Source organism: Bufo gargarizans, unplaced genomic scaffold, assembly GCF_014858855.1.
Source record: "Bufo gargarizans isolate SCDJY-AF-19 unplaced genomic scaffold, ASM1485885v1 original_scaffold_1468_pilon, whole genome shotgun sequence".
Classification (NCBI taxonomy): Eukaryota; Metazoa; Chordata; class Amphibia; order Anura; family Bufonidae; genus Bufo; species Bufo gargarizans.
The window spans coordinates 72-72,160 of NW_025334372.1; the positions used below are offsets into that span (position 1 = coordinate 72).

At 48.8% G+C, this 72,089-nt stretch overlaps 1 protein-coding gene across 1 annotated transcript; it reads left to right on the top strand.

Annotated features, from left to right (window-relative positions):
• The first annotated feature begins 7,879 nt into the window (after positions 1-7,879).
• INPP5F (inositol polyphosphate-5-phosphatase F) lies at positions 7,880-43,575 on the top strand. The gene is made up of 14 exons (XM_044274108.1): positions 7,880-8,013; positions 28,494-28,673; positions 30,917-30,984; positions 31,083-31,207; positions 31,598-31,675; positions 31,745-31,865; positions 31,993-32,121; positions 32,383-32,500; positions 39,647-39,845; positions 40,147-40,218; positions 40,300-40,373; positions 40,514-40,642; positions 41,814-41,901; positions 41,984-43,575. Exons 2-14 carry the CDS (start codon positions 28,496-28,498, stop codon positions 43,032-43,034), a joined length of 2,430 nt encoding a protein of 809 aa, XP_044130043.1. The 5' UTR covers positions 7,880-8,013; positions 28,494-28,495; the 3' UTR covers positions 43,035-43,575.
• Positions 43,576-72,089: the final 28,514 nt, after the last annotated feature.

Below are 72,089 nucleotides of genomic sequence, written 5' to 3' on the forward strand. Positions count from 1 at the left end.
AAGCTCCTATGGTCAGGACTCCTACTCCTCCTCCTTGTCTTGTATCTCCTCTTATAGATTGTAAGCTCCTATGGCCAGGACTCTTACTCCTCCTCCTCTTGGAATATGTCAGTGATAAGTAATGAGAATGTCTGTACAGCGCTGTGGAATATGTCAGCGATATATAAGTGATGAGAAAGTACACAGCGCTGTACAGACATTCTCATCCCTTATATATCGCTGACATATTCCACAGCGCTGTACAGACATTCTCATCCCTTATATATCACTGACATTGTCTGTACAGAGCTGTGGAATATGTCAGTGATATATAAGGGATGAGAATGTCTGTACAGCGCTGTGGAATATGTCAGCGATATATAAGTGATGAGAAAGTACACAGCGCTGTACAGACATTCTCATCCCTTATATATCGCTGACATATTCCACAGCGCTGTACAGACAATGTCAGCGATATATAAGTGATGAGAATGTCTGTACAGAGCTGTGGAATATGTCAGTGATATATAAGGGATGAGAATGTCTGTACAGCGCTGTGGAATATGTCAGCGATATATAAGGGATGAGAATGTCTGTACAGCGCTGTGTACTTTCTCATCACTTATATATCACTGACATATTCCACAGCTCTGTACAGACAATGTCAGTGATATATAAGGGATGAGAATGTCTGTACAGCGCTGTGGAATATGTCAGTGATATATAAGTGATGAGAATGTCTGTACAGTGCTGTGGAATATGTCAGTGATATATAAGGGATGGGAATGTCTGTACAGCGCTGTGGAATATGTCAGTGATATATAAGTGATGAGAATGTCTGTACAGCGCTGTGGAATATGTCATGATATATAAGGGAGGGGAATGTCTGTACAGCGCTGTGGAATATGTCAGTGATATATAAGTGATGAGAAGTCTGTACAGCGCTGTGGAATATGTCAGTGATGTATAAGGGATGAGAATGTCGGTACAGCGCTGTGGAATATGGTCAGCGATATATAAAGGATAGAATGTCTGTACAGCGCTGTGTACTTTCTCATCACTTATATATCACTGACATATTCCACAGCTCTGTACAGACAATGTCAGTGATGTATAAGGGATGAGAATGTCTGTACAGCGCTGTGGAATATGTCAGTGATATATAAGGGATGAGAATGTCTGTACAGCGCTGTGTACTATGGCAGTGCCATATGTCCTGGAGCGACATGCATCGTGCGCACGGGACATAAGATCATATGAGTGCAGGACAATAGTAACCTGTGATGCTGTGCGCACGATGCATGCCGCTCCAGGACATCTGGCCCACCTCCGGACCGTATGTCTCGAAGGGCATACAGTCATGTGCGTGAGCCCTTCAGGAGATGGGGTACTGTGGAGGGCACTAATAAAGGGGCGGCCGCTGGGGAGGTCACAGTTAAGGGGACGGCCCGCTATGCAGGTCAGTGTTTAGGGGCGGAGTGCTATGGAGGTCACTGTTAAGGGGGTGAGGTGTTGTAGAGGTCACATTTTAACCCGTTCCCGATCCATGACTTACTACTATGTCATGGAAACCACTGCGTTCTCGCAAATTGACGTAATAATACGTCATGGTGATCGGGCGGGCAGCGGAGCGGTGCGCGCGCCCGATCACTGCAGGGGCCCGGCAGTCCCTGGTAGCAGGGCCCCTGTGGTATCCGCCGGCATCACTGTAAAAGCCGATGCTGGTGGATTAACCCTTCTATCCCGTAGTCCGCGCTGACCACGCCATAGAAGTGATTTGCGGTGGGTGAATGAGCCCATCGAGTCCCTGCGCTGCTGTGGCGTGGACTCGATGTGTCAGAAGGCAGCCGATGCCATGCAGAGGCTGCCCAATGCCTTGCACGGCAGCGGGGCCTGCCTTCTACGGGTGCCGAGGAGATCCAGCCTCAGGCCGGGTCTCCTAGGCAACCAGTCCAGCCTCAGGCTGGGTCTCCTAGGCAACCAGTCCAGCCTCAGGCCGGGTCTCCTAGGCAACCAGTCCAGCCTCAGGCCGGGTCTCCTAGGCAACCAGTCCAGCCTCAGGCCGGGTCTCCTAGGCAACCAGTCCAGCCTCAGGCCGGGTCTCCTAGGCAACCAGTCCAGCCTCAGGCCGGGTCTCCTAGGCAACCAGTCCAGCCTCAGGCCGGGTCTCCTAGGCAACCAGTCCAGCCTCAGGCCGGGTCTCCTAGGCAACCAGTCCAGCCTCAGGCCGGGTCTCCTAGGCAACCAGTCCAGCCTCAGGCCGGGTCTCCTAGGCAACCAGTCCAGCCTCAGGCCGGGTCTCCTAGGCAACCAGTCCAGCCTCAGGCCGGGTCTCCTAGGCAACCAGTCCAGCCTCAGGCCGGGTCTCCTAGGCAACCAGTCCAGCCTCAGGCCGGGTCTCCTAGGCAACCAGTCCAGCCTCAGGCCGGGTCTCCTAGGCAACCAGTCCAGCCTCAGGCCGGGTCTCCTAGGCAACCAGTCCAGCCTCAGGCCGGGTCTCCTAGGCAACCAGTCCGTGTACTACTCAGTGTAGTACATGAACAGGGAATGCATTGCAATACAGATGCATTGTAGATGGGATCAGACCCCCAAAAGTGAACATCAGAAATAAAGTAAAGAAAAAGTGTTTTTAATAAAGTAATAAAATTAATAAAGAGAAAAAAACGCCCTTTTCCACTTATTTTATAATTTAAAAAAACGGAAAAAAAAATAAAAATAGTCTGGCTCTATAAATATCACATGATTTCACCCTGTCTGATAAACACCATAAAAAAATAAAAACACTAAAACAACCTTTTGTTTCAAAACTGCTATTATTCTGCTAAAGTAAAACAAATAAAAAAAATATATATACATATAGGGTAATGCCACGTCCGTAACAACCAAACAAATATCACTTAACCTAACCCCTTAGGTGAACACTGTGTAAAAAAAAAATCCATTTTGGTCACATTACATTACAAAAATTGCAACCGCAAGTCACCAAAAAGGTGTATGCCCCCAAAATAGTACTGATCAAACCGTCACCTCATCCTGCAAAAAATGACCCTTATGTCCGTAATGACCTGTTTTATTTTTGGTCACCTTAGCCCATAAAGGTGTAATAATGAATGATCAAAAAAAAAATCATATGTACCCAAAAATGGGACCAATTAAAGCCTCAACTCTTAATGCAAAGAAACGAGCCTTTGCACAAGACGATCGGCTGAAAAATAAAAAAAATAGAGCATTCAGAAAATGGAGATACAAAAACCTAATTTGTTTTTTTTTTTAGGGTATGAAACAAACATCATGGAAAGTAGACCTAGTTGATCAGTGCGTCCGTAACGACCTACTCTATACAAACAGCGCATGATCTGACCTGTCACAGGAATGTTGTTAAAAATAAAAACTGTGCCAAAACATCCACTTTGTTTGGTTACCTTGCCTCACAAAAAACGTAATATAGGGCAATTAAAAATCATATGTACCCCAAAATAGTACCAATATAACTGGCACCTTATCCCGTAGTTTCCAAAATGTGGTCACTTTGAGTTTCTACTGTAGGAGGCATCGGGGGGCTTCAAATGGGACAAGGTCTAAAGACCAGTTCACCTAAATCTGCCTTTCAAAAACCATATGGCGCTCCTTCCCTACTGCGCCTGGCCATGTGCCGTTTACGATCACAGGTGGGGTGTTTCTGTAAACTGCAGAATCGGGGTAATAAATATTGAGTTTTAATTGGCTGTTAACCCTTGCTTTGCTATCGGAAAAAAATGATTAAAATGTAAACTCTGCCAAAAAAAAGCGAAATTCTGAAATTTCATCTCCATTTTTCCATTAATTCTTGTGGAACACCTAAATGGTTTACAGAGTTTGTAAAATCAGTTTTGTATACCTTGAGGGGTGTAGTTTATAGAATTGGGGTCATTTTTGGGTGGTTTCTATTATGTAAGCCTCGCAAAGTGACTTCAAACCTGAACTGGTCCTTTTAAAATGTGGGTTTTGGAAATTTTCTGAAAAATTTTAAGATTTTCTTCCAAACTTCTAAGCCTTCTAACCAGGGCTGTGGAGTCGGAGTCGAGGAGTCAGAGTCAATTTTGGGTACCTGGAGTCGGCAAAAAATGAACAGACTCTGACTCCGACTCCTACTAAATTTAAATTGGAATAAAAAATAAAACTATCATGAAGTACAATATGTCACGAGAAAACAGTCTCAGAACGGCTTGGATGAGTAAGTGTTCCAAAGTTATTACCACATAAAGTGACACAGGTCAGATTTGCAAAAAATGGCCTGGGCAGGAAGCTGAAAACAGGCCCGGGGTTGAAGGGGTTAAGGGAATGGAGCTCTGTGGAGGTCACTGTTAAGGGGGCGGGTTATTATGTAAATCATTGTTAACGAGACAGGGTACGGTGGAGGTCACTAATAAAGTGGCGTCGGCTGTGGAGGTCACTGTTAAAGGGATGGGCGCTTTGGAGGTCACTGTTAAAGGGATGGGCGCTGTGGAGGTCACTGTTAAAGGGATGGGCGCTGTGGAGGTCACTGTTAAAGGGATGGGCGCTGTGGAGGTCACTGTTAAAGGGATGGGCGCTGTGGAGGTCACTGTTAAAGGGATGGGCGCTGTGGAGGTCACTGTTAAAGGGATGGGCGCTGTGGAGGTCACTGTTAAAGGGATGGGCGCTGTGGAGGTCACTGTTAAAGGGATGGGCGCTGTGGAGGTCACTGTTATAGAGGATATTGTCGATATCTTTTAACAACATACAAACAATGAAATATCCCTGTTCGAAGCCGCGTCCTCCTTCTGCTAGTAAATAAATAATATTGTTTTTTTCTCTTTTGTGTCTGGATGGGTAGGAGTGTTCACCATGGGATCTGAGGTTTGGGCTTGATTTTCTTGAGTATTTGGTTTTCAGGGTAAGGAAAATAAGGAAAAGGAGAAACTTGAACGGCGATTACTCGAAGAATTATTCAAGATGTTCATGGACTCTGACTCGTTTTACTATAGCAAAACCTATGACTTGACCAACTCTGTGCAGCGTCAGAGCAGATGTGAGACAACGGGGTTTCCGCTGTGGAAGAGGGTAAGTGGAGGGTGGGGACAGGAGAACGCCACGCTGTGTGGCGGGTGGGGACTGGAGAACGCCACGCTGTGTGGCGGGTGGGGACTGGAGAACGCCACGCTGTGTGGCGGGTGGGGACTGGAGAACGCCACGCTGTGTGGCGGGTGGGGACTGGAGAACGCCACGCTGTGTGGCGGGTGGGGACTGGAGAACGCCACGCTGTGTGGCGGGTGGGGACTGGAGAACGCCACGCTGTGTGGCGGGTGGGGACTGTAGAACGCCACGCTGTGTGGCGGGTGGGGACTGTAGAACGCCACGCTGTGTGGCGGGTGGGGACTGTAGAACGCCACGCTGTGTGGCGGGTGGGGACTGTAGAACGCCACGCTGTGTGGCGGGTGGGGACTGTAGAACGCCACGCTGTGTGGTGGGTGGGGACTGTAGAACGCCACGCTGTGTGGCGGGTGGGGACTGTAGAACGCCACGCTGTGTGGCGGGTGGGGACTGTAGAACGCCACGCTGTGTGGCGGGTGGGGACTGTAGAACGCCACGCTGTGTGGCGGGTGGGGACTGTAGAACGCCACGCTGTGTGGCGGGTGGGGACAGGAGGGCCCCCAATGTACTTGGAATTTCTGGATGATTTTGCTTAGTAGTTTTGATGTCACTTTCTTTCAGGTGGATGAGAGATTCTTCTGGAATAAGCACATGCTGCAGGACCTCATTGAGCTCCAGGTGAGAGATTGAGATTTACATGTGGACTTAACAAAACTCTCGGTGCCAGGAGTTTCTACCACATGGCAGGCAAACGTTTGGGCACACCTGGTCATAATTAAAATGATCTCAAAAAGGCATAAAGATGACATATTCCCTTTGCATTTTTTAAGTAAAAAACAATATTTTATTTTCGTCCTTTTTTTATTTTAAAAATGTAAAGGAGAGGTGCCCAAAGCAAAACTTTGGGCTCCCTGCATGATTAGTACCTAGTAGCACCCCCTTTGGCAAGTATCATCTTGTAATCGCTTTTTATAGCAACCAAGAGACTTTCAATTCTTGCTTGAGGGATTTTCCTCCATTCTTCCTTGCAGATGTCTTCCAGTTCTGTGAGATTCCTGGGCCGTCTTAGATACACTGTTCTTTTGAGGTCTATACACAGATTTTCAATGATTTTCAGATTAGGGGACTGTGAGGGCCATGGTAAAACCTTCAGCAGATCAGGGGACTGTGAGGGCCATGGTAAAACCTTCAGCAGATCAGGGGACTGTGAGGGCCATGGTAAAACCTTCAGCAGATCAGGGGACTGTGAGGGTCATGGTAAAACCTTCAGCAGATCAGGGGACTGTGAGGGCCATGGTAAAACCTTCAGCAGATCAGGGGACTGTGAGGGCCATGGTAAAACCTTCAGCAGATCAGAGGACTGTGAGGGCCATGGTAAAACCTTCAGCAGATCAGGGGACTGTGAGGGCCATGGTAAAACCTTCAGCAGATCAGGGGACTGTGAGGGCCATGGTAAAGCCTTCAGCAGATCAGGGGACTGAGGGCCATGGTAAAACCTTCAGCAGCTCAGGGGACTGTGAGGGACATGGTAAAACCTTCAGCAGATCAGGGGACTGTGAGGGCCATGGTAAAACCTTCAGCAGATCAGGGGACTGTGAGGGACATGGTAAAACCTTCAGCAGATCAGGGGACTGTGAGGGACATGGTAAAACCTTCAGCAGCTCAGGGGACTGTGAGGGCCATGGTAAAACCTTCAGCAACTCAGGGGACTGAGTGCCATGGTAAAACCTTCAGCAGATCAGGGGACTGTGAGGGCCATGGTAAAACCTTCAGCAGATCAGGGGACTGTGAGGGACATGGTAAAACCTTCAGCAGATCAGGGGACTGTGAGGGACATGGTAAAACCTTCAGCAGCTCAGGGGACTGTGAGTGCCATGGTAAAACCTTCAGCAGATCAGGGGACTGTGAGGGACATGGTAAAACCTTCAGCAGATCAGGGGACTGTGAGGGCCATGGTAAAACCTTCAGCAGATCAGGGGACTGTGAGGGCCATGGTAAAACCTTCAGTAGATCAGGGGACTGTGAGGGCCATGGTAAAATGATTTGGAGCACTGTATCATAATGAGCATTAAACTCGCAACAGGGGAGGAGACTCAGTCTTCTGCTGTGGGCGTCTCCTTCTCCCAGGCTGTGAGCGGTCAGCTCTGATTGGATCGCGCTCACAGCCAGGGAGAAGGAGACGCCCACAGCAGAAGACTACGTCTCCTCCCCGTTGCGAGTTTAATGCTCATTATAATACTTCGCTCCAAATCATCGGGGGGGGGGGGCACCCTAAAGGTAATACCATAATAAGCCTATGTCAAAAATGAATGTAAAGTCTGAGACCTCGGTCAGTTATCGGAGCCCTCGGATCTCTGTGGGTTCACATTCTTTTCCAAGGAACTCCTTTCTTTTTTTCATTCTAAAAGTGTACAAAACCAAAATAATCCACGGATATCGCTTCAAAACGTCTGTTTCATCTTTAACTTTGTGCCTTTTAGAGATCATTTCAGCTTGCTTAATTGTTCACAGTAGCGGACGTTTTGACCAGGGGCGCCCAGAGTTTTGCATCTTTGTATATGTGTGACATCCTGTTAGATTCCATTTATACATCTGGATGTTTTCTGGTGACTCCGGTGGCTCAGGAGCTCGTCCAGAAAGAATTAGTGACTTGAATTTTCATATATATAGTCGTGCAGTGATGTTTGTCATAGTGACATGTATGTACCAGGCGGCAGTATACCTTGCATCTTGATTGTTCTGCAGGATGAACATGGAGGCTTCTGGATCCTGCCCATTATTCAGGGCTTTGTACAGATTGAGGAACTTGTTGTGAACTACACCGAGTCTTCAGATGATGAGAAGAGCAGCCCCGAGACTCCCCCACAAGAGGCAGCCTGTGTAGATGATGTGCACCCCCGATTCCTAGTGGCTCTATTTCCCGCAGGAGCAGACACCGAGCAGGTGAGTCCATACAGCACTCTGTTCTGGGGGGGCAGAGCGGGGGCCGGCGGGGTACTGAGTTTCGCAGTGTTCTGTTTTGTGCAGAGTCCCAGCTTCATGTCCCGTATTTAGACTGTTACTTTCCAAATATTAATATGGCTGCCCTGTGTGACAATGAACGGAGTCCTCTCACAGTACATAGGGAATGATATGTATATAGTGTATACATCGGAACATGCAAGTGTATATATAGTGTAAGCATCGGGACAGGCAGCTGTATATATAGTGTAAGCATCTGGACAGGCGGCTGTATATATAATGAATACATTGGGACAGGCGGCTGTATATATGGTGTATACATCGGGCGAGGCAACTGTGTATATACTTAAAATGCTGTTCAGTTAAGAAAAATACAGTATAGTCTTCCCTATATAAGATACGTGGACATGGACGTCCCTTATATGTGAGATAGAAATGATCACGTATACCCTTAGAGGGGACGGATAGTCTTCCCTATATAATACTAGCAGAAGGACGCGGCTTCGCACGGGTATATTTCGATTGTGCCCACCCCTTTAACAGTGACTTCCACAGTGCCTGCCCCTATAACATTGACCACCCCTTTAACAGTGACTTCCACAGTGCCCGCTCCTTTGACAGTGACCTCCACAGTGCCCGCCCCTATAACATTGACCGCCCCTTTAACAGTGACTTCTACAGTGCCCACCCCTTTAACAGAAACCTCCAGTGACCACCCCTTTAACAGAAACCTCCAGTGACCACCCCTTTAACAGAAACCTCCAGTGACCACCCCTTTAACAGAAACCTCCAGTGACCACCCCTTTAACAGAAACCTCCAGTGACCACCCCTTTAACAGAAACCTCCAGTGACCACCCCTTTAACAGAAACCTCCAGTGACCACCCCTTTAACAGAAACCTCCAGTGACCACCCCTTTAACAGAAACCTCCAGTGACCACCCCTTTAACAGAAACCTCCAGTGACCACCCCTTTAACAGAAACCTCCAGTGACCACCCCTTTAACAGAAACCTCCAGTGACCACCCCTTTAAAGAGGACCTTTCACTAGTATACAAACTAAAAACTCTATCTGTGGGCAGAGCGGCGCCCAGGGGTGCCCCTGCACTTACTAGTATGCCTGGGCGCCGCTCCGTTCGCCCGGTATAGGCTCTGGTGTCTCAGCTTCGTCTGTTGTATTGGACTGATTTTTAGTAGGAGGCGTGTCCCTTGCTGCAGCACTGGCCAATTGTAGCGCACATGGCACAGGCTATGAGCTGTGTGCTGCGATTGGCCAGCACTGCAGCAAGGGACACGCCTCCTACAAAAAATCAGTCCAATACAACAGACGAAGCTGAGACACCGGAGCCTATACCGGGCGAACGGAGCGGCGCCCAGGCATACTAGTAAGTGCAGGGGGATCCCTGGGCGCCGCTCTGCCCACTGATAGAGTTTTTAGTTTGTATACTAGTGAAAGGTCCTCTTTAACAGTGACTTCGACAGTGCCCGTCCCTGTCGAAGTCAGGGTGTAGTTGTGCCCTCATATGACTGAATATTTAAGGACCTGTGAACTGCTAAAACCTGTGATCAGTTGTTATGGCAACATGGAGTAGGACCTGCGAGCTTCTATTGGCTAATGCAGGTCATATTTTAGGAATATCTCAGGGACGGTACGTCCTAGAGAGCTGAGACCCAGTCTAAAACCATCCCGGACACCTGATGTACCTCTGCGCCAAATTTGGTGAAGATCGGTCCAGTAATTTGGTCACGCATAAAGAACGTCCAGATAGACAGACAGAAACTCATTTTTATATATATATGAGACTAGCAGAAGGACGCGGCTTCGCACAGGTATATTTAATCTATTTAATTTTATGTTTCCGGGTATCGTAAAAAGAGATCGACAGTTTCCCCAATAACAGTGACCTCTACAGTGCCCGCCCCTTCAACATTGAGCTCCACAGTGCTTGCCCCTTTAACAATCATCTTTACAGTGCCCGCTCCTTTAACAGTGCCTGCCCCTTTAGCATTGACCGACCCTCTAACTGTGACCTTCACAGCGACCGCCCCTTTAAGAACAGTGACCTTCACAGCGACCGACCCTCTAACTGTGACTTTTACAGCGACCGACCCTCTGACTGTGACTTTTACAGCGACCGACCCTCTCTCTAACTGTGACTTTTACAGCGACCGACCCTCTAACTGTGACTTTTACAGCGACCGACCCTCTAACTGTGACTTTTACAGCGACCGACCCTCTAACTGTGACTTTTACAGCGACCGACCCTCTAACTGTGACTTTTACAGCGACCGACCCTCTAACTGTGACTTTTACAGCGACCGACCCTCTAACTGTGACTTTTACAGCGACCGACCCTCTAACTGTGACTTTTACAGCGACCGACCCTCTAACTGTGACTTTTACAGCGACCGACCCTCTAACTGTGACTTTTACAGCGACCGACCCTCTAACTGTGACTTTTACAGCGACCGACCCTCTAACTGTGACTTTACAGCGACCGACCCTCTAACTGTGACTTTTACAGCGACCGACCCTCTAACTGTGACTTTTACAGCGACCGACCCTCTAACTGTGACTTTTACAGCGACCGACCCTCTAACTGTGACTTTTACAGCGACCGACCCTCTAACTGTGACTTTTACAGCGACCGACCCTCTAACTGTGACTTAACCCCTCTAACTGTGACTTTACAGCGACCGACCCTCTAACTGTGACTTTTACAGCGACCGACCCTCTAACTGTGACTTTACAGCGACCGACCCTCTAACTGTGACTTTACAGCGACCGACCCTCTCTCTAACTGTGACTTTTACAGCGACCGACCCTCTCTCTAACTGTGACTTTTACAGCGACCGACCCTCTCTCTAACTGTGACTTTTACAGCGACCGACCCTCTAACTGTGACTTTTACAGCGACCGACCCTCTGACTGTGACTTTTACAGCGACCGACCCTCTCTCTAACTGTGACTTTTACAGCGACCGACCCTCTCTCTAACTGTGACTTTACAGCGACCGACCCTCTCTAACTGTGACTTTTACAGCGACCGACCCTCTAACTGTGACTTTTACAGCGACCGACCCTCTAACTGTGACTTTTACAGCGACCGACCCTCTACTGTGACTTTTACAGCGACCGACCCTCTCTCTAACTGTGACTTTTACAGCGACCGACCCTCTCTCTAACTGTGACTTTACAGCGACCGACCCTCTCTCTAACTGTGACTTTTACAGCGACCGACCCTCTCTCTAACTGTGACTTTTACAGCGACCGACCCTCTCTCTAACTGTGACTTTTACAGCGACCGACCCTCTAACTGTGACTTTTACAGCGACCGACCCTCTCTAACTGTGACTTTTACAGCGACCGACCCTCTGACTGTGACTTTTACAGCGACCGACCCTCTCTCTAACTGTGACTTTTACAGCGACCGACCCTCTCTCTAACTGTGACTTTTACAGCGACCGACCTCTCTCTAACTGTGACTTTTACAGCGACCGACCCTCTACTGTGACTTTTACAGCGACCGACCCTCTAACTGTGACTTTTACAGCGACCGACCCTCTGACTGTGACTTTTACAGCGACCGACCCTCTCTCTAACTGTGACTTTTACAGCGACCGACCCTCTGACTGTGACTTTTACAGCGACCGACCCTCTAACTGTGACTTTTACAGCGACCGACCCTCTAACTGTGACTTTTACAGCGACCGACCCTCTCTCTAACTGTGACTTTTACAGCGACCGACCCTCTAACTGTGACTTTTACAGCGACCGACCCTCTAACTGTGACTTTTACAGCGACCGACCCTCTCTCTAACTGTGACTTTTACAGCGACCGACCCTCACTCTTACTGTGACTTTTACAGCGACCGACCCTCTAACTGTGACTTTTACAGCGACCGACCCTCTAACTGTGACTTTTACAGCGACCGACCCTCCCTCTAACTGTGACTTTTACAGCGACCGACCCTCTCTCTAACTGTGACTTTTACAGCGACCGACCCTCTCTCTAACTGTGACTTTTACAGCGACCGACCCTCTCTCTAACTGTGACTTTTACAGCGACCGACCCTCTCTCTAACTGTGACTTTTACAGCGACCGACCCTCTCTCTAACTGTGACTTTTACAGCGACCGACCCTCTCTCTAACTGTGACTTTTACAGCGACCGACCCTCTCTCTAACTGTGACTTTTACAGCGACCGACCCTCTCTCTAACTGACTTTTACAGCGACCGACCCTCTCTCTAACTGTGACTTTTACAGCGACCGACCCTCTCTCTAACTGTGACTTTTACAGCGACCGACCCTCTCTCTAACTGTGACCTTCACAGCGACCGACCCTTTAACAGTGATAGCAGCTCCCCTGCTCATGTGCGAGGTACCGCAACCACTGTCCCCAAACCAGTTTGTATCCTGGAGGGGTGGATCTTTCAGATCAAGTTCTGAAGCCCTACAGTTCCTCATGAAAAACGAAAGTGTGGTACAAAAAGCTGTCCGTACACATTGTACAGGTGGCAATGTACAATGCGTACCTGCTATTTGTCCCTTTGAGGACACTGGTGTACTTAGGGAACCCCTAGACAAAAAAGCTGAATCCTTCCTTAGGGGAGCTTGGGAGGCCTCTAGGTTATCCTTTTGCCCGGCTATAGCTGCTACTGTTACGGCTACGTCAACTCTACAAAAAGCATCTGACTTCTTAACAGATGCGTCAGTCGATTCTATCAAGCTCAATGCAGTCGGCATCCCTGACCAATTCCACTCGAAGGGCCCTTTGGCTAAAGAGTTGGAGTTGGGGGGATATAACTTCTAAACAAAAGTTATGTAGCATCCCCTGCCAGGGAGAATTTTGTTCGGTCCTGAGCTAGACGACTGTTACGACCAGAGGATGTGGATCCTCTGTGTCAGCTGATAGAGGACTGGAATTAGTCCAATATCGCTGACTGCTGACTCTGAGACAGGACCCTGGTGTCTGCACCTGTTACCTTGAATGCAGCTACCTGCAGTAGTGTGAACAGAGTCCAACAAAGGCAGAATAAAGGAACTGATGGTCTTTACTGACAGACAGTATTCAAAAGTCACTTGACAGGTACAGGCAACACAAAGTTCAGAGCAATATAGCGTGCAGATATAAGCAGTCTCATAGGCAGCGCAGGGTCTGGATCCAGGCAGACTTACAGGAGGAGATGGGCAGATGCGTAATCAGGCAGTGCAGATATAAGCAGGTCTCATAGGCAGCGCAGGGTCTGGATCCAGGCAGACTTACAGGAGGAGATGGACAGATGCGTAATCAGGCAGTGCAGATATAAGCGGTCTCGTTGTCAGGCAGTGCAGAGGTCTATAATCCAGGAGGTCCAATAAACAGACAGCAGGCAGATGCGTAGTCAAATGAAGCGGAGGTCAGAATCCAGGAAATCCAATAAACGGACACAGTGGCATGCTTCAGCGGGAGTCAAGAGGTACAACAACCACGCTTGGGCACTTCATGATGAGTGAAGCTGCCTTAAATACAAAATAGTCCCGCCTCCGGGTGGGGATGGTAATCAGGAACCAGCTGCCTACTCCTATAAGAAAGGGAGAGGTGCGCGCGCGCGTGCTATAGCGCATCAGATGACACCTGGCAAAGAGGACGGATGCGGCGGTATGCTGGCGGGCACCTGCGTCTCCTACAAGGTAAGCCAGTACTGGGACCCATAGTGCTGCAATGTGTAGACAGCGATCTGCCACCCTGCCGTGGAGATGCAGATCCCATACTGACAGTACCCCCCCTCTTACGCGCCCCCCCCCCCCCCTCCACACGGCTGACCTGGAGAGAAATTTCTTCAGCAACAGAGGGGCATGAATATTCTCAGCAGATTCCCATGACCTTTCTTCAGGCCCGTAGCCCTTCCAGTCCACCAAATAGAAGGTCTTACCTCTGATAATCCTCCTGTCTAGAATGTCCTTAACTTCAAACTCATCATCCATAGTGACAGGAGGAGGGTTCTGTGAAGTGCCTTTGCAAAACCTGTTAAAGACAGCTGGCTTAAGTAACGAAACATGAAATGAGTTGGGAATCCGCAAGGTAGAAGGTAGTTTGAGCTTGTAGGCAACAGGATTCATTTTCTTGATCACAGAAAAAGGTCCCAAGAATCGCGGAACCAGTTTGTAAGAGGGAAGTCTGAGACGGATATTCTTAGAAGAAAGCCATACCTTGTCTCCAATGGCAAACTGAGGAGGAGGTCTGCGCCTCTTATCCGCAGACCTTTTCATCTGGTCCGCTGTTCTCCGAAGCGATACTTTAGTGTCAGACCAGACCCGAGACAGCTGCTCCACACAGGAATCTGCCGCAGGAACTCCAGAAGAAGGCCGCACGGGAAGAGGAACACTTGGATGTCGTCCATAGACCACAAAAAATGGAGATTTACCTGTGGCTTGGTTGACTCTATTGTTATGAGCAAATTCCGCCCAGGGAAGATGCTTCACCCAGTCATCCTGATGGGCATTGGTGAAATGTCGCAGGAAGCTGACCAATATTTGGTTCATGCGTTCCACCTGGCCATTAGACTGTGGATGATAGGCAGAATAAAAGTCCAAAAAGACATTCAGAGACTTACATAAAGATCTCCAGAACCGGGAGGTGAATTGTACTCCTCTATCCGAGACGATATGGAGGGGAAATCCATGAAGGCGGAAGATATGTAAAATGAATAGCTCAGCAAGACTAGGAGCAGATGGCAGACCTGGAAGCGGAATAAAGTGCGACATTTTAGAAAAACGGTCAACGACAACTCAAATGACTGTAAAGCCCTCAGAGACAGGTAAATCGGTTATGAAGTCCATACCAATATGCTGCCAGGGGACCTCAGGCACCGGAAGAGGCAATAATAAACCTGCAGGTTTCAGTCTGGGAGACTTATTCTGGGCACACAAGGTACAGGAAGCCACAAAGTCTACAGTATCCACGGTTATGGATGACCACCAGTAATGTCTGGAGATGAGATTTAAGGTCCCCCGTTGACCTGGATGGCCGGCAATCTTGGATGCATGCCCCCACCGTAAAACCTTCCTTCGTTTAGATTCCGGAACAAAGATCTTACCTGGGGGAACCTTGGACAGGTTAACTGGAGCCACTGGGACTACTTTAGTTGGTTCAATGATAAACTGGGGTTCGTCTTCTGAATCTGTGGTTTCAAAGGACCTGGAGAGAGCGTCCGCTTTGATGTTTTTTTCAGCAGACCGAAAATGCAATTGAAAATTAAATCGGGCAAAGAAGAGAGACCAACGGGCCTGACGAGGATTAAGTCGTTGAGCTGTCTGCAAATAGGTGAGGTTCTTATGATCGGTGTAAATTATGACCGGTAGGCTAGAACCTTCCAGAAGATATCTCCATTCCTCTAGAGCCAACTTAAATGCTAGGAGTTCCCTGTCCCCAATAGAATAGTTTTTTTCGGCAGCGGAAAATAACTTAGAAAAAAAACCACAAGGAGACATACGACCTGAGGCATTCTTCTGTGACAGGACGGCCCCGGCTCCCACGGAGGATGCGTCCACCTCCAAGAAGAACTGTTTGTTGGGTTCTGGGCGTCTAAGGACTGGAGCTGAAGAAAAGGCTTGCTTGAGGGAGGAAAATGCGGTCTCTGCTTCAGGGGACCATAGTTTGGGATTGGCACCCTTCTTGGTCAGGCCAGAAATAGGAGCTGTCAGGGTAGAAAAATTACGGATGAATTGACTATAATAATTGGCAAAACCCAGGAACCTTTGTATTGCCTTCAGGCCGGAGGGACGGGGCCAGTCGAGCACTGCTGCCACCTTTCCAGGATCCATTTTGAGACCTTGATCCGAGATGTACCCCAGGAAGGGCAGGGACGACTTTTCAAAGACACACTTTTCCAATTTAGCGTACAGACGATTCTCTCGTAAGCGTTGTAAGACCATCTGCACATGCCTGCGATGAGTTCTGATTTCTCTGGAAAAAATAAGAATATCATCCAAATAGACAACAACACAAGAATAGAGCAGATCTCGAAAAATGTCATTGACAAACTCCTGGAAGACAGCAGGGGCATTACTGAGCCCGAAGGGCATCACAAGGTATTCATAGTGGCCATCCCTGGTATTAAAGGCTGTCTTCCATTCGTCACCCTCACGAATCCGTATTAAATTATATGCCCCCCGCAAGTCCAGCTTAGAGAAGATCCGAGCCCCACGGAGTCTATCAAATAATTCAGAAATTAACGGTAAAGGGTATTTATTCTTGATGGTGATCTTATTCAGACCACGGTAGTCTATACAGGGGCGAAGAGACCCATCTTTCTTTTTCACAAAAGAGAATCCTGCCCCTGCAGGTGAGGAAGACTTCCTGATGAAACCCCTCTCAAGGTTCTCCTTAATGTAATCTGCTGTTGCCTGCGATTCAGCAGGAGACAGAGGATAAACACGACCCCGAGGAGGAGAAGTCCCAGATAGTAAATCAATTGGGCAGTCATAGGGGCGATGGGGAGGTAGTGTCTCAGCCTCTTTTTTATCGAACACATCCGCAAAGGAATGATAGACCACCGGCAAGGCCTCCAGGTTTTTAGGGAGGGATATAGGGACCCTTTGTTGAATAGAACATAAGCACTGGCCTTGGCACAGCTGACCCCATTGAAGAACCTCTCCAGAGCTCCACTCGATTACTGGATTGTGCATCCTAAGCCAGGGCAACCCCAGCAAAAGGGAATGGGACAGTTCAGGGAGCACATATAGAGAAATCTTTTCAACATGTAACCACCCTACCTGCAGTTCCAACGGCTCAGTGATGAACCGGACTGGATCAGTCAGTACTTGTCCACTGACGGCAGTCACCAGCAGGGGATTTTTAAGCAAGCGTACAGGAATGTGGTATTGACTCACCATAGCTTGGTGTATGAAGTTCCCCGCAGACCCGGAATCCAATGAAGCAGATATGGAGACCTTGATGCCCCCAAGAACCAGAGTCACAGGAATTTGGAGAGTGGAACAGTTTTCGCCTAGGGCCGCCTCTCCCAAAGACCCTAAGCATTGGAGTTTCCCGACTTCTGGGGACAGTTGTGGACACAGTGACCCGGACCACCACAGTAGAGGCAGAGTCCAGAAGACATGCGAAGACTACGTTCCTCATCCGAGAGCCGAGTGGAATTCACCTGCATGGGTTCAGGATCCGAAAAGGAGGTGCGTAATGGAGGTTGAGACATATTAGACTTAAACAGTTGTTGTGGAAGTCTTTTTTCTCGACGGGCCTCCCGAGCTCGCTCCGAAAACCGTATGTAGATTTTAATAGCCAGAGAGATTAGAGCCTCAAGGGAGGTAGGCACATCACGACCTGCAAGTTCATCCTTAATACGTCCCGACAAACCTTCCCAAAAGGCCGCCACCAAAGCCTCCTCATTCCACGAAACTTCAGACGCTAAGGTGCGGAACTGAATCGCATATTGGCCCACCGACCAGCTCCCTTGACGGACGTGCAGCAGAGAGGAGGCCGCAGAAGAAGCTCGACCTGGCTCCTCGAACACCCTCTTAAAAGAGCCCATAAATAGTGCCACATTATTGGTGATAGGACCAGATCTCTCCCATATTGGATTCGCCCAGGCCAGAGCCTCACCCTCGAGATGAGAGATAATGAACGCCACTTTAGCGCGGTCTGATTGAAAGTGATGAGGAAGCAGTTCAAAGTGAATTGTACACTGGTTAAGAAATCCACTATAGGCTTTTGGGTTGCCGCTGTAACGGGGCGGAGCAGATAATCGTGGTCCGGAAACGCTTGGCAGTGCTGAAGCCACAACAGGGACAGCAGGAGCAGTAGGGGCCTGTGCAGACTGTGCTGTAGAAAGGGAGTCCAGGCGAGCAGCTACATGCTGCAAGTAATTTATCACTTGTTTCTGGGTGGTACGCTGTTGTTCAAGTTCATGTAGTACTTCAGACATTCCTGGTTTAGAGCCAGCGGAATCCATGGCCCAAGCGTCCTGTTACGACCAGAGGATGTGGATCCTCTGTGTCAGCTGATAGAGGACTGGAATTAGTCCAATATTGCTGACTGCTGACTCTGAGACAGGACCCTGGTGTCTGCACCTGTTGCCTTGAATGAAGCTACCTGCAGTAGTGTGAACAGAGTCCAACAAAGGCAGAATAAAGGAACTGATGGTCTTTACTGACAGACAGTATTCAAAAGTCACTTGACAGATACAGGCAACACAAAGTTCAGAGCAATATAGCATGCAGATATAAGCAGTCTCATAGGCAGCACAGGGTCTGGATCCAGGCAGACTTACAGGAGGAGATGGGCAGATGCGTAATCAGGCAGTGCAGATATAAGCAGTCTCATAGGCAGCGCAGGGTCTGGATCCAGGCAGACTTACAGGAGGAGATGGACAGATGCGTAATCGGGCAGTGCAGATATAAGCGGTCTCGTTGTCAGGCAGTGCAGAGGTCTATAATCCAGGTGGTCCAATAAAGAGACAGCAGGCAGATGCGTAGTCAAATGAAGCGGAGGTCAGAATCTAGGAAATCCAATAAACTGACACAGTGGCATGCTTCAGCGGGAGTCAAGAGGTACAACAACCACGCTTGGGCACTTCATGATGAGTGAAGCTGCCTTAAATACAAAATAGTCCCGCCTCCGGGTGGGGATGGTAATCAGGAACCAGCTGCCTACTCCTATAAGAAAGGGAGAGGTGCGCGCGCGCGTGCTATAGCGCATCAGATGACACCTGGCAAAGAGGACGGATGCGGCGGTATGCTGGCGGGCACCTGCGTCTCCTACAAGGTAAGCCAGTACTGAGACCCATAGTGATGCAATGTGTAGACAGCGATCTGCCACCCTGCTGTGGAGATGCAGATCCCATACTGACAACGACCTATTCGAGAAAGCAGCTGATAGAAAGAAAAGGTTTCCGGTCCCTAATCCTTCTGGGGTATTTGGCTCTAGAAATAGGCAGTCCTTTCGTCCCTATAGGTATAATGCGGGTAGAAGACCAGTCAGAGATAAAGACCAGAGATTCAGTTCTAAGAATTTTGGAGGGAAAGGATTTCTATTTGGAAACTCTTCCTCTGCAAATAAAAAAACAACCTCAACAATGACGCCAGGTCAAAAATGGGAGGAAGGCTAAAATTCTTCCAGGCAGCCTGGGAAAAAATTGCAGGGCCTTGGGTCTTGGAGGTTATTTGTTCAGGTCTAAAACCAGAATTCCTTTCCTTGCCTCCGCAAAGGTTCGTTATTACAAAAAGCATTTGTGTAAAGGGCTGTTTTACCATAATAAAGGAAGTGTTACTCCTTATAAAGAAAGATGTCCTGATTCCTGTTCCGATCCGAAGGCTATTTCTCCATCTTTTTCTAGTTCCAAAACCAGATGGTTCCCACAGGACTATCATCAATCTGAGCGATTTGAAACAATTTCTGGTGTAGAAAGAATTCAAAATGGAGACAATGAGGAATATGGTCCAGCTTCTTTTTCCTCATTGTTTCATGGCTGTGATGGATTTAAAAGACGCCTATTTTTCATATTCCGATGCACCGGAAATGTCAGAAATACCTTAGGGTGGCGATTCCGATGGAGGGTCAGATTCAGCAATATCAGTTCCAAGCATTGCCCTTTGGCCTGTCCATGGCCCCAAGGATATTCACAAAGGTGGTAGCAGAGATGGTGTCATTTATAAGGATCGAGAACGTTTTGATAGTTCCATACCTGGACGATTTTTTTGATCATAGCGAATTCCCGGCTCAACTTCAAGAAGAGCGTTCAGATGGTTGTACAGACCTTCCAGGAACTGGGGTGGGTAATAAACTACAAAAAATCCCGATTAAAACCGGTAAAAGAACAGAGATTCCTAGGCCTAGTTTTGAATTCAGAGACACAGAAGGTATCTCTTCCAGAAGAAAACATTTCTAAAATTTGTTAACAAATCAGGTCACTTTCTGCCACCTCTCTGACTCTTCGAAAGATGTCGGTTCTGGGTTCCCTAGTTTCCTGCATCCTGGCGGTGGAGTGGGCACAACTTCATTCCCGCCAGTTGTCAGAATAAAAATATCAAACACAACATTAAAGAGTCTATCCTGGTGGCTGGACAGGGACAATCTAGTTCAGGTAGACCCTTTGTCCTATCCAGATCCTATTGTCCTGACCACGGATGCAAGCCCTTGGGGGTGGGGAGCCCATATTCAGGAGTACAATTTTCAGGGTCTATGGTCCCCAAGTCAGAGGTTGTTCTCTTCCAATCTGAAAGAATTTGTGGCAGTAAGACTGGCCGTGAAAGCTTCTCAGTCCCTACTAGGCACGGGCCACATGAGGATTCTCTGACAGTCAGGTGACCGTGGCATATTTGAACCATCAAGGGAGAACCCTAGGGTGGGAAGCGAGAAGATTGCTAGGGACATTAGAAAAACAGGTCAGTCACGTATCTGTTCTCCACATAAAGGGGAAGGAGAATGTTCAGGCAGACTTCCTAAGCAGGTACCCCTTGAAGCAAGGGGAATGGTCCCTGAACACTTCTATATTTTCTATGATCACAAAATCTTGGGGCATGCCGGTAATAGATCTTTTCAGTTCAAGCCAGAACAAAAAAAGTGGAACTTTTTTGTTTGCTAAATCCCAGGGAGTTCCCCTATGGGGTGGATGCCTTTCTCCTGAAGTGGAACTTCCGCCTAGCCTATGCCTTTCCCCCCTTCCAATTGATTCCAGCAGTCCTGAAAAAGATCAGGAAGGACAAAGCAAGGGTTATCCTCATTGCTCCCTTTTGGCCCAAGAGGGCATGGTTTACTCTACTCCGGACCATGTCGGTATCAGAACCCTGGATTCTACCAGACATCCTGAATCTGCTGTCCCAGGGTCCATTTTTGTATCCAGCGGTCAGTGGTCTCCATCTGACTGCTTGGAATTTGAGCAGAACTTATTAATCAAGAAGGTGTTCTCTCAGGAACTCATTGCGACTTTGCTTAAAAGCAGAAAGCCCGTAACTATTTCTATCTACGCTAGAACCTGGAAGAAGTTTATAGAATTTGGTAATCTTAACCCAAAAAATTTACCCTTATCTGTCCCTATTTCCCAAGTCCTGGAATTTTTACAGAACGGTCTTTCCTTAGGTCTGGCAAAGAATACTCTTAAAGTACACGTCTCTGCCCTGTTTGTACTATTCGAACAAAACTTTTCCTCAAATCCATGGATCATTAGATTCTTTAAAGCAGTTGATAGGATGACACCAGTCTTATCCCCCAGGGTCCCCCCGTGGGATCTTAATCTTGTGCTAAATTTCTTAACCAAGACACCCTTTGAACCCATTGATTCTTCGAACATGAAACATCTTACTTACAAAACAGTTTTTTATTGGTGGCCCTCACCACCGCCAGAAGAGTAAGCGAGTTACAGGCTATCTTCATTAATCCTCCCTTCACCGGATTTCTGGATGACAGTCCTTATTCAACCTGATCTGGCCTTTTTACTCAAAGTATCATCTAAATTTCATAGGTCCCAAGAAATAATTCTTCCTTCCTTTTTGTGACCATCCTAAAAATCCTGGGGAGGTGGCATTTCATACTTTAGATGTCCGAAGATGCTTATTACAGTATCTCAAAGTTACGGAAGGATGGAGAAAGTCTTCTGCTTTGTTCATTCTCTTTTCGGGATCGAATAAAGGAAAGAAGGCTACAAAGAGTACCTTGTCCAGGTGGCTTAGACTGGGTATTATACAATCCTACTTGGAGGAAGGTCTGTCTCCTCCAGTCTCGGTGAGGGCTCACTCTACTTGCTCGGTTTCCACTTCTTGGGCTGAAAGGTCGGGTGGTTTTATTGAGCAAATTTGTAAGGCGGCCACGTGGTCTTCACCTTCTACCTTTTTCCATCACTACCGTTTCGATCTGCACTCTTCCTTTGATCTATCCTTTTGGTAGAAAGGTTTTACAAGCGGTGGTCCCTCCCTAGGAAGGATTCTTTTCCTCTGTAATTCTCTCTGTGGTGCTGTCGTGGGGGAGGGGAAAAATTATTACACTTATGAGTAATCAGATTTTCCAGACCTCACAACTGCACTCTTCCTAATTCCCTCCTTGGTGATGGTTCTGTATTTTCACATGGAGTAGCAAAAAAAATTTAAAAAGAGATTTATATCTTGATTTATATGGTTTATATGCTGGTTCAGTTGAGTGATTAATTGTGTAGGAGTCCCTCTCTTGCTCTGAAATCCACTGAAGGGGTAGAGAGGCTCCACCTTTTTATTCTGTAGGTTTCCTGTCCCTGGGGGTGGATCCCTCTCTCTGTGGTGCTGTTGTGGGGTCTGGAAAATCCGATTACCGGTAAGTGTAATCATCATTTTTGTAGTTTGCCTCTAGAGCCCTGCTGTCTGCCAATACAGTAGGCTTCGAGCACATATGGGGTGTTCGCAAAATGGGGAGAAAAATGGGTAACATATATTGGGGTGCATTTTTTCCTTTAACCCCTAGTAAAAATGAAAAATTGGGGGTTGCTAGTAATTTTTCATTTTTACAAATGTGTGCTTTGAAATCCTTTCTCTAGTTTTTCTGCCTTCTGTGAGACACCTGTTTGCTGAAAAGTACCCTTTCTACCACTTAAAATGTTCGTACGAGGGTGCTCTTTCCAAAATGGGGTAATTTTTTGGGGTTTTTCATTTCTGGGGACCTCAGGAAATTTATTTAATGCGACATGGCAGCTACTAGTTGAGGAAATAGCTAAAATGACATTGAAAGGGGAAGTTCTCATTATGGGAGTCTTTAATCTTCCTGATGTAAACTGGAAAACCAAAATAGGGTTCTCTCTATACAGAAAAGACAGAGAAGGCAAGAAAGATAGCATGAAATCTAATATGATACAAGTTAGCAAAACCAATTTAGAGTCGGTTTGGGTTACCTTGCAGCTTGATAATCGTAAGGGGACTCATGTAGGTGTGATATATAGACCTAACTAAGTCAAAGAATTAGATGATCTACTAGTTGAGGAAATGGCTAAAATGACATTGAAGGGAGAAGTTATCATTATGGGAGACTTTAATCTTCCTGATGTAAACTGGAAAACCAAAATAGCTAGTTCTGCCAGCAGTACAGATATTCTAAATTCCCTACTGGGATTATCTCTACGGCAATGTCACGGCTGAGGATGGGGAAAACCCTCAGCCGTGCGATGCCAGAAGATGGAGTCGCTGCAAGGCCAGGACAGAGATCAGGGAGCAGGTCACCTCCTATCATATCCCTAACTCTGACTCCTAGCTGTATGAGCCGACCCTGATGGTAGGAGGGCTCATACTCCGGAACCTTGAAGTCCCTACTAGCCCTCAGGGTTGCCCTCAACTAGGAGCAGGGTAAGACGACCTGTTCCTCCTAGGCACGGAGGAACAGGAGTCTCACAGGCCAGGCTACAATAAAGGGGAAACATAAACAACTTATGGCAATGGCAGGTAAATGCAACAAGTATAGCACCTACCTGCCACAGACACAAAGCCTGGAACCCATGCAGACGCGCTGCTGTCCAAAGAACACACACGGACACAGCACACACCACACAACACACAGGAACCCAGGACCATAAGCTGCAATAAACAAGCATACCAAAAACACACCTTCATAACATCAAGTGTGACATAACTTATGACCGCAAGGGTGGCCCTCACTGGCAGATGGCGAATTACCAGGAGGATGTCTCCAGCAAAGCATGGCTGAAGAACACCCCAGCTTCAGGTCTCCAAAGAGGCTTTATAGCCCAAAGTGGCCACACCCACACAGACACACACAGGAAAGGGAATTAACCCTTCCAACACCAACCAGGGAAGTGAAACCACTTGAAGGGGAATAAACACACTGAAGCTGTTACCGCCGGCAACGACATGCTAGGCAACCATGTCCTGGGAGTCAGCCAAAAGGCCGAGACACTGCCACCACATGTACAATATAGAACACGTTGCCACGGGCAGCCACCAGTGAAGGTAAATGTCACAGTGCACACACCTAAAACTCGTGCACACCAAACACATAAGGCACACCTACAAAGACAGGTAGCCAGGTTCAACCGCATACACAAACAGCAAGCTGCCACATAAAAATGTTGCCAGCGGCAACCACAGGTGAGGCAACATACTTCAGCCCTCACCTGTGATTGACAACACAACCAAGACCACAGGCAACTGCATGCGGTTACAGGAGTCATGACCATGACCATGGTCGTGACAAGCAAGTAGTTGAGGAGCCAACCCGGAATGAGTCCATTTTAGATTTAGTATTCACAAATGGGAATTTGGAATCTGATATTACTGTAAGGAAAAGCTTGGGATCTAGTGATCACCAGTCAGTGTGGTTTACTATAAGTACAGTGACTGAGTCACACCACACAAAAACAAAAGTTTTAGATTTTAGAAAAACTGACTTTTCTAGAATTAGATTAGTGGTATAAGAGTAACAATCAGATTGGAACAGTTTCAATGGAGTCCAGGGGAAATGGGACTACTTAAAAGTGGATGACAGGCAAATGTATAAGATTAGGCAGAGAGAGGCCAAACAAGTTATAAGAGCTTCTAAAGCCCAGGCAGAAGAGAAATTAGCTCAGGCAGTGAAAAAAGGCGATAAGGCATTCTACAGATGCATAAAGGAAACTAAAACAAGGAATTACCAAATTAAAATCCAAAGAAGGAAGGTATATGGAAGAAGATAAAGAACTAGCTGACTGCCTCTATGAATACTTCTGTTCAGTTTTTCCAAAGGAAAATGAAGGAGAAGGACCTCAGTTAGGAAAGAAGACTAATCCTTTGACGCATGTGTCTTTACAGAGGAAGAGGTTCTAAGTCAGCTGTCTAAAATTACTACAAATAAGTCACAGGGGCCTGATGGGATACACCCAAAGTTATTAAAAGTGCTCAGCGGTGACCTAGCAAAACCATTAACAGATTTATTTAACCAATCACTGGTAACAGGAGTCGTCCCAGAAGATTGGAAATTGGCAAATGTTGTGCCCATTCACAAGAAAGGTAGTAGGGAGGAATCGGGCAACTATAGGCCAGTAAGCCTGACATCAATAGTGGGGAAATTAATGGAAACCATACTCAAGGAGAGGATTGTGGAACATCTAAAATCCCATGGATTGAAAGATGAAGAACAGCATGGGTTTACTTCAGGGAGATCATGTCAAACTAATCATTGATTTTTTATTGGGTGACTAAAATAATAGATGGCGGAGGTGCAGTAGACATCGCTTATCTGGACTTTAGTAAGGCTTTTGATACTGTCCCACATAGAAGGCTTATCAATAAAGTGCAGTCTTTGGGCTTGGACTCCCATATTGTTGAGTGGATTAGGCAGTGGCTGAGGGACAGACAACAGAGGGTTGTAGTCCATGGAGTATATTCAGACCAAGGTCTTGTTCCCAGTGGGGACCTCAGGGATCTGTTCTGGGACCCATATTGTTTAATATCTTTATCAGCGACATTGCAGAAGGCCTCGATGGTAAGGTGTGTCTTTTTGCTGATGACAGAGATTTGTAACAGGGTTGATGTTCCTGGAGGGATACACCAAATGGAAAAGGACTTAGGAAAACTAGAGGAATGGTTAAAAATCTGGCAACTAAAATGTAATGTTGATAAGTGCAAGATAATGCACCTGGGGCGTAAAAACCCAAGAGCAGAATATACAACCAGTGATACAGTCCTAACCTCAGTATCTGAGGAAAGGGGTTTAGGGGTCATTATTTCAGAAGACTTAAAGGTAGGCAGACCATGTCCTAGAGCAGAAGGAGACGCTAGCAGAATGCTGGGGTGTATAGGGAGAGGCATTACCAGTAGACAGAGGGGGGCTCTCATGCCGCTCTACAGAGCACTAGTGAGACCTCTTCTGGAGTATTGTGCGCAGTACTGGAGACCATATCTCCAGAAGGATACTGATACTTTGGAGAGAGTTCAGAGAAGAGCTACTAAACTGGTCCATGGATTGCAGGATAAAACTTACCAGGAAAGATGAAAGGCCCTTAACATGTAGAGCTTGGAAGAAAGACGAGACAGAGGGGAGATGAGAGAGACGGCTAAATACATAAAGGGAATCAACAAGGGAAAAGAGGAGAGAAGATTTACAAGAAGGAAAACTGCTACAAGAGGACAGAGTGTTACATTAGAGGGGCAAAGGGTTAACAGTAATATCAGGAAGTATTACTTTACTGAGAGAGTAGTGGATGCAGGGAATAGCCTTCCTGCAGAAGTGGGAGCTGCAAATACAGTGGAGGAGTTTAAGCATGCATGGGATAGGCATAAGGCCATCCTTCATATAAGATAGGGCCGGGGCTATCCATAGTATTCAGTATATGGGGCAGACTAGATGGGCCAAATGGGTCTTATCTGCCGACAGTCTAGGTTTCTAAATGCATGTTTGCCAATTCAGGTCAGCACAATTCATATTTAGCTGTTTGACTCTAGAGCCCTGCCATGCGCTCATACATAATTTTTTGAGTACATGTGGGGTGTTTTTGTATTCGGGGGGGGGGGGGGGGGGGATGGGGATCAAAATGTGGGGTGCATTTTGTCCTGTTACCCCTTGTGAAAGTGAAAAATGTAGATGTAAAGCAAAATTTTTCATTTTCACAGCCAATCATTTCCTAATTCTGTGAAACGCCCGATGGGTCAAAGTGCTCACTAAACTCCTTGAAATATTCCTTGAGAGGTGTAGTTTACGGAATGGGGTGACTTTTTGGGGGTTTCCACTGTAGGGCCACCTCAGGGTGTGTTCAATTGCAAGATGGCGCCTGTCAATTATTCCGGTGAAATCTGCCTTCTAGAAGCCATTTGGTGCTCCTTTCCTTCTGACCCCTGTGTTATGCCCATATAGCAGGCTACAAGCACATATGGGGTATTGCTGTAATCAGGAGAAAATGGGCAATAAATTAGGAGATGCCTCTTCTTCAATTCCCCCTTGTGAAAGTGAAAAATTTGGGCTTAAAGTCCATTTTGCTGAAGAAAAATTTCATTTTCACAGCCAATTCCATGAATCACCTTTTTGAGGACCAAGTTCTCACTAAACATCTTGGAATATTCCTTGAGGGGTTTAGTTTTCAAAATGGGGTCACTTTTTGGGTGTTTCCACTCTAGGACTACCTCAGGGTGTCTTTATATGCGACATAGCTCCCAAAAGCCAATCCTGCAAAATCTGTCCTCCAAAGCCCTATGGCGCTACTTGCCTTGTGAACCCTGCCATGTAAGCCCTCGCGGGCAGGGCCCTCTCTCCTTCTGTACCAGTCTGTAACTCATCTCGTTTATGATTAGTGCAATGGTCTGTATTATACATGTGACCGCTGATCATATGTACAGCGCCAGGGAATGAATGGCGCTTTAATAATAATAATGCACCCATACATCATTTTTTGAGCACATATGGGGTGTTGGTGTATTTGTATGGGCCTACTGTGATTGATGCAGCCAAGTCTGGAGAAAGTTCTGAGTATCTGGGTGTGAAAGAAACAGCGTCTGGTTTGCGGCCGGCTGCTCTGTCACGTGGCTGCCCTGGTAGGTAAGAAAGTGCGGCAGATAGCCTGCCTGGGAGTCGCACTCTGGCCCGGTGTTTCGGGGATGTTTCCCCTTCTCTTCCTCACCATTTGAGCTGGTAGAAATAGGCAGCTAGAAACCTGCAGGTGGAAGCCTCATGGCAGGAGCTCAGGCCTTCATTGCCAGGCCCCCAGTAAACCATTCCAGACTGGTGCATGGTGGGAGCATTGAGTAGCCAGAACCGGGTCAGTTAGAGAATGTGGTAGGACAGCGCTGGAACACGTTACCCCAGCTAAACCATACTGTAGTAGAACAAAGCTGCAGAAAGGGAAAAGTAATAGACAAAGCCAAAAACCAAGCCATTCCTCAATGTAGGGAAGCATCAGCGCCCATATCAGTCAGGACTGATCAGGTAGAAGTACAGGCATGCCAATCTTGGGCTCATGCCACTCCTTCTCCAGTCGAGTTGCTGAGGCTTTGGATGGAGAAACTCCTTCCTTTCACATTCGGTTTGGACAGCAGGGCTTTGCCTTCCTTCAGAGTCTTAGCTGCCTAGAATGTCCTCCTCTGATGGACTCTCAGTGGTACAGAATAGAATGATGCCATGGGTGGCGCACACTCGAGCTCGCTTGTAATCGACACATGATATGTTGGGTTGGCATGCTGAGGGATTTAAGCACACGTGTGTAACCCCCCCCCCATCAGGCCTTAAGTAAGGGCCATGGGCCGAACGCTGCGTCTGAGTTTTTCCTTGCATAATATACCTTTTAAGTAAAGCAGCCATGAAGATTTGGGCGAGTGCCATGGATGTCTTCCTCTTGGATATTGGTCGGACAGCCTGCCATACACTAAGCAGCACTGACGGAGCGGTGCCGCCCATTGATAGGAGGCTGCAGCTACCTCTGGTGCTGCTTATCATTAGTCAGGTCGAGCTCACGTTGTTGGCAGGGTATGTGGTAATAAGTGATCAGGACTGCGGCCGCCATGTAATGCACATTGTATCACTCTCCTCAGGAATGAGATATAAACGTCGAGGGGTTGATAAAAATGGAAACGTTGCAAACTACGTGGAAACAGAACAGCTCATCCACGTTCACAACCACACATTGTCCTTTGTTCAAACCCGGGGCTCGGTGCCAGTGTTCTGGAGCCAGGTGGGATATCGGTACAATCCCCGACCTCGCCTCGACAAAGGTAAGGGCGTATAACGGTCCCTGGTGTCATGTGACCATTGTGCAAGCCACACCCACATTGTGAATCGGCAGACCACTTTACCCTGCCATGCTCCACAGCCACATATAACTACACATGTTACATGTAACCTCTCCGCCATCTACAGCCACATACAACCACACATGATACCTACAGCCATTCAACATGTGATACATGTACACCCATCGTAACCTGTGCATCATCTACAGCCACACATGATACACGTAACACCCATCGTGACCTCTGTATAGTCTACAGCCACACGTGATACATGTAACACCCATCGTGACCTCTGTATAGTCTACAGCCACACGCGATACATGTAACACCCATCGTAACCTCTGTATCGTCTACAGCCACACGTGATACATGTAACACCCATCGTAACCTCTGTATCGTCTACAGCCACACACGATACACGTAACACCCATCGTGACCTCTGTATAGTCTACAGCCACACGTGATACATGTAACACCCATCGTAACCTCTGTATCGTCTACAGCCACACGCGATACATGTAACACCCATCGTAACCTCTGTATCGTCTACAGCCACACGTGATACATGTAACACCCATCGTAACCTCTGTATCGTCTACAGCCACACGTGATACATGTAACACCCATCGTGACCTCTGTATCGTCTACAGCTACACGTGATACATGTAACACCCATCGTGACCTCTATCGTCTACAGCTACACGTGATACATGTAACACCCATCGTGACCTCTATCGTCTACAGCTACACGTGATACATGTAACACCCATCATAACCTCTGTATCGTCTACAGCCACACATGATACATGTAACACCCATCGTGACCTCTGTATCGTCTACAGCCACACGTGCTACATGTAACACCCATCGTGACCTCTATCGTCTACAGCTACACGTGATACATGTAACACCCATCATAACCTCTGTATCGTCTACAGCCACACACGATACATGTAACACCCATCGCGACCTCTGTATCGTCTACAGCCACACGTGCTACATGTAACACCCATCGTGACCTCTGTATCGTCTACAGCTACACGTGATACATGTAACACCCATCGTGACCTCTATCGTCTACAGCTACACGTGATACACGTAACACCCATCGTGACCTCTGTATAGTCTACAGCCACACGTGATACACGTAACACCCATCGTGACCTCTGTATTGTCTACAGCCACACGTGATACATGTAACACCCATCATAACCTCTGTATCGTCTACAGCCACACGTGATACATGTAACACCCATCGTGACCTCTGTATCGTCTACAGCTACACGTGATACATGTAACACCCATCGTGACCTCTATCGTCTACAGCCACACATGATACATGTAACACCCATCATAACCTCTGTATCGTCTACAGCCACACACGATACATGTAACACCCATCGCGACCTCTGTATCGTCTACAGCCACACGTGCTACATGTAACACCCATCGTGACCTCTGTATCGTCTACAGCTACACGTGATACATGTAACACCCATCATAACCTCTGTATCGTCTACAGCCACACACGATACATGTAACACCCATCGCGACCTCTGTATCGTCTACAGCCACACGTGCTACATGTAACACCCATCGTGACCTCTGTATCGTCTACAGCTACACGTGATACATGTAACACCCATCGTGACCTCTATCGTCTACAGCTACACGTGATACACGTAACACCCATCGTGACCTCTGTATAGTCTACAGCCACACGTGATACACGTAACACCCATCGTGACCTCTGTATTGTCTACAGCCACACGTGATACATGTAACACCCATCATAACCTCTGTATCGTCTACAGCCACACGTGATACATGTAACACCCATCGTGACCTCTGTATCGTCTACAGCTACACGTGATACATGTAACACCCATCGTGACCTCTATCGTCTACAGCTACACGTGATACACGTAACACCCATCGTGACCTCTGTATAGTCTACAGCCACACGTGATACATGTAACACCCATCGTGACCTCTGTATTGTCTACAGCCACACGTGCTACATGTAACACCCATCATGACCTCTGTATTGTCTACAGCCACGCGTGATACTGTGAACCTCTGTCTTCTACAGCCACACCTGTAACTTCTGTGTCATCTGCAGCCACAACCACACATTACACATAATCTGTAGTTGACACGGTGGCTGGTTTTCTGCTGCTGGGGTTTGGGGTGACTTTAGGTGACTCATGATCTTTCTGTTGCAGGGGAGGTTGAGACCAACCTGTACTTCTGCTTACACTTCAACATGGAGCTGGAGATCTACAAGAAGCAGGTGGTTGTTGGGGTGATAGCCGGGTGGTTCTCGGGGTGACCGCCTGCTGTTTGCTCTGTTTCGTTTTCCATATGACAGTCTCTTATGTAACACTGCAGGTCCTCGTTAACTTAGTGGACCAGACTGGCCGTGAGAAAATTATTGGGGATGCCTACATGAAGCAAGTCCTGATGTTTAACTCCCCCAACCTCACCTATGTGACCTTTGACTTCCACGAGCACTGGTAAAGTATCTGATGGGCCTCCTGCTTTTGGCCAAACCCTTTTATAAATGGCCCTCATTCCCTGCAAATAGCTGTGCATAGAGCTCCATCCAGGCAGGTCTTATGTAGGCCACTTGTCTTGTGTAGTCCGCACTCGCCCTACACTGAGCTGTGAGCGGCCCCTCTCCCGCTTAGCACAACATGTATTCCTAGCACGTATTGATCCTGTCCTGAGGCCCTGGCGACTGCTGCGCTGTGACGTCCTTCGGTATGATTGGTGCATCCATGTTTGAACCCTCCTTATAATCTCCGGGCTTTTGTTCTGCTAACCCTGAGGTTCTGAAGACAAGAAGTTGCACATCTTTTGCCTTTTTTTCCCTCCATATTGTGCTTCACCTTCCATTGGGGCAGTCGGGGGATGAAGTTCGAGAATGTGCAAACTCTGACGGATGCCATCAGTGACATCATTATGGACATGAAATGGTGCTGGTAAGTAGTGGCCATGATGCCAGGGAGGGGGTGAGGGGACTGCCTGTTTACAGCCTTTTATCTTGGAAGGGTGGATCAGGCCGGCGTCATCTGTAAGCAGGACGGGATCTTCAGAGTGAACTGCATGGACTGTCTGGACAGGACCAATGTGGTTCAGGCTGCCATTGCCCGAGTGGTCATGGAGCAGCAGGTAGGTGTTCTAGCTGCACCTCTGTCAGCCCACCAGTGAGGGCTTTCTTCTCAGGCCCTTCCACTTGTGATGGATGCAGTGAAAGGGTGATGATTCTGCCCATTTATTTATTTATTTATTTTTTTAGCTTAAAAAACTTGGCGTGATGCCACCAGAACAGCCACTGCCAATGAAATGCTGTAGAGTGTACCAGTTGATGTGGGCAAACAACGGTGACGCCATCAGTAGGCAGTATGCAGGGACAGCAGCGTTAAAGGTAAGGTGCTGCCATGTTGTAGACATGTAAGGTCTTCTCATCTAGTGTCTGATGGTGATGAGGTCCACTCTGTAGACTGGGCATATACCGATGGGTATGGGTTACCTCCTGGCTACAACACATAACTCATATTACATAGGGAGACCCCTGTTATCACATGCAGTGACCTGTTACCCCCTTAACCCTTCCCGTTATCCTGCCCAGTTTCAGTGGGCCCTATTTAATCATCTCATCGTTTCTTCCCTTTTTATCACTACATAGGGAGACTTCACACGAACTGGTGAAAGAAAACTGGCCGGGGTGATGAAAGATGGCGTAAACTCTGCAAATCGCTACTACATTAACCGTTTCAGAGATGCCTACCGACAGGCGGTGATTGGTGAGGGGATTTGAGTCATGTGCCAGTTGAGAATTTCATTGCATGACTTCCAAGTATGAAAGTGTGACTTCACTTTGAGAGCTGTAACTTATGGAGCCTGATCATATAAGGACCCTTGTGTGGGAGGGTTGTCTCATTGAAGGGGCCCCTTAATGGGAGGTTGTCTCATTGAAGGGGCCCCTTAATGGGAGGGTTGTCTCATTGAAGGGCCCCTTAATGGGAGGGTTGTCTCATTGAAGGGCCCCTTAATGGGAGGGTTGTCTCATTGAAGGGCCCCTTAATGGGAGGGGTTGTCTCATTGAAGGGCCCCTTAATGGGAGGGTTGTCTCATTGAAGGGCCCCTTAATGGGAGGGTTGTCTCATTGAAGGGCCCCTTAATGGGAGGGTTGTCTCATTGAAGGGCCCCTTAATGGAGGGTTGTCTCATTGAAGGGCCCCTTAATGGGAGGGTTGTCTCATTGAAGGGGCCCTTAATGGGAGGGTTGTCTCATTGAAGGGGCCCTTAATGGGAGGGTTGTCTCATTGAAGGGGCCCTTAATGGGAGGGTTGTCTCATTGAAGGGGCCCTTAATGGGAGGGTTGTCTCATTGAAGGGGCCCTTAATGGGAGGGTTGTCTCATTGAAGGGGCCCTTAATGGGAGGGTTGTCTCATTGAAGGGGCCCTTAATGGGAGGGTTGTCTCATTGAAGGGGCCCTTCATGGGAGGGTTGTGTTTAGGTCTGTTTTTGCACACTCCGACACCAGCTCCAACCTCAATGGCTCATGCATAACAATTAGTAATCGCATATTTACTGGAGTAAAATCATTAGGTCGGTTAGTTGGTGCACTTCTACTGATCCTGTCTCTACATTCACTGTTTTGTAATTGAGCGGCGATCTCCTGTGTCGATGAGTGGCTGCCCCCTTCCCCGAGGAAGTTTGTGAATGGCGACCGCCTGTGGAGACTAGTGTCATTGCCTGGCGTGCCCCTGGTGGGAGGGCAGTGTCATTGCCTGGCGTGCCCCTGGTGGGAGGGCAGTGTCATTGCCTGGCGTGCCCCCTGGTGGGAGGGCAGTGTCATTGCCTGGCGTGCCCCTGGTGGGAGGGCAGTGTCATTGCCTGGCGTGCCCCTGGTGGGAGGGCAGTGTCATTGCCTGGCGTGCCCCTGGTGGGAGGGCAGTGTCATTGCCTGGCGTGCCCCTGACGGGAGGGCAGTGTCATTGCCTGGCGTGCCCCTGACGGGAGGGCAGTGTCATTGCCTGGCGAGCCCCTGACGGGAGGGCAGTGTCATTGCCTGGCGGGCCCCTGGTGGGAGGGCAGTGTCCATTGCCTGGCGAGCCCCTGGTGGGAGGGCAGTGTCATTGCCTGGCGGGCCCCTGGTGGGAGGGCAGTGTCATTGCCTGGCGTGCCCTGGTGGGAGGGCAGTGTCATTGCCTGGCGTGCCCCTGGTGGGAGGGCAGTGTCATTGCCTGGCGTGCCCCTGGTGGGAGGGCAGTGTCATTGCCTGGCGTGCCCCTGGTGGGAGGGCAGTGTCATTGCCTGGCGTGCCCCTGGTGGGAGGGCAGTGTCATTGCCTGGCGTGCCCCTGGTGGGAGGGCAGTGTCATTGCCTGGCGTGCCCCTGGTGGGAGGGCAGTGTCATTGCCTGGCGTGCCCCTGGTGGGAGGGCAGTGTCATTGCCTGGCGTGCCCCTGGTGGGAGGGGCAGTGTCATTGCCTGGCGTGCCCCTGGTGGGAGGGCAGTGTCATTGCCTGGCGTTCCCTGGTGGGAGGGCAGTGTCATTGCCTGGCGTGCCCCTGGTGGGAGGGCAGTGTCATTGCCTGGCGTGCCCCTGGTGGGAGGGCAGTGTCATTGCCTGGCGTGCCCCTGACGGGAGGGCAGTGTCATTGCCTGGCGAGCCCCTGACGGGAGGGCAGTGTCATTGCCTGGCGAGCCCCTGACGGGAGGGCAGTGTCATTGCCTGGCGAGCCCCTGACGGGAGGGCAGTGTCATTGCCTGGCGAGCCCCTGACGGGAGGGCAGTGTCATTGCCTGGCGAGCCCCTGACGGGAGGGCAGTGTCATTGCCTGGCGAGCCCCTGACGGGAGGGCAGTGTCATTGCCTGGCGAGCCCCTGACGGGAGGGCAGTGTCATTGCCTGGCGAGCCCCTGACGGGAGGGCAGTGTCATTGCCTGGCGAGCCCCTGACGGAGGGCAGTGTCATTGCCTGGCGAGCCCCTGACGGGAGGGCAGTGTCATTGCCTGGCGAGCCCCTGAGGGAGGGCAGTGTCATTGCCTGGCGAGCCCCTGACGGGAGGGCAGTGTCATTGCTGGCGAGCCCGACGGGAGGGCAGTGTCATTGCCTGGCGAGCCCCTGAGGGAGGGCAGTGTCATTGCCTGGCGAGCCCCTGACGGGAGGGCAGTGTCATTGTGGCGAGCCCCTGCGGGAGGGCAGTGTCATTGCCTGGCGAGCCCCTGAGGCGAGGGCAGTGTCATTGCCTGGCGAGCCCCTGACGGAGGCGTGTCATTGCCTGGCGAGCCCCTGACGGGAGGCCAGTGTCATTGCCTGGCGAGCCCCTGAGGAGGCCAGCTGTCATTGCCTGGCGAGCCCCCTAACGGGAGGCCAGTGTCATTGGGGCTGGCGAGCCCTGAAACGGGAGGCCAGTGTCATTCCGCGAGCCCCTGACGGGAGGCCATGTCATTGCCTTGCGAGCCCCCTGACGGTGAGGCCAGTAGTCATTGCCCCTGGCGATGCCCCTGACGGTAGGCCAGTGTCATTGCCCTGGCGAGCCCCTTACGGGGAGGCCAGTGTCATTGCCTGCGAGCCGCCTGATCGGGATGCCAGTGTCATTGCCGCGAGCCCTGACGGAGGCCAGTGGCATTGCCTGGCGAGCCCCTGACGGAGGCATTGTCATTGCCTGGCGAGCCCCCTGACGGGAGCCAGTGTCATGCCGGCGAGCCCCTGACTGGAAGGCCAGTGTCATTGCCTGGCGAGCCCCTGACGATGCCATGTCATTGCCTGGCGAGCCCCTGACGGAGGCAGTGTCATTGCCTGGCGAGCCCCTGACGGGGAGGCCAGTGTCATTGCCTGGCGAGCCCCTGACGGGAGGCCAGTGTCATTGCCTGCGAGCCCCTGACGGAGGCCAGTGTCCATGCCTGGCGAGCCCCTGACGGGAGGCCAGTGTCTTGCCTGGCGAGCCCCTGACGGGAGGCCAGTGTCATTGCCTGGCGAGCCCTGACGGGAGGCCAGTGTCATTGCCTGGCGAGCCCCTGACGGGAGGCCAGTGTCATTGCCTGGCGAGCCCCGGACGGGAGGCCAGTGTCATTGCCTGGCGAGCCCCTGACGGAGCCAGTGTCATTGCCTTGCGAGCCCCTGACGGGAGGCCAGTGTCATTGCCTGGCGAGCCCCTGACGGAGGCCGTGTCATTGCCTGGCGAGCCCCTGACGGGAGGCCAGTGTCATTGCCTGGCGAGCCCCTGACGGGAGGCCAGTGTCATTGCCTGGCGAGCCCCTGACGGGAGGGCCAGTGTCAGTGCCTGGCGAGCCCCTGACGGGAGGCCAGTGTCATTGCCTGGCGACCCCTGACGGGAGGCCAGTGTCATTGCCTGGCGAGCCCCTGACGGGAGGCCAGTGTCATTGCCTGGCGAGCCCCTGACGGGAGGCCAGTGTCATTGCCTGGCGAGCCCCTGACGGGAGGCCAGTGTCATTGCCTGGCGAGCCCCTGACGGGAGGCCAGTGTCATTGCCTGGCGAGCCCCTGACGGGAGGCCAGTGTCATTGCCTGGCGAGCCCCTGACGGGAGGCCAGTGTCATTGCCTGGCGAGCCCCTGACGGGAGGCCAGTGTCATTGCCTGGCGAGCCCCTGACGGGAGGCCAGTGTCATTGCCTGGCGAGCCCCTGACGGGAGGCCAGTGTCATTGCCTGGCGAGCCCCTGACGGGAGGCCAGTGTCATTGCCTGGCGAGCCCCTGACGGGAGGCCAGTGTCATTGCCTGGCGAGCCCCTGACGGGAGGCCAGTGTCATTGCCTGGCGAGCCCCTGACGGGAGGCCAGTGTCATTGCCTGGCGAGCCCCTGACGGGAGGCCAGTGTCATTGCCTGGCGAGCCCCTGACGGGAGGCCAGTGTCATTGCCTGGCGAGCCCCTGACGGGAGGCCAGTGTCATTGCCTGGCGAGCCCCTGACGGGAGGCCAGTGTCATTGCCTGGCGAGCCCCTGACGGGAGGCCAGTGTCATTGCCTGGCGAGCCCCTGACGGGAGGCCAGTGTCATTGCCTGGCGAGCCCCTGACGGGAGGCCAGTGTCATTGCCTGGCGAGCCCCTGACGGGAGGCCAGTGTCATTGCCTGGCGAGCCCCTGACGGGAGGCCAGTGTCATTGCCTGGCGAGCCCCTGACGGGAGGCCAGTGTCATTGCCTGGCGAGCCCCTGACGGGAGGCCAGTGTCATTGCCTGGCGAGCCCCTGACGGGAGGCCAGTGTCATTGCCTGGCGAGCCCCTGACGGGAGGCCAGTGTCATTGCCTGGCGAGCCCCTGACGGGAGGCCAGTGTCATTGCCTGGCGAGCCCCTGACGGGAGGCCAGTGTCATTGCCTGGCGAGCCCCTGACGGGAGGCCAGTGTCATTGCCTGGCGAGCCCCTGACGGGAGGCCAGTGTCATTGCCTGGCGAGCCCCTGACGGGAGGCCAGTGTCATTGCCTGGCGAGCCCCTGACGGGAGGCCAGTGTCATTGCCTGGCGAGCCCCTGACGGGAGGCCAGTGTCATTGCCTGGCGAGCCCCTGACGGGAGGCCAGTGTCATTGCCTGGCGAGCCCCTGACGGGAGGCCAGTGTCATTGCCTGGCGAGCCCCTGACGGGAGGCCAGTGTCATTGCCTGGCGAGCCCCTGACGGGAGGCCAGTGTCATTGCCTGGCGAGCCCCTGACGGGAGGCCAGTGTCATTGCCTGGCGAGCCCCTGACGGGAGGCCAGTGTCATTGCCTGGCGAGCCCCTGACGGGAGGCCAGTGTCATTGCCTGGCGAGCCCCTGACGGGAGGCCAGTGTCATTGCCTGGCGAGCCCCTGACGGGAGGCCAGTGTCATTGCCTGGCGAGCCCCTGACGGGAGGCAGTGTCATTGCCTGGCGAGCCCCTGACGGGAGGCCAGTGTCATTGCCTGGCGAGCCCCTGACGGGAGGCCAGTGTCATTGCCTGGCGAGCCCCTGACGGGAGGCCAGTGTCATTGCCTGGCGAGCCCCTGACGGGAGGCCAGTGTCATTGCCTGGCGAGCCCCTGACGGGAGGCCAGTGTCATTGCCTGGCGAGCCCCTGACGGGAGGCCAGTGTCATTGCCTGGCGAGCCCCTGACGGGAGGCCAGTGTCATTGCCTGGAGCCCCTGACGGGAGGCCAGTGTCATTGCCTGGCGAGCCCCTGACGGGAGGCCAGTGTCATTGCCTGGCGAGCCCCTGACGGGAGGCCAGTGTCATTGCCTGGCGAGCCCCTGACGGGAGGCCAGTGTCATTGCCTGGCGAGCCCCTGACGGGAGGCCAGTGTCATTGCCTGGCGAGCCCCTGACGGGAGGCCAGTGTCATTGCCTGGCGGAGCCCCTGACGGGAGGCCAGTGTCATTGCCTGGCGGGCCCCTGACGGGAGGCCAGTGTCATTGCAGGCGGGCCCCTGACGGGAGGCCAGTGTCATTGCCTGGCGGGCCCCTGACGGGAGGCCAGTGTCATTGCCTGGCGGGCCCCTGACGGGAGGCCAGTGTCATTGCCTGGCGGGCCCCTGACGGGAGGCCAGTGTCATTGCCTGGCGGGCCCCTGACGGGAGGCCAGTGTCATTGCCTGGCGGGCCCCTGACGGGAGGCCAGTGTCATTGCCTGGCGGGCCCCTGACGGGAGGCCAGTGTCATTGCCTGGCGGGCCCCTGACGGGAGGCCAGTGTCATTGCCTGGCGGGCCCCTGACGGGAGGCCAGTGTCATTGCCTGGCGGGCCCCTGACGGGAGGCCAGTGTCATTGCCTGGCGGGCCCCTGACGGGAGGGTAGTGTCCATTGCCTGGCGGGCCCCTGACGGGAGGGTAGTGTCCATTGCCTGGCGGGCCCCTGACGGGAGGGTAGTGTCCATTGCCTGGCGGGCCCCTGACGGGAGGGTAGTGTCCATTGCCTGGCGGGCCCCTGACGGGAGGGTAGTGTCCATTGCCTGGCGGGCCCCTGACGGGAGGGTAGTGTCCATTGCCTGGCGGGCCCCTGACGGGAGGGTAGTGTCCATTGCCTGGCGGGCCCCTGACGGGAGGGTAGTGTCCATTGCCTGGCGGGCCCCTGACGGGAGGGTAGTGTCCATTGCCTGGCGGGCCCCTGACGGGAGGGTAGTGTCCATTGCCTGGCGGGCCCCTGACGGGAGGGTAGTGTCCATTGCCTGGCGGGCCCCTGACGGGAGGCCAGTGTCATTGCCTGGCGGGCCCCTGACGGGAGGCCAGTGTCATTGCCTGGCGGGCCCCTGACGGGAGGGTAGTGTCCATTGCCTGGCGGGCCCCTGACGGGAGGGTAGTGTCCATTGCCTGGCGGGCCCCTGACGGGAGGGTAGTGTCCATTGCCTGGCGGGCCCCTGACGGGAGGGTAGTGTCCATTGCCTGGCGGGCCCCTGACGGGAGGGTAGTGTCCATTGCCTGGCGGGCCCCTGACGGGAGGGTAGTGTCCATTGCCTGGCGGGCCCCTGACGGGAGGGTAGTGTCCATTGCCTGGCGGGCCCCTGACGGGAGGGTAGTGTCCATTGCCTGGCGGGCCCCTGACGGGAGGGTAGTGTCCATTGCCTGGCGGGCCCCTAACGGGAGGGTAGTGTCCATTGCCTGGCGGGCCCCTGGCGGGAGGGTAGTGTCCATTGCCTGGCGGGCCCCTGGCGGGAGGGTAGTGTCCATTGCCTGGCGGGCCCCTGGCGGGAGGGTAGTGCCATTGCCTGGCGCGCCCCTGACGGGAGGGTAGTGTCCATTGCCTGGCGAGCCCCTGGCGGGAGGGTAGTGTCCATTGCCTGGCGGGCCCCTGACGGGAGGGTAGTGTCCATTGCCTGGCGGGCCCCTGACGGGAGGGTAGTGTCCATTGCCTGGCGGGCCCCTGGTGGGAGGGTAGTGTCATTGCCTGGCGGGCCCCTGGTGGGAGGGTAGTGTCCATTGCCTGGCGGCCCCTGATGGGAGGGTCGTAATCGGAGCTAATGTCTCTGTTGCCTCTCCTCTTGCAGACATAATGCAGGGTGTCCCGGTGACTGAAGATCTTTATTCCATCTTCACAAAAGAGAAGGAGCACGAAGCTTTACACCAGCAGCGGCAGAGGAATCACCAGGAGCTGGTCAGCCAGCTGCTCCAGAACTACATGCAGATGCTGCTGCCGGACGACGAGAAGTTTCATGGAGGATGGGCTCTCGTAGATTGTGACCCCAGGTCTGAGCATGGTCATGTGATCCCCTGGGGGGAGGGAATTATCTGTGACCCCAACCAATGCTTCTGTGCACCCCACCCCCAGTATATCCTCTGCTGTAGTCCTGGAGGGGGGTCTGTTTGGTCACGTGTTTTTGAGGAGGCTTGTGTGGCGCATTGGCCCGGATTTATCATGCCATTCACTCCAGTTTTGTAATGTGGGCGGGGAAGTGGGTGTGGTTAGCTATGTAAATGAGTTGAAGGGCGAGACAACTGACCAAACATGTGCCATTGCTGAATCCCTTTGCGTCTTGCTCTCTCGTAGTCTTATTGATGCAACTCACAGAGATGTCGACGTCCTGCTGCTGCTCTCCAACTGCGCTTATTATGTGGCCTAGTAAGTGCCCCGATTGTGTCCTGTCTTGTAAAGCCTCGGGCTGCCCCGCTCGGAGCTGACCTTGTGTGACTTCTCTTCCAGCTATGACGATGAGGTCGATAAAGTGAATCAGTACCAGCGCCTGAGTCTGGAGGATTTGGACAAGATTGAGATAGGCGAGTTGTGTGCGGCGACTTCATATTGGGGGGCTTCATCTGATTAGAGGCTAGTGACGGGGGTGGCAATGAGTCTGTGACCCTGAAAGCTCCCGCTGTAACCGTCATCTGCATTCTTCTAACCACTTCTCGTCACTCAGGTCCTGAACCCACATTTTTTGGAAAACCCAAGTTCTCTTGTATGCGTCTGCATTACAAGTACAAAGGGAATGGCGGTTACTTCCACACACTGCGCGCGGTGACTCGAAGCCCCGATGAGGATGGGAAAGGTAAAATGGAAATGGTGGAACTTCTTGATAGACCTTGTGTAAATGTCACTGAAAGTGCCATCTCGACATCCGGTTAGGGTTCGCTGCCGCCAGGTATGCCATCAGCAGAGCATGCTGAAGGGGGTAGTAAAGCTGACTTTCTCCAGCCTGCCCCCACATCAATGCTGGTAGAAGGCCAGGCTCCCTAGAGCGGGGTTAGGTTGAGCTTAGTGATACCAGTGAAACTTTTCACTTGGGATTAACCTCTTGGTCCTGCAACTTTCTGTGGTGTTTGCTATATACTTATCCCTCCCGTCCCTGTCTGCTACCAGTAGGGGAGGACCATATTGTGGGATAAGACGCCATAAGAGAAGAGCGGCGGCGCATTCTATTGCCCATAGTCAGCCAGCCACAGTCAGCCGGCCCTGAGCTCCAGGATTGACTTAAAGGGGTCCTCTCGCTAGCAAATGGCATGTATTATGTAGAGGAAGTTAATACCAGGCACATACTAATGTATTGTGATTCTCCATATTGCTTCCTTTGCTGGCTGGATTCATTTTTCCATCACATTACACACTGCTCGTTTCCATGGTTAAAACCACCCAGCAATCCGGCAGTGGTGGTGGTGCTTGCACACTGTAGAGAAAAGCACTAGCCTATGTGCGCTATCACAGTCCCGGCCACCAGAGAGGCCGGTGCTTTTTCCTATAGTGTGCAAGCATGACCACGGTGGATGGATTGCAGGGTGGTCGTAATCATGGAAATGAACGGTGTATAATGAGATCCAACCAGCAACGGAAGCAATATGGAGAATCACAATACATTAGGAAATGGCTTGTATTTACTTTCTCTACATGATGAAGGCAACTTGCTGAGGTGAGAGGACCCCTTTAACAGTGAAGTACAGATGTAGCAGGGTTAACACACAAACTCTTAACTCATCGCGTTATCTTGAAACAAAAGCCATTGAAAAGCAATTGAAGGTGTTTTCTTAACGCACTTAGTTTAGAGAACAGGTCTCATGATCCATGTGTGTTCGCTCTACTACATCTGTACGATACCCATAATAGGCAGGTGCCAGTGTAAATGTTGAGGAGGACGGGCAGAGGTTGCCACCCTGTTGTCCAGCAGATTTCGCAGAGCTTGTGCCTGGAGCGTCCTTCATGTTTAGGCCCTCTTGTCGGACTTGCAGATACCCTCTTGTGTATAGCAGAAATGATGCGGATTACAAAACAAGCCCTTTGGTCGGACGTCCCCGTCATCGAGAAGAAGCTGGAGAGGTGAGCAGGTTGTGCAATGTGATTTCTGCTTCAGCTTTCATGGAGAATGAAAATGAAATCTGTTTTGTTTGAAATTTTGCAGAAAAAACAGCAAACCTCATGAGGAAATAATGGGAATCCGTTCTAGAGGACCTAGGCTGGGCATCAACGGTGCGGGCCTCGCTCAGAGCAAGAACTTCCTGATGAGTAAATTCTCCTCTCTCAACCAGAAGGTCAAACAAACCAATATCGGAAGTTTACGCAAGTTAGGAACCTTTAACAAGGCAGAAGTCAAAGGTTTTCTGCAGCCCAATCTGCAGGTCAGTCTGTGGAAGTCGGATAGCAGCCTGGAAAATCCCACCAGTGATGTCAAAGGTCACATGGAATCCGATTTGGACCTTTCTTCAGACAGTGATTCTTTCCATTCCGACGATTACATTCCCAAGTCTGATGATTACGGGCAAGGTACAGGCTCTCTGGAGACCATTGGTCAAGTAGATTATGTCCTCCCCAGTTGTGGAATCATTGCCTCTGTCCCTCTCCTGAGGAGCCGCTCCCAGTCTGTCAGCAGTGCTGAGATGAATCTTCACATTCCTACTGAAATCCAGGTCACCCAATGTGAAGCCACCCCAAAAGAGAATGTCCTCATAGATTTTGGTACCCCCATTGAGGCTTACTGCCACCAATTTGTTCAAGACGCACAGACCAAATCCTGCCTTCAAAAGAGTGACGAGAGCAAGGAAAAGGTGGACAATTTCTTGCTGAGCAATAATTCTGGGTGTATCTCGCCCACCGTGAAGGAACCTGAAGCTGACCTACTTAACCGGCCGTCTCGGCTAGATGTGTCCGTCAGTGACCCTGTTCCTCACATGTTATCTGTAGACCCAGCTCCTGCGTCTCTGTCTGGCCGATCAAGTCCCGGCTCTGCAGCTTCTCCGGCTGACAGCAGCAGTAGTCGAGCAGTGTCTCCATTCGCCAAGATCCGTAGTTCAGTGGTCCAGGTGGCAAATATAACTCACGCAGGACTGGCTCAAGGAATTAACTTTGCTGTGGCAAAAGTACAAAAGTCTCCCGATCCTGAGGCCGCCGTCTCCCAGAAAACTGATTTTAGAGAGATGTTCACCCAGTGTCAAACCCGCATTATCCAGATCTGAGTGAGCAGCAGGTACGCATCTGGGCAAGTGTCCTCCCTCCCGTACATTGTGCAGCAAAGGCAATGTTTACAGGCTTTAATGTTGTTGTTTTAGTTGTTGTTTTTTTAAGATCTCTATTTTTCCAGGCAGAGTTCGGGGTGTCGGTGGAGTCCTCTTACTTGACATGGACATTGTTTTTAGGTCTTTTAGTTATTTATTTGTCTCTTGCGTACGGACACAGCCGCCGGACACATTTTAATTTGCACAGTCTTCCCTTCTTTTTGCCTTAAGTATTATAGTCCTTTAAGAAACCCCTTCCGCGCGGATCCCTGGTACTCGGAGGGAGACTTTACACTGGAACGACCTCTGCAATACAATGGCGACTCCTGTTAGCCCTGTGGTTTCACCGCCCCTCGTGTATAGACGTGCGTACTGTGTGATGTGCTCTGTGCCGCCGTCATGTATTTATTCCCCGTCCAGGACCTCGTCTCTTCTCTGTTTGTAGTGTTTTAAAAGGAAAATATTAAGGAAAGGGACTTATTTTAATAAAAAAGGAAAAAGAGCCAAGACTCCAGTCAGATGTGTGTGCTCCGCGCCTCGGTGTCGGCGGAGTGTTTCTTCTTACTTAGGGTACTTTCACACTGGCGGCAGAAGATTCCGGCAGGCCGTTCCGTCATGCAAACGGATGCGGATCCGTCTGACAAATGCAATGCAATACAGGATCCCTCTTTCTGGTTGTCAGAAAAACGGATCCAGTATTTATCTTTTTCACGTCTTTCCAGAACACTTGGGGCCGTATCCAGTAAGTGGGCCGGCAAGTGTTCAGGATCTTTGGCCGGAGAGAAAAGTGCAGCAAAACGTAAGAGGGACTGCACTGATGCATCCTGAACAGATCGCTCTCCATTCAGAATGCATTAGGATAAAACTGATCCGTGTTTTTTCTTGGTATTGAGCCCCTGTGACCGAACTCAATACCGGAAAACAAAAACACTAGTGTGAAAGTAGCCTTAGGATATCATACACGTAGGACCAGAAAAAAACATGGCTGCTTTCTTTCAGGAAGGCACCAAACCGGTCCATAGGTTGTCTACTCAATGTACACAAATGGGTCTGAGCTGTGATGCCTCGTGCAGGGTCAGGAGTGGTTGGTTCAGAAGACATGGGTGGCCGGGCTCCAAGATGATGTGCATCATAGGATTCGTGGTCCGTCTCCTGACAACCAGCTACAGTCGGGGCTAGATTAAAGCCACATGGGCCTCCTCTAACGTTAATCTGTTTTCCCTTAGTCCTAACAGCAGCACAGTAATGGGGGTATTTCTGCCCCTGGTTAATAGTAGGACAGATAGAACCTCTAATCATTAGAGACCCCGGAGCCTATATAAGGGGACCGAGCCCCTCCTGTGTCTTTATTATAAAGGGAGGGAAGCACAGATTGAAGGTAGAAATCAATGCTTCCCTTACGTCCTAACCAGCAGCACAGGAACGGGGCTATTTCTACCCCGAGGTGATGGTAGGACACTTGGAATTCCTAATTTAATCACATTAATCACTGATTACACACCAATGAAAGCCTTTTCCTATAGTGTGTAAGCACGGCCACTGCTGCTGGATTACGGGGTAGTCGTAACCATGGAAACGCGCCTGGTATAAAGCAAAGAAGGCAATATGGAGTATCCCAATACATTAGTAAGTGCCTGGTATTAACTGCATCTATTTACTAAAGTGAGAGGACCCCTTTCAATCTTTTAGGACTAAGGCCAAGTTCTAATTACTACAAAAACTGCACCAAAATGATACGCAACTGACAATACATGCACCGTTCCTGACTGGAAGATATCGGCAAAGTTCTCCGCTTTTCACCGGCCTGAGGAGTTGGCCAGTATTGTCAGTTACGTATCATTTTGGTGCATTTTTTGCAGTGATTTTTGGATGTATATTTTTTCATCTGCACAATGTATCATTTTGTGTAAGATGTCCTTGTGGTGCATGCGGTCCGCCCGGCATCCTCCATTGTACACATTGCCGTTATCGGAGCGCATGCGGAGGAATTGCTCCCCCGGCTATAGACAGTCTCTGGGTTTGGAGCATTTCCACCCGTTTAGAACACTTTTTTCAGGGAGTTTTGTCTCTAATTAGACACAAGTCTCATATGGAAGCCCACATTCTGACGGACCTTTCCGTAACCTCTTCACCAAGATCTACCTGAAGGACAGAAGAGGTTCTGCTTCGGCGCAAAATCACCGGTGGAGACAGTCTTAATGGAGGGATTTCTTCTTATTTATTGGAAACAATGCGTTTCGGGGATTAAAACTTCCCCTTCGTGAGGTTTCATAATAATTACCTATTACCTATTATTAAGGTAATATTATGAAACCTCACGAAGGTTTCATAATTTGTATAAAAAAAATGGGAAAAGTTGTCTTTTGCCAAGATATTTCTCTCACCCAGCATGGGTATATGTAAAATGACCCCCCAAAACACATTCCCCAACTTCTCCCGAGTACGGCGATACCACACGTGTGACACTTTTTGGCAACCTTGTGTATAGGGGCCGAAAGTCCAACGAGTACCTTTAGGCTTTACAGGGTTGCTCACAATTTAGCCCAAAATACCAGAACAGTAAACACCCCACAAATGACCCCATCTCGGAAAGTAGACGCCCCAAGGTATTCACTGAGGGGCATAGTGAGTCCGTGGGAGAGTTTTATTTATTTTTGTGCCAGAAGTTAGCAGAAATGGAAACTTTATTATTTTATTTTTTTACCCAGAAAGTGTCATTTTCTGCTAACTTGTGGAAAAAAAATGAAATCCTACATGAACTCACCCTGCCCCTCCGCGAATACTTTGGGGTGTCTTCTTTCTAAAATGGGGTCACTTGTGGGGTATTTATACTATCCTGGCATTCTAGCACATTCTAAACACTATAACTTTTGCGCAAACCTATATATACTTATTGATTTGTTTTTTATCAAAGACATGTAGCACAATAAATTCTGACACAAACTTGTCTAGAAATGTAATTGTATTTGAACAATTTTATCAGAAAAAGTTAAAAATACACATTTTTTTTGAGAAAATTGCGGTCTATTTTGATTAATATCAGAAAAACGAAAAATCTCAGCAGCATTTAAATACCGCCAGAAGAAAGCTGTACGTGTGAGAAGAAAAGGGGGTAAAATTCATTTGGCTGCCAAGTTGCATGACCGAGCGATAAACGGTGAAAGTTGTGAAGTGCCGATTTGTAAAAAAGGGCCTGGTCACTAGGGGGGTATAAACCTGTGGTCCTTAAGGGGTTAAAGGAAATGTGTCACCAAAAATTCTTCTGCCACTTAAAACCAGATGGTGGCACAAATCCTTGTTTCTAGTCTGATTTATTCTATTGTCTGAACATTTATTCTGGGGCGGCCATGTTTCCTCAGCATTTACATAGCATTAAATGGTCCATGGACACAATGGGCAGAGAACCCTATTGACTTCTATGGGAGAGTCTTCTGGGCATGCTCTGTGGCCTGTGCAGGGAGGGGAGTAGATGAGCTGGATTCTGTCATTCTAACCCTGCCTGTAATTAGATCACCGAGTGTATAGATACGCAGGTAACTGCAGTAAAGGGATCTGTACACACCGAGAAGTGGTGACCATTATTTGGCTTAATGGCCAGTGTGGAAACTGCAGCTTTTATGGTTTCTGTTATCTATATAGATATTGACATGGAGAACTAAAAATGACACCACCAAAAATTCCTTAAAAAGATGTTAAACATAAAAATGTGATTTAAACAATAGGGCAGTTTCTGAAGACGCGTTCCCTTTAAGTGGCCATCCACAGCAGCGCTGCAGAGGACTTCCTCCCCCGGGGCAGTGTGCGCAGCCGCTCTCTTGTGCATGCGCTGCACATCACTGGGTGTGTCATATGAATCAATGGCGTGCTCAGCCAACAAATGGTGCCTTCACCTTTATGGAGGTTCGGCAATACCCCGTCAGTGCACGTCTCACCGCTGTGTGTTTACTGCAGTCTGCGAAGCCGCATTCACCCAGCAAATAGCGCCCTCTGCCTCCCCTGGCAGTCCTGGTCAGTGCACGCTTCAGAACTATGGGGTACATTTATCATCTCACTTGTGCCTGAAAAGTGGCATGTGCGTATTTCAAAAAAAATGATCGATTCCTGAAAGTGGGTTTGGCCAGGCAGCCTGACAAATTTATCTTCGTTTACGTCTTTCTACTTGTGCAAATGAAGCTAGAATTTTACGTCAGCTAGAAGATGTACCATGTCATAAATTAGGCGTATACCTCCGGTAGTGCAGGGGATATCAGGACTGGTGCAGAAAGCCTCATGTTTTTTGCTACTGTATGCCACCTGGTGTTTGTGGCAGTTATATGGCCTCCAGGTCAGTATGATGCTGCACACACCTGGCACACTGCCCTCTACTTACCCGGGTAAGTCATCTAAAAAAGAGACAGGAGGCCGCGCCGCATGTGTGTGTTGCTGTATCACAAGAATTGCGCAATGTAAAATCAGTTGCACTTACAATTTAGTGTTGGGATGAGCCACAACTGCCGCTCGCCTTGCTGATGCCTATACTGGTGTCACAGGCGCGGTTATCAGGGTAAGAAGATGGTCGGAACCTTTGTATCGGCACTGTAGGCAGGACTTTGTACCAGGTGAATATTGGTAAAAAGCAGTAGTTTTTATTCTTTTGTCGACGCGTTTCAAGGGTGTACAGCCCTCTTCATCAGGACAATAATACAATAGAGTGCTTACAAATGCGGTCATTTAAACAGTTGTTTTGGCGCGCAGAAACAGGTAATTGCAGGCGGGGTAATGTGTGAGTGACGGTACCACCAGGATACCTGCCCCCTGTATGTGAATGACAGTGGAGTAAGAACGAAGAGATGCTGTAGGACTGCCCACCTGTCATGGGGTGACTGCTTGGCAATAAATGCTGCTTCGGTCCAGTACCCCCCCTCCGTCATGCAGTGGTAGCGAAGGTGGGGATGGCAAAAGGGTAAGGAGCGCTGGTCCGGAGTAGCGGGGATAGCAGCAGGGTGAGGAGCGCTGGTCCGGAGTAGCGGGGATGGCAGCATGGTGAGGAGCGCTGGTCCGGAGTAGCGGGGATAGCAGCAGGGTGAGGAGCGCTGGTCCGGAGTAGCGGGGATAGCAGCATGGTGAGGAGCGCTATTGCAGTGTGGCCACCTGTCGGAGTGAGGGCCAGGTGAGACGTACTGCGGTAGTTGGATCCCCTCTGTGCTAGGTCAACCAGTGGCTTAGTATAGAGGGGGGCATGTACCAGTGAGGGACCTCCATGAGGTTCCCTCATAGGGATATTAATGAGGCCGTCGCTCTGAATAGGAAGTGTGGTTTAGCAAGTGGTAGATTAGATAGTTGGCAGTTTTTCATAGGCCTGTCCATTCATAGGTATAAATGAAAAATATACAAATATGTGATAAATGTATAATAAAAGCAAAAAATTTATAGTAATTGTAATAGAGGGAAATAAACATAGATGAATAGTCACATTTGGATTAAAATTTGCATATATATATAAATTTCTGTAAATAGTTTGTTTATAAGGTGGTGCGGCGTCGCCCGTGTCGGGTTGGTTTGGGGGCACTAATCCCATTGATATATCCAGTATACCTCTCTCTCCATCTGGTACAGGGTTTTCGGGTAGAACGTCCTTTGGGGTTTTGTGAGTGGATGGTTTTCCCTCTTGGCTGTGGCTGCCCAGTGTCTAGAAACGCCTTTGGGTATTGCATCTGGTTGGCAGTGCAGAGCCTGGGTGGTGTGACCAGCATGTCGGAGGCCACGCGTGCACAGGACCAGCAGGCTTGGCATGTGATACTTCATTTCAAAAGTGGACCCATTTTTCTGTGACGTGAGGTGTGCGCGGTTGTGCGTGCTGACTTTACAGCACAAACGTTTGGTTCCACATTTTGGGCTACTTTTACACTGGCGTTTCTGGGTCCGCCTGTGAGAAACGGATCAGTTTAGCCCCAATGCATTCTGAATGGATAAGGATCCGCTCAGAATGCATCAGTTTGTCTCCGTTCAGCCTCCATTCCGCTCTGGGGGCTGCTTGCAGCGTTCGGGTGTCCGCCTTACGATGCGGAGCCAAACGGATCCGTCCTGACTTACAATGTAAGTCAATGGGAACGGATCCGTTTTCACTGACACAATATGGTGCGATTGAAAACTGATCCGTCCCCCATGGACTTTCAGTGTGAGCCAAAACAGATCCGTTTTCATTATCATGAACAAAAAAAAAAACGGATACAAGCGTTTGCATTATAGGTGTGGATCCGTCTGTGCAGATACAAGACGGATCCGCACCAAACGCGAGTGTGAAAGTCGCCTAAGACTGCCTCTTCGTTCATGTGTCTTTTCCTTCTGGGTCTTGGTATGTTGCTTCGGATGCTGGGAGCTAGAATGTTCTTTATGGTGGGGGCCCTTCTGTAGATGATCTTGGGTTGTGATGGTAGAATGTGCCAATATTGAGCGAATGGTTTTGTTGGATGTCGTGCTGAATAATGAGGTTTAAAGGGTAACGGTCATATAGTTTTTATTTGCTAGTTTATTAGAGCTCGGCATGTAGACCTGAGAGAGTCTGTCAATGATTGCCAAAAGATCTGTAATCACCTTATAATAACCGCTTTCATTAATGTCCCTTTCCACTGCTCCCTCAAGTCTGTTACTAGGGCTCATCTGTCACCGGCTAGGAGGACGGAGGGGCGGTCCTTCACACTGCATGCCTGCATTAGGCTTCAGAGTGAGGAGGCGTGTCTCTCAGTAATCCAATCTGATTGGCTGCTGGCTACAGCACATTTGTGTGTGACCTGAGGGAAAGCAGTTTAGGCCTCAGAGAACTGGCAGAGGAGCCATCTTGAGAAGATCCTCATAATGTAGGATTCAAGGGGAAAACTCAAGGAAAAACTTGTTGAAAAATTGCTCCAAAAATTTCCATCTGACAATGCTGGGAACACACACCGAGTATAATGGAAGTACCATTCAAAAAAACATTGAAAAGTACATTCTCAGTACGTTTCAGAGGGAACATCATCTGGCACCACCAACTGGCCACCGGGAAGAGATGTGCCAAAGAAGAGGAGTAAAGAACACCATGGATTCAGCTATACCATGCCAGAGATGTCCATGCAGTCTATTATCCCTTATAACGCCACATCTTAATTACCCTGGAAAGCAGCAGGTGTAGCATCCTGGTGAGCGCACACTGCTCCGATACACCAGAAGTCAAATAGTACCGCTTCTGGATCTTGCCAGCTTAAGCGTGCATGCATGAGATCTATGACTCCCCCGTGTCTCTGCTATAGCACACGTGTCTTCTGTCTCGACCTCATCCCTACAGTGTCAGCAATTGTGATCATTGGAGGAACTAGGTTAGTATTTACTGTTTTTTGATTATTTGTCATAACTCCTGTAAGGGGGCACATATCTGGGCATAACTTCTGTGAGGAGGCTCACATCTGGCCAAAACTACTATGAAGGGGGCAATTCGGGGCATAACTACTGTGAAGGGGGCACATATCTGACCATTACTACTGTGAAGGGGGCACATATCTGACCATTACTACTGTGAAGGGGCACATATATGGCCATTACTACTGTGAGGGGGCATATATCTGGACATAACTACGGTGAGGGGGCACATATCTGGGCATAACTACTGTGAAGCGGCACAGTGTGGGCATTACTACTGTATGCTGGCACAAAGGGGGAGAAATAAGTATGTGGGGGCACTACGGGGACTGGGTGTGTATAGTTGTTTTGGACGGAGTTAGGTGTGGCCTAGTATGAAAAAACTTGCGGCACATATTGTCCCAGATAGGCCTTTGGCGTGTGCTGCCAAGAAGAAAACCCCATTATAAGACATAAGGGAACCTGCTTTTCCAGCAATATATGGCCAGGTTCTAACACAAGGCAACTGTTGAGCTGTAGATTCACAGCCAGTCATGTGGACTCCTCTCCATCTCACCCAAATCCATATTCTATTTCCAACCCTATGAGAAATGCTGTAAATAGTTAATGCAAACAATGTTTATATCTTCCATCTTACTCCTCCCACTTATCCAAAACCTTCTGAAATATCCCCACATCCCTTCACCCAGCAAGCAACTATTCATCCATCCCTCCATCTTACCTTCTCACCTGACCGCTTGCACAAACCTGTTTGGTAATGTAAAACACTTCCTTCACAAACACACAGACACCTCCTGCCCTCTCTTATTCTCACCTACTAACAATTTCTCTGCTTCTCCTTATTGCTGGTAATATCTCTCCAAATCCAGGCCCCCTCAGCAAATCCCCACTATCACCTCCATGTCCTACTACAAATTTCTGCAACCCCTTAAACCTAATAATCATTCCTCTGACCCCTGCTCCTTTGGTTCCTCTTGCAGGAGCATTATGGAATGCACGATCTAACAAACTGTCCTACATTCATGACCTCTTCATCTCTCGATAACTTTCCTTTCTGGGTCTCACAGAAACGTGGCGGACACCTCCTCCCCTGCTGCACTCTCTTATAGTGGATTTCATTTCACTCACACCCCCGCCCCGGCTGCAAACATGGTGGAGGAGTTGGTCTCCTATCGGACACAGCCCAACTCCGCTGCCACGCTCCATTACGCTCACCTCATTTGAAGTACACTTTGTTTACATCTACTCTCCCTCCAACCTCCAAATAGCTGTCATTTACCGCCCCCAGCCCACCATCTTTCTTTAGCACTTAATCACCTGGCTCCTACACCTTCTTTCTGCCGACATCCCCACTATCATCATGGGTGACTTCAACATCCCTATCGACACCTGCCACTTAGCCGCCTCTAAACTCCTATCGCTCTCTTCCTCTTTCAGCCTCTCACAGTGGTCTTCCGCTCCCACCCACAGAGATGGTCACACTCTGGATCTTATCTTTACCCGCCTCTGCTCCCTATCTAACCTTTCTAATTCTCCTCTCCCCCATCTGACCACAACCTACTCACCTTCTCTTCTGCTGCTCCTCGGTCCACACACCATCACCCCCCCCCCCCTTCCCCCCACAGGAACCTTCAAGATCTCGACTTTCACTTTCTTTCTGACTCTCTTTTCCTACTCTGTGCCATTTGCTCCCTCCAAGAGCCAGATACTGCCACCACCCTGTATAACACCACAATAAGTACAGCTCTGGACTCGGTTGCCCCTCTCACACACAATAAAACCCAAAAAATCAACAGACAACCCTGGCACACCAACCTCACCAAAAAACTCAGACAAGCTTCCAGGGCTGCAGAAGGCCAATGGAAGAAATCCCATTCTAAGGATCACTTCACCTCCTACAAGCAATTCCTCATTGTCAAATCCTCACTCGCTGATGCAAAACAGGCCTACTTCTCATCTCTTTCATCTCGAGAAGGGTAAACAACCAGTAATCGGTATTGGCCAAAATGCGTATAACACGAGGGTCACGGGAAAGGCAGCATAACCAAGTCAGCCATGTGTGCCAGAGTCCCAACAGACAAGACTTCGCTGTCCTCATCAGGAGGATGACTCTAAATCTCCTCATCCTCTTCCACCCATCCAAGCTGAACAGATGGAATAAACCTGCTGTGGGTACTACCCTCTGTAGTGGAGGCAACCGTCTCCTGCTCCTCATCATCCAATTCGCACTAAGAAGATAAGCGGAGGGTGGTCTGGCTATCGCCCTGTGCACTGTCTTCCCCCATTTCCACCTCTTCCTCATGCAAAGCGTCCGCCTTCATTGTGAGCAGCAAGCGTTCCAGTAGACACAGAAGTGGGATGGTGACGCTGATGATAGCGGCATCGCCACTCACTATCTGTGTTGATTCCTCAAAGTTCTGTAAAACCTCACAGAGGTCAGACATCCATGCCCACTCCTCGATTATGAAGAATGGAAGCTGACTGGAAAGGCGATGACCATGTTGCAGCTGGTATTCCACTACTGCCCTCTGCTGCTCACAAAGCCTGGTCAACATGTGGAACGTCGAGTTCCAGCGCGTGCTCACGTCGCACAACAGTCGGTGAGCTGGCAATTGCAAGTGCTGATGTAGCAGCGTTGCCAGACCGGTGGCAGCTGTAGATGACTTTTGGAAATGGGCACACACGTGGCGCACCTTCACCAGTAGCTTAAGCAAATTGGGGTAGGTTTTGAGAAACCGCTGAAACACTAAGTTCAACACGTGGGCTATGCATGGTATGTGTGTGAGCTTGCCAAGCTCCAAAGCCGCCACCAAATTACGGCCATTATCAGACTCAACCATGCCTGGTTGTAGGTTGAGTGGCGAGAGCCACAGCTCAGTCTGGTCCCTTATACCCTGCCATAGCTCTGTGGCGGTCTGCCATTTGTCACCTAAGCAAATTAGTTTCAGTAGGGCCTGTTGCTGCTTCCAGCTACTGACTGATGGCTGACTGGTGCTGCAAGATGAGAATTCAGAGGTGGAAGTGGAGGATGAGAAGGGGGGGTTGCAGCCACTAATGTAGGTGGTGGCGGAAATCCTGATGGAAGTAGGGCCAGCAATCTTTGGTGTCGGTAGCACCTGTGCCATCCCAGGGTACGACTCACTCCCGGCCTCCACAACGTTCAGCCAGTGTGCCGTCCTAGAAACGTAGTATCCCTGGCCAAAAGCACTTGTCCATGTGTCAGTCGTTAAGTGGACCTTCCAAATAACTGCATTTGTCAGGGCACGGGTGATGTTACGGGACACATGCTGGTGTAAGGCAGGGACGGCACATCGGGAAAAATGAGTAACGAGCCTCAGTGTCCACAAGCCTAAATGCCAATATTTCAAGGGCCAGCAATTTGGAAAGGTGCGCATTTAGTGCTACGGCCTGTGAATGGGCGGCCTGTGGATGGGCGGATGGACATCTGTACGCTGCGCTGGGACACAGAAGTGGATGTGGTCACTGATGGTGCTTGTGAAAGTCTAGGTGCAGGGCAGGAGGCATCCGGGCCTGCGTCTTGGACAGGGGATTGGCCAGCACTTAACACAGGGGAAGAGGAGGCAGTGGTGTGACCCACAGACACTGATTGTGGACCCAGGCGTTCAGCCCACCTATTAGGGTGCTTTGATGCCATGTGGTAGATCATGCTGGTGGTGGTGAGGTTGCTAGTGTTCACGCCCCGGCTCATTTTTGTATGGCACAGGTTGCAAATGACAATTCTTTTATCGTTCGCACTTTCATTAAAAAAAAAAAAGCGCTAGACCGTGGAACACCTACCCCTTAGCAAGGGAGATTGCCGCAAGGGGGTCCTCCGGGGTACAGTTGCAGGCCTGTTTGGTGTGGCCTGCCTTCTCCCTTTTGCCACCCTACTGCCTTTTCCAGCCTGTTGCGGATCCCTCCCCCTCTGTACTGCTGTCTTTGCTTGGCTTTCCACTTTCCCAGGTTGAGTCAGTGATTTAATCGTCCACCACCTGCTCTTCCTCACTCTGGTCATCCTCCTGACTTGTTGACCTAACAACCTCACTTATTGACAACTGTGTCTCATCCTCATCAACCTCTTGAGACACTAATTGCCGTTGACTTATTGGCAACTGTGTCTCATCATTATCATCCACCTCGTGAAACACTAATTGCCGTTCCCCACCGTCATCTTCTTGCAACTGTGGATGCTCAAGAGTTTGGGCCATCAGTGCACATGATCTCCTCATGTCGAGAGGCCCAAATCAAGGAATGGCAATAAAAAGAGTTCCTCGGAATATCCAAGGGTGGGATCACTTGTTTGGCAAGACTCTCCATGGTGGGAGGAAGGAGGATCAAGGTGAGGATTCTGTTGACCAGACTCTTGGCTACTGAGACTGGACTTTGTGGAAGACAGGGTGGTCCTTAACTGACTGGAAGCATTATCTGCTGCAATCCAACCGACCACCTGGTCACACTGGTCTGACTTTGAGAGTGGTGTCCTGCGCCTCCCTGCAAACTGGGACATGAAGCTCGGTATCGTGGATGAATGTGTTTCATGTGCTCTGGCAGCAGGCAGGTTCTCCGCGCCCAGGGCCACGGCCTCTGCGTGCACCATCAGCATCACGGCCACTTCCCCGTCCCTTACTGCTCACCTACATCATAGTAAATGGTATATATGCTTGCAAGTATGCCACACATACAGTTTATTAAATAAAGTCCCTTTTAGGAACCCTCGGGATATTATTAGTAATGACACATCTATGGTCTATTCAGACCCTAAATTCCCTGTAGGGGTCCCTAACTGAAAATAAAAATATTTCTTTATTAGTTATTATTTTAAAATAAATGAACCAAACAACTATAGAAAACTATTAAAATTATCAGTGTCTGATGGAGGGTACAATTGGAGTGTATGAATGTATTTGCCTTTGTCACATGTAGCCACTGTGGAGTGCAGTAGCCTCCCATTCATTTGTATGGGGTATAGCTGCACTTGCAAGCCTCTGCTAATACTTTGTTTGTGCATTCATACAATGTGATGGCAGATTGGGCGCTCCTATTAAGATCCTTTTATCGTTCGGCCTTTATATTCAGGCTGGACAACAGTGAAACAATGTTGCTAGGTTTGTGTGTACTTTTGAAGCTGCCACTAGTCTGCTCAATTCACTTGTCTCTAGGCTACACTCTACACTTTTGTGCTACTGACTGCTCTATTTCATCCATAGAAGTCACTGTTCGCGCTAACCGCTCATGTGGCATGCTCAATTCCACTGCTCAATGTCTGGTGCTGTCTCTGCAGCGTACTCTTTTATTACTAGTCCCTAACATTTCAGGCACTGTTTAAAATACAGGACGTCATACCACCCCTCCCGACATGTTTCGCCACACTCGGTGGCTTCGTCAGGGGATGTGGGGTATGTGGACGCCGCGCGCATGTCTCGACCCTCCTAAATAACTTTCTAGGTCCCGCCCACCTATCCCAAGTTTCCCTTCAGCCAATCACTGTGGGCGCTCCGGTAAGGTCCTCAAGTCAAAGCACAGGATGTCTCTCTGACGCACATCCTGTGCACTATTCTCCTCCCCCGTAGTGACTCACTGCTGATGTCACATTTGTTTCGTCAGATGACTATTGGGGCGGTACCCACCAGGGCGGTACCCGGTAAGGTCCTCAAGTCAAAGCACATGATGTCTCTCTGACGCACATCCTGTGCACTATTCTCCTCCCCCTTGATGACTCACTACTGACGTCACATTTGTTTCGTCAGATGACTATTGGGGCGGTACCCGGTAAGGTCCTCAAGTCAAAGCACATGATGTCTCCCTGACGCACATACTGTGCGCTATTCTCCTCCCCCTTTGTGACTCACTGCTGATGTCACACTTGTTTCGTCAGATGATTAATGGGGCAGTACCCACCAAAGCGAATTAGGTGAGATCGTCACTTCTCTCCACCTTTTATTCGCCCAACCCCATCTCCCTCTCCTTAATTACACTTTTAACCCATCCATGTCCCTCATTGACATACAATATTTAATGCATGCCACCTTACTGTATACACCATTAGGTGCAGAATTAGTCTGCAATTTGCATTCTGTATGAGGGGGATGGACAAGCAGCGTTTTTGGAGTATGGGGTTTAACACTCTGTCAGTCACAATGGGTTGATGTTTTAATATTAATTATATTTTCAATATAACATATGGAGTGTATGACGTCCTGTATTTTAAACAGTGCCTGAAATGTTAGGGACTAGTATAAAAAGAGTACGCTGCAGAGACAGCACCAGACGTTGAGCAGTGGAATTGAGCATGCCACATGAGCGGTTAGCACGAACAGTGACTTCTATGGATGAAATAGAGCAGTCAGTAGCACAAAAGTGTAGAGTGTAGCCTAGAGACAAGTGAATGGAGCAGACTAGTGGCAGCTTCAAAAGTACACACAAACCTAGCAACATTGTTTCACTGTTGTCCATCCTGAATATAAAGGCCGAACGATAAAAGGATCTTAATAGGAGCGCCCAATCTGCCATCACATTGTATGAATGCACAAAGTATTAGCAGAGGCTTGTAAGTGCAGCTATACCCCATACAAATGAATGGGAGGTACTGCACTCCATAGTGGCTACATGTGACAAAGGCAAATACATTCATACACTCCAATTGTACCCTCCATCAGACACTGATAATTTTAATAGTTTTCTATAGTTGTTTGGTTCATTTATTTTAAAATAATAACTAATAAAGAAATATTTTTATTTTCAGTTAGGGACCCCTACAGGGAATTTAGGTCTGAATAGACCATAGATGTGTCACACGTACAGTAGCGCAGGTTTTGTAAGTGTATGCGCAAATAAATTAAACTGAATGTCGCTGATATTTAGGATGCGCAAACGTGATACAGGCGATGAAGCGCAGGTAATGTCACTGTCCACAGTGTCTACGGAAAAAGTACACTGGATGCCACAGCTATTTGGGATGCGCAAACGTGATACAGGAGATGAAGCGCAGGTAATGTCACTGTCCACAGTGTCTACGGAAAAAGTACACTGGATGCCACAGCTATTTGGGATGCGCAAACGTGATACAGGAGATGTAACGCAGGTAATGTCACTGTCCACAGTGTCTACGGAAAAAGTACACTGGATGCCACAGCTATTTGGGATGCGCAAACGTGATACAGGAGATGAAGCGCAGGTAATGTCACTGTCCACAGTGTCTACGGAAAAAGTACACTGGATGCCACAGCTATTTGGGATGCGCAAACGTGATACAGGAGATGAAGCGCAGGTAATGTCACTGTCCACAGTGTCTACGGAAAAAGTACACTGGATGCCACAGCTATTTGGGATGCGCAAACGTGATACAGGAGATGACGCGCAGGTAATGTCGCTGCTGTCACCAGCGGCTAACGTTATACAGAAGATAGTATAGAAATAAGGCGGCTCTCTATGACTCAAAAAGATGGAGTGCGGTGCTCAATCCAGACAAAGCGTACCCAACGCTTGTAGTAGAGATAATGTGAGCGAGAATAGAGGGACGGCACTCAAAACATCTGGGATGTATGGGGGAATAGATTTATTCAGGGGAGGCTACATACGCCCGATGTAGAAAACATTGGTAGGATAATCAGAAAAATTTATCAAATTTAAAATACATATATGTAATCTCAATATAAGAAAGCAAATTGTAATAACAGCATCTCAATGGCAGAAATCCTGTTGGGGTAAAAATCCTAAAAATCTATAAAAAAAACTGTTAAAAAAGGATCTATTGAAAAAATACTCATTCTCAGGTTGTGATATCTGGTAGGAAAAGTCGATAGCGTATCTTAGTAACCAATGTCCTAGTGTACCATAGCATGATGTCAATTACCCTGATAGATCGTATAATATCGATTTGTGAAGGAACGTCTTTATAAACCTGTAGGGAGAGAGTCCAGGCTCCTACTGTGGTCTCCGGAAATATATCGCAGTGTAATATCCTGATATGAGCTGAAATAAAACTTCCTTCGAGAAGTAATATGTGGAATAAGTATCTCCTTACTATTGGAAATAATCGCATCCGATTTAGTATATGGAGTTGTGAGTGCGCTGTGGAAGCAGGTACATTACCCTCCTGGTGGCCGTCAGTGAGTCGGCGTCCACGTGTGCCGCTCACGCCCGCTGTACGATCCGGCCGTTGGTTGCTGCTGTTGTCGTCACTTCCGTGTGAAAAATCTCTTACTTGATTCAATGTCTGCTTACCACGTGGAGATCAGTGGCGGGAGGAGACGTTGCAGCTTCACAGGAGGGAAAATGGGCTCCGGAGCTTCTCTTTGGTTATAGGGTCCTTATGTTTGGTGCTAGCTAGTTCCAGTAGGCTGCCTCAATAGTAGGCTGGGGCATTGTCAGCCTACTGGAACTAGCTAGCACCAAACATAAGGACCCTATAACCAAAGAGAAGCTCCGGAGCCCATTTTCCCTCCTGTGAAGCTGCAACGTCTCTTCCCGCCACTGATCTCCGCGTGGTAAGCCGACATTGAATCGAGCGGGAGATTTTTCACACGGAAGTGACGACAACAGCAGCAACCAACGGCCGGATCATACAGCGGGCGCGAGCGGCACACGTGGACGCCGACTTGCGGGCAGGAGCCACTGGCGGCCACCAGGAGGGTAATGTACCTGCTTCCACAGCGCATCACCAACTCCATATACTAAATCGGATGCGATTATTTCCAATAGTAAGGAGATACTTATTCCACATATTACTTCTCAAAGGAAGCTTTATTTCAGCTCATATCAGGATATTACACTGCGATATATTTCCGGACACCACAGTAGGAGACGGGACTCTCTCCCTACAGGTTTACAAAGACGTTCCTTCACAAATCGATATTATACGATCTATCAGGGTAATTGACATCATGCTATGGTACACTAGGACATTGTATACTAAGATACGCCATCGACTTTTCCTACCAGATATCACAACCTGAGAATGAGTATTTTTTCAATAGATCCTTTTTTAACAGTTTTTTTTAATAGATTTTTAGGACTTTTACCCCAACAGGATTTCTGCCATTGAGATGCTGTTATTATAATTTGCTTTCTTATATTGAGATTACATATATGTATTTTAAATCTGATACAATTTTCTGATTATCCTACCAATGTCTTCTACATCAGGCGTATTTAGCCTCCCCTGAATATATTCATCCATACATCCCAGATGTTTTCAGTGCCGTCCCTCTATTCTCTCTCACGTTATACAGAAGATGTCGCGCAGGTAATGTTGCTGCTGTCAATAGCGGCTAAGAAAATGTTGTCAATGTCACAGCTATTTGGGATGCGGAAACGTTTTACAGGAGATGAAGCGCAGGTAATGTCACTGTCCGCAGTGTCTACGGAAAAAGTACACTGAATGTCAGATATTTTTAGGATGCACAAAACGTTATATAGGAGATGTGGCGCAGGTAATGTAACTGTCCGCAGCGGACACCGTCTACGGAAAAAGTACACTGGATGTCACTGATATTTTTATACTGCGCACACATTTACCAGGAGATAGGGGAGGAGCTGCTGACTGCAGGGGAGGAGGGAGGATGGGGGAGGAGCTGCTGACTGCGGGGGAGGAGGGAGGATGGGGGAGGAGCTGCTGACTGCGGGGGAGGAGGGAGGATGGGGGAGGAGCTGCTGACTGCTCAACACTTTCACTGGGTGGCAAACTTGCCACGTCCGGAGCCTCTGTGGTACCGGGCAAGGACAATCCACCATTCCTCCTCCTCTAAGGGGATTTCCTCTGTACTCTGAGCAGGAGAAGGCATCCCTTCCACGCACATGGGCTCCTATAAATTGCAACGCCTTAACATGTTATGGTGCCCCCCAGTCCCTATTGGCTCTACCTCATAGACCAGGATGGCAGGGTCTACCCTCCTCTAGGACAGCCTATCCAACTTCCCAGACAGCTGTTGGCTTTGACCATCGTCGATCACCCGGGGCATACCCATCTGTCTGCACTAGTCTTGGGTTAGTGTGTACCACTTGTCCCAGACGCTCCCCCACAACCTTGTGGATTGCCCTCAGCCGGCGGCAGTGCTCTTTCACTCATGCAGTGGTATTTCTCGGTGGTGGCTCCATTGGATCAGGCATGTGGAGATCTTCACAAAAAGGTAAATTCCAGCTCTCCAAATCCTCCCCATGCACGGAACGAACCGGACAAGTCCTCTCACCATGCAAAATAAAAGGAAATGTTCCAGCACTTCATATTCTGGTTACTGCTTCGACTTTATTTCATTACTGGTTGCAGATCTTGTGGAAATCACGTCCCACCACCGCAACAGGTTAACATGTTTCGAACTCCAACGTTCTTAATCATAACCCTGTGTGGTGTTCAGCTTCAGGGGTAAAAATGGACATCAACCTCCAATAGGAGACTAGGGAGGCTGGAAACAAAACATGGGAGGGGAAGGGAAGGAATAAAAAAGGAAAAAAACACGAGAAAATGGGGATGGAAATTCACCCTGGGCTGTACACCTCACAATCCGTCACCTGTCGCACTTCTACTCAAACACTAATTGTTGTTTTCAGTGGTTGAACACAAATGTTTTTCTCCATTACATAAAAATAAAATATACATTCCAAAAATGCATTAATTTCCATACAATGGATCGCAAAGAAAGAGAGAAACAGTAAGAAAAGAGGAAAAACCCAGTGTTGACCAAATTGTTCACCAAAACGGCATGGTGTGAACATGCACATCACAATGGACCACGCTGTCAGAGTGTGAACATAAAAATCCCTCCTCTAATCGGGGATCTTCCCCGGTCAGTGTGACTGCTAATGGCCGATGTATTTAAGATGTTATCCAATATAATATTTCTCATCTCGGACAATTCCCGTTATGTTGTATTTTCGGGCGTTTTGTTACTGCGGTTTCAGATGTTATTTGCCATTTTATTTTACATACAGATTAGACTCCACTATCGTTGATAAAAAAACATTAATTCCCTTTTCAGATTGAGTCCCGATGGATGTCCGGTATTCAATCTGAAAATCCAGTAAGCCTCTGGTAACAGTATTTTCTATTTCCACCCCGGGGCGAGACCGTTTCTCAATGGCGTATGTACAGAAGCCGTCCCGGCCTCGGTTGTGCTCCTTTATAAAGTGATTCGCTGCACTCGATGTCCCAACTGCCCGGGGTCGGTAATATAATTAGGATGTTCTCGTAATCTGGTTTTGTATTGTCTGCTCGCACTTCCCACATATGCTAGATCGCCAATTGAGCATTTTTTCATATAGACAACCCCCGATGTATTGCAATTAATGTAATTATTTATCGGAAAGGTTTCTGTGTGTGTAGCGTTATCAAAGGTTGTAGTTGGTTGGGCACGTCTTACATGGATGTCCCCCGCACTTGGTAAAACCCCAAATATTCCATCCAAGTGCTTTTAGGTTTACTAGAGACTCGTGTGAGATGGAGACAAATAATTAGCTATGGTGCGGGGTCGCCTTGACACGATCCTTCATCCATTCTTTAAAAAGTCATATAGAATGTCATCCTGATAGACTTGGGGGACGTTCCCTTATTGCTTTCTGTATTAGGAGATGACAAAAAACCTATACTTGTGCTCACATATAGTTGCCAGTTCCCCCTATTTCTTTTTTGTGCCTTTTTTATTTGTATTTTTTTCAGTCTTTTTGGATTTAAAAAGGAGCTCTGTTCTTTTTGGATTGTTTGCTGTATCTAGCGCTCTTGATAACATCCAAATTGCGTACCCTCTATGTTACACACGTGTCCCAATTAGGTGGCATTCTTTCTGAAAAGCTATATCGCTACAGTTTCTCCTTGCACTGGGAGGGCCTTTATTGGGGGATGGCCTTTATTGGGGGATGGCCTTTATTGGGGGATGGCCTTTATTGGGGGATGGCCTTTATTGGGGGATGGCCTTTATTGTGGGGATGGCCTTTATTGGGGGATGGCCTTTATTGGGTGATGGCCTTTATTGGGTGATGGCCTTTATTGGGGGGTGGCCTTTATTGGGGGGTGGCCTTTATTGGGGGATGGCCATTTGCCTTTAATATGGTATCACCCGAGACCTCCTTGCGGAAAGTCTGTGTGAATATTCTGATTTGAAATTGCAGTCAGTTTTAAATCCAAAAAGCACACAGATCGTGTGTCCATATGGTGGGTGAATTTTAAATTATATGTATTATTATTAACATAATTTATAACGTCTGGTATGGCAGACACATCCGTGCCCCAGACAAGAAGCAAATCGTCGATGTATCTGCCATACCAGACTACTGCATCCGAAAAAGGGTTATCAGAAAAAATAAAGCCTTCCTCCCAATATGCCATGTTAGCAAGAGATGGTAAAAATCTCGCCCCCATTGACACCCCCTCAAATTGTACATAAAACTTATCAAAACTAAAATACTGTATTTTTCGCCCCATAAGACGCAAGGTTTTTGAGAAGGAAAATAAGAAAAAAAATATTTTTAACCAAAATGTGCGCTTTTGAACTAATGGTGGTCTGTTGATGACACTATTATGGGGGGGGGGGGGTCTGTGTCTGACGCTGCTATGGGGGGGGGGGAGAGGAATCTGTGGATGGTGCTCTTATGGGGGCATCTGTGGGTGCCATGACACTGCTTTAGGGGGGTATCTGTGGATGACACGTAAATAGCATCCACAGATCCCCCCCCCCCACATAACAGTGTCTCTGTGTAGTGTGAATGCCCCCCAATAATTCTATTGTTAAACAATGCCTACACTTCGATAAGATTACTACAGTGAGCGGGGCCCGGTGCAATAGAATACAGTGACTGCATCGGGCCCCGCTGCCATTCCTAAACCAGATGCCGACCCCCAGCCCCTCCTCCCTCCCTGCTGATACCACCTCCGGCGCACTGTGGAGCATGAGGTCGGTGGTGTATCAGTGTAAACTGCAGTATTCGCCCCCACTTTTGGCTTTGGGGGGGGGGGGGGGGTGCGTCTTATAGGGCGAAAAATACGGTAGTTGTGCGTCATAAGAAAAGAAGTCACCTCCTAGATATAGTCAATAAATTCTATTGAAAGACTACTATATCTGTGGAGGTGATATTTAAGTGCTAAAATAGCTAAATTGTGGGGGATAGCGGGATAAAGTGAAATAACTTCCAAGGTAACCAGGTATATTTGATACTTCATGGTTTTTCATCAAATGCTTGTTACACGACTTCCGGTTCCGGCGCTGCCATGTGAAGTAGCAGTGCTCAGAGCTCCCTCTTGCCGCCGACTATACCGACCATTTTATAGCGCGGGGAGACATCTGATACCCCCGAGGGACGTGAGGCGAGTGTCGCTGTTTTACTCCTGGCCGTCGATGGACCGCTACCTCCTACGGAGCGGTCAGAAATCTACAGGCACGCACCAGACAGCCTCTCAGAGCGCAGCCAAGATGGCAGATAGCTAGCCGCTTTTATTTCAAGAAGAGAGCTCTCAGAACTCCCAGGGTGCAGAGACGCTAATGGGAAGCTCCGACCCTCTGGATTACAAAAAGCTGGCCATAGAAGTGGCACTGCGCATTATGCCAGACATCCAAAAGACTTTGGAGACCACCATAATGGCCTCTTTTAGTTCTCTAAGAGAGAAGGTCAGCCAGACCAATCTTCAAGTTGGAAACTTAGAAAGGGAGCGGCGCTCTCTCCAGCAACAAGTTGGGGACTCTGACTCAGTTATTCAAATGCAACAGCAGGCTCTGGATTACTTGCGCTCCAAGGTTGATGACCTAGAGAATAGATCCCGCCGCAATAACATGAGGGTGGTGGGATTACCTGAATCCATCAAGCAGCCAGAGCTCCTAGATTTATGCGAACGGGAACTGCCAGAAGCCCTGGGTTTAAACTTCTGCAGGGTGGAACGTGCCCACAGGGTAGGCCCAGACAAGGCCTCCACTGCAACGTCTCCTCGTAATGGAGATGAAAGACTTCGCCAAGTTATATTCAAACTCTTGGACTTTAACGATAAGGTGGCCATGCTACGCAGCTTTCGCAGGAGGCAGCACCCGATTACCCTCAGAGGTTACAGAATTCTACTATTTCAGGACTTTTCGACAGAGGTTGCGAAAAAACGTAAGGCCTTCAGCCCTATCTGCACCAAGCTTTACCATCAGAACATTCGCTTCCAACTTATGTTCCCGGCGGTGCTGAGGATCCACCGTGCACAGGGAAGCTCAATTACCTTTCGCTCCCCTTTTGAGGCGGAAAAGGCTTTCAGTGGGATTATCAGCTCGGAGCAACGAGAGGCTGCCTCCTCTCCTCAAAGGTCTTCTCCAAGGATGTCCATGGAACCCATGGATCGTCGGCAGAGAAGTCGTTCGCGAACCGGCCCAAGGAGACGTTCCAGAAGTAAAAGATGAAGCTACCAAGACTTCAGCATGAATAAACCTGGGGACTACTGCGTTAACCTCTGAAATATGCTAGTAGCGCTCTGGCTCATATGTGCCTTGTTTTGTCCCATGCTGTCTACAGGAGTGAACTTCTCGTATGTAGTCAGGACGTTGTTTTTCTAGTCTACATGTGATAGTAAAGTTAGTGCCTGGCTGGTATCACCTGCAGTATCTACAGGCAGTGTTTCTGTCAGTTATTTAGTTTATTGTGTCCTCCCCTCCTCCCTCCCTACTCACCAGTTGCTCTCTCTGCTCGGGGATCCGGGGTCACTGGAGCCATAATGAAGATTATCTCCTGGAACGTTAAGGGTCTGCGTTCACCGCAGAAACGGTCCAAAATTTTACGACATCTAAAACGCCTGCAGCCTGATATAGTTCTCCTTCAGGAGATGCATCTTGATGAAAAATACTTCTTTCGTCTAAAGAAGTTCTGGGTAGGCTCTGTTTACTGATCCTCGGCCAGAGAGTGCAGGGCAGGAGTACTTACACTGCTCCACAAACACTTTTCAGGAACGGTGACCTCAGAATCTCATGATAGTGAGGGTAGATGTCATAGGTTACAGGTTGAATTAGAAGGAACCTCATATAGAATTCACAATGTTTATGCTCTGAATGATAACAATGCACATATTTACGCTCTTCTAGAGAACAGATTGCATGCGGACGGTACTCCCAATAGGGTTATGGGTGGCGATTTTAACTCAGTTGCCTCTGTTCTAGAAGACCGGAAAAGTGTTGAAGGGGCTAAAGGTTCGCTAAGGCTTTCTGATAAGGTACTACAACCTATTTTGGCCTCCATGGGCCTACATGACACATGGCGTTCCCTACATCCTGATGATAGAGAATAGACGCATTTTTCCCATGCTCATAATGCTTGGTCTCGAATAGACTATCTTTTTGTTTCCTCACACATGTCCTCTAGGGTGATTTCCTCCGATCCACGAGTTACTCATTTCTGATCACTCACCTATATCCATATTCTTGCAGAACACGTACCCTAGAGGGTCTGATTTTCTATGGCGTTTTCCCTCGTTCCTAGCCAAGGATGACAACTTCAAAGATATTCTGCGAGGTTAGTGGCTGGAGTTCCAGGGTGACAATCCTCGGGGGCATCAGATGTTTCAATCCATTGGGAAACTGCCAAAGCGGTCTTGAGTTATGTGAGTAATTTGCGCAAAGTGGTTGCCCAGCAGTATCAGGAAGATAGCATAGCCTTGCGAACGGCATACACAAATTTTCTTCAGACGGCCACGACTCAAGGATATATGGCTTGCAGCCAGAAGTAATTTTGAACTGCTGCTTGATAGGCGGGAGGCCATGTATCACTCAGAGTACCAGACTGATCTTTTTCATTTTGGGAACAAGTCTGGCAAAATGCTGGCAAATCTAGCCAGGGGCAGAAGGGTTCCCACAATCATCATGTCATTAAGAGATGAGGGTGGAATATCGCAGACGAACCCTAAATTTGTTAACGAGTTGCCAGGGAAGTATTATGAAAGGCTCTATCGGGACACTTCAGAGGGGGGGGGGGGGGTGCTTCTTATCCAAGATTAAGCTCCCATCCCTGACAGCGGAACAACACAAATTGAAGGTTCTCATGGGATTTGAGAGAGTGGAGGCAGTAAGACGCAAGGAATGCTCAGCCTCGAAATTTTTCAACAAATGGCAGACCTTTATTGGGGCCCGTCTTAATCACGCAGACATCACTGAGTTAGTCAAACCTTTCCAGTATACATCATGGTATCTCAAATCCTCTCTACGAGGCACCTTAGGACCTCTAGCAGTGAGCTCTGCCCACCCTACCCCACTTCCTTCCCTTTTTCCTCTTTCCCTCCCCTTATGTTTTTGAGACATGTTTCTAATGGTGGCTCATATGTGTGAAAAAACATGGCCTGACAAGATTTATGAGACTTATGGTCAACTACACACTGTACCGATTTTATTTCTAGTACTTGACTTATGGTTATATGTCTTGCTTTCATATGGTCTATGTATGGCCACTTGATTGATTTCCTCTCAATGAAAAGAATTGGGAAAAAAATAAATGCTGGTAACACATCTGATAAATCTTTAATATACCCTGGTAATCTTCTAACCAAGGGCTGTAATAGCGCATCCAGCAACTCCCCCATTTTTTCTAGGAGAGACCCAATTCCCGAAACTATCGGTCTTAGAGGAGAGGGATTCGTATTTTTGTGTGTTTTAGGCAGTGCCTGTATAATTGGTGTGACTGGTGCCTCGACATGTAGGAAATCAAACTGTTTCTCATTTAGATGACAACCATTGTTTTTACCTTTATTTAAAATCAGTATATATTCCTTCTGATATTTTCCATAGGATTTTCTTCTAGTTTCCTATATGTAGAGACATCAGACAACTCGACGATCATTTGTTGAAATAACCCTCTGTCTAGCACTACGACTGAACCTCCCTCATCATTGTTATAATAAGCGCTCCTCTAATTGTTTTATTGCTTCCTTTTGTCTTCTGTTTATTGTAAAGTTCTGAATTGTGTATTGCAGTAAGTTCCTTTTCCAGGGCCTCTTGGAACATATCCATACTGGTCCGCAAGGAGGTCTAATACCATATTAAAGGCAAATAGCCATCACCCAATTCACCCAATAAAGGACATCCCAATGGGTGCATTTATAAGGGCCAGGAGAAACTAGCAGCGATATAGCTTTCAGAAAGAATGCCAACTAATTGGGACACGTTTGTAACAGAGAGGGTACGCAAATTGGATGTTATCAAGAGCGCTAGATACAGCAAACAATCCAAAAAGAACAGAGCTCCTTTTTAAATCCAAAAAGACAGATATAAAGAAAAAATACAAATAAAGAAATAGGAGATGACAAAAAACCTATACTTGTGCTCACATATAGTTGCCAGTTCCCCCTAATACAGGAAGCAATAAGGGAATGTCCCCCAAGTCTATCAGGATGACATTCTATATGATTTTTTAAAGAATGGATGAAGGATCGTGTCAAGGCGACCCCGCACCATAGCTAATTATTTGTCTCCATCTCACACGAGTCTCTAGTAAACCTAAAAGCACTTGGATGGAATATTTGGGGTTTTACCAAGTGCGGGGGACATCCATGTAAGACGTGCCCAACCAACTACAACCTTTGATAACGCTACACACACAGAAACCTTTCCGATAAATAATTACATTAATTGCAATACATCGGGGGTTGTCTATATGATAAAATGCTCAATTGGCGATCTAGCATATGTGGGAAGTGCGAGCAGACAATACAAAACCAGATTACGAGAACATCCTAATTATAATACCGACCCCGGGCAGTTGGGACATCGAGTGCAGCGAATCACTTTATAAAGGAGCATAACCGAGGCCGGGACGGCTTCTGTACATATGCCATTGGGAAACGGTCTCGCCCCGGGGTGGAAATAGAAAATACTGTTACCAGAGGCTTACTGGATTTTCAGATTGAATACCGGACATCCATCGGGACTGAATCTGAAAAGGGAATTAATGTATTTTTATCAACGATAGTGGAGTCTAATATGTCTGTAAAATAACATGGCAAATAACATCTGAAACCGCAGTAACAAAACGCACGAAAATACAACATTATGGGTGTTGGCGCCTGGAGACTGAGACCAGGCCTGTAGTTAGTTCTCTGTTTGTGTCAGGCCACAAATGTTACTACCGTTCACTGCAAGGACTCCACAACTTAACGTGACATTTCACATTGGAGAGCTGATAAACTCCCCACAAACTGAAGCCAGGCTCAGAAGGAATAGTCGTGCTACAGGACCAGTGATGGGAGGGGAAATACTGTAGAGCTTTGTAAGATTGTAAGCTGTTGTGCTGCACCGCAGGCTAGCCCGTACCACACACCCATACAGTGGTTCTTGGTTTTTTAGGGTAATAACAGGTAAGGTGTGGCAGTTTAGTTGTGGCCACCAGTAGGTAAATTACTGCACTTTCCTCTTGCATCCATCGGAGGGCGCAGTGCAGCACAAAAAAAATTTAAAAGCAGCAATATCACATGTCCTCAATATGCCCTACACTGCCAGGTATTTATATTGTAATGTCAGGATCGGTGAAAGGTCCTCTTTAAGGGAGACTTGGGAGTTTAGGGACCCTAGATCCCTTGAAGTGGGTTTCTTGAATAAAAACACCACAGGACTTTAGTTTACACAGTAAAAGAAGCACATGGTTTCTCTTATTGGGCAAATCCTTTGACATTAAAGGTGGTAAAGGAACAGAGTGACATAGAAGTATCTGAGAAGGGGAGATGGTTGTCTCAGATGGATAAGAACTGGCCTAGCAAAGACCAAAGTTCCAGAAGAAAAATAAGGATGAAAAAAGGAGGAGAAAAAAAAAAAATTATTTCACTTACCGGTAATCGGATTTTCCAGACCCCACGACAGCACCACAGAGAGAGGGACCCACTCTCAGGGACAGGGAACCTACAGAATAAAAAGGTGGAGCCTCTCTACCCCTCCAGTGAATTTCAGAGCAAGAGTTGGACTCCTACACAATTAATCATTCTGAACAAGTATATAGACAATATAAAAAATGTATTTTTTATTTTTTGCTACTCCATGTGAAAACGCACAACTCCTCACCAAGAGGGGGAATTGGGAAGGGTGCTGTCGTGGGGTCTGGAAAATCTGATTACCGGTAAGTGTAATCATATTCTTTCCCCTCCCCCACGACAGCACCACAGAGAGAATTACAGAGGAATAGAACCCTTCCTAGGGAGGGACCACCGCTTGTAAAACTTTTCTACCAAAAGAAAGATCAGAGGAAGAGTGCAGATCGAAACGGTAGTGACGGAAAAAGGTAGAAGGTGAAGACCACGTGGCCGCCTTACAAATTTGCTCAACATCTCAGCCCAAGAAGTGGAAACAGAGCGAGTAGAGTGAGCCTTCACCGAGACTGGAGGAGACAGACCAACCTCCACGTAAGATTGTATAATACCTAGTCTAAGCCACCTAGACAAGGTACTCGTGGTAGCCTTCTTCCCTTTATTTGATCCCGAAAAAAGAACAGAACAAATACTTTCTCCATCTTTCCGTAACTTTGAGATACTGTAACAAGCATCTCCGGACATCTAGAGTATCAAATTCCATTTCCCTAGAATTTTTAGGATTGTCACAAAAGGAAGGAAGAATTATTTCTTGATACCTATGAAATTTAGAGGACACTTTGGGTAAAAGGCCGGATCAGGTTGAATAACGACTCTGTCATCCAGAACCCTAGTGAAGGGAGGATTAATAGAAATAGCCTGCACCTAGCTTATCCTTCTAGCAGTGGTGAGGGTTACCAATAAAACTATTTTATAAGATGTTTTTACGCCAGAAGAATCAATGGGTTCAAAGCGTGCCTGTGTTAAGGAGTTAAGCACAAGATCCCACGGGGGACCCTCGGGGACAAGACTGGAGTCATCCTATCTACCGCTTTAAAAAACCTAATGACCCAAGGATTTGAGGCAAAGTTGTTCAAATAGTATCGCCAGGGCAGAGATCTGTACTTTGAGTATTCTTTGCCAACCCTAATGAAAGACTGTTCTTTAAAAATTCCAGGACCTGGGAAATAGGGACAGATAAATTATAGGGACAGGTAACATTTAGGGACCTGGGAAATAGGGACAGGTAAAAAGGTAAATTTATTGGTTTAAGATTCCCAAAATCTATAAACTTCTTACAGGTTCTAGCATAGATTGAAGTGGTCACAGGCTTTCTACTTTTAAGCAAAGTTGCAATGAGTTCCTGAGAGAACCCCTTCTTGATTAATAAGTTCCTCTCAAATTCCAAGCAATCAGATGGAGACCACTTACTGCTGGATGAAATACCAGACCCTGGGACAGCAGATCCGGGATCTCAGGTAGAATCCAGGAGTCTGATACAAACATGGTCCGGAGGAGAGTAAACCATGCCCTCTTGGGCTAGAAGGGGGCAATGAGGATAACCCTTGCTTCCTCCCTGACGAAGGAACCCGTAGGTTCTAAAACGCGTTGGTTGAAAATTTGTCCTTTGGAGGCACCCAGAGCGAAGTTGTGACGTCACACGAAGACGCTCCTGAACTCATCCCTGCAGGCTCCTCCACGTGTGCGCTAGCTACCGGCCGGGGCAGCGTGCTAGGTGAGAGTTAGAGCAAGAAGCGTCTCAGCAGATCGATACAGCGCTTCCTGGAACAACTGGATCACACCACATCACGAACGACTATTCATCAGATAACAGGTAGAGATCTGGTAATTAGCGTCCTGTGCATATACACATAATAATCCTCACCCTCCCCTACCCTCTCTGTATGCCAGCGCCGGTATTATATACATATAGCTATTAACCCTTGCTTTGTCCCTCCTGATCTTTTTCAGGACTGCTGGTAGCAACTGGAAAGGGGCAAAGGCATAGGCTAGAGCAGTGTTTCCCAACTAGCGTGCCTCCAGCTGTTGCAAAACTACAACTCCCAGCATGCCCGGACAGCATTTGGCTGTGCGGGCATGCTGGGAGTTGTAGTTTTGCAACAGCTGGAGGCACACTGGTTGGGAAACACTGGGCTAGAGGGAAGTTCCACTTCAGAAGAAAAGGCGTCCACCCCATAGGGGAACTCCCTGGGATTTAGCAAGCAAAATTGGTCTACTTTCTTGTTCTGGCTTGAACCAAACAGATCTATCACCGGCATGCCCCAAGACTTTATGATCATGGCAAATATAAAACTGTTCAGGGACCACTCCCCCTGCTTCAGGGGGTACCTGCTTAGGAGGTCTGCGTGAACATTCTCCTTCCCTTTTATATGGAGAGCTGATACATGACTAACCTGTTTTTCTAATATTCCTAGCAATCTCCTCGTTTCCCACCCCAGGGTTATCGATCTTGTTCCTCCCTGATGATTCAAATATGCCACAGTCATCTGATTGTCTGAGGGAATACTCACGTGACCCAAGCCTAGAAGGGGCTGAAGCTTTAGTCTTACCGCCACTAATTCTTTCCAATTGGAAGAGAACATTTTCTGCAACTGACAGGAGTGAAGTTGAGCCCACTTGATTTGACTCCAAATTTTTGAAATCTTCTCTTCTGGAAGATATACTTTCTGCGTTTCTGAATTCAGAACTAGGCCCAGAAACCTCTGTTTCTTTACCGGTTTTAATCTGGATTTTTTGCAGTTTATTATCCACCCTAGCTCTTGAAAAGTCTGCACGACCATCTGAACGGTCCTCTTGCAGTTGAACCGGGAGTCCGCTATGATAGTATGGTACTATCAACACGTTCTTGAGTCTTA

Coding starts and splice junctions, on each gene's coding strand:
- INPP5F (XM_044274108.1), top strand. CDS start 28,496: ATGAGATATAAACGTCGAGGGGTTGATAAAAATGGAAACGTTGCAAAC. Junction 32,501..39,646: donor CTACCGACAGGCGGTGATTG/GTGAGGGGATTT, acceptor CTCCTCTTGCAG/ACATAATGCAGGGTGTCCCG. Junction 40,643..41,813: donor CCCCGATGAGGATGGGAAAG/GTAAAATGGAAA, acceptor TCGGACTTGCAG/ATACCCTCTTGTGTATAGCA.